Source organism: Artibeus jamaicensis, unplaced genomic scaffold, assembly GCF_021234435.1.
Source record: "Artibeus jamaicensis isolate MK-2021 breed Jamaican fruit bat unplaced genomic scaffold, CSHL_Jam_final scaffold_833, whole genome shotgun sequence".
In the NCBI taxonomy this organism is placed as follows: Eukaryota; Metazoa; Chordata; class Mammalia; order Chiroptera; family Phyllostomidae; genus Artibeus; species Artibeus jamaicensis.
Genome location: NW_026522056.1, coordinates 21985920 through 22058008, shown reverse-complemented (window position 1 = coordinate 22058008; position 72089 = coordinate 21985920). Strand labels below are relative to the sequence as shown.

The following is a 72089-nucleotide window of genomic DNA, read 5'->3' as shown; positions in this document are numbered from 1 at the left end:
CTCTCCTTCCTCTCTCTCTAAAGGCAATAATCATATCCTCAGGTGAGGATTTAAATCAATGAATAAATAAATGCAAAGGGGAAATTAGGAGGAGTGGCATGGGACATTTTATGGGCCACGTCCCCAGGTGGGACATGTCGAGTGACCCATAATCCTCCACAGAACCCAGCCTATGGCCACATCTAACTGCCACAGAGACTGGGAAGTTACCGAGTAGCATTCTCTACCACCTTTCATCAAAATAGTCTTTTTTTAATTAAAAATTTTTTTTCATCAAAATATTCTTATGAGAGGATTACATTGCCTTTAAATCCCCACCCCCCAAATCTGAATTTGGTTTTGGTTTCTAGTTTAGTTTTGGTTTCTCCCTAGTCATAGCCCACTCAAAGTTTCAGTACATTTCAGGGTCTTCTGGATTTAGGATACACTCTGCGGAATAATTCCTTATATGTTTCAAAATACAAGTGCTGTTCAAGATTTTATAAATGATGAATTCAATGTTCTAACCTGTTTTCAGCTTAATCCATTGCCTTTTGATGCCCCCGGATTCACATAAGTGCTGAAATATTTTGTCAAATGAATAGTTGGCTTATATTTCATGAGCAAGAAAAAGACTCCCAGAACCCCAAGTGTGAAACACACAAGAATCTGGCATTCAACGAGCAGGCCACAGAGTGACTGGAATGAAACACCTACTTCTACATGACAACTACATCACTATATTATAACTAAAACTATAAAACAGACTCAAAAGCTGTCGAAACTACCAAGAGCACCATAATTTATTGGTGACTTTATAAACTGCTATATTTATTGCTTCTATAAATGCTTAAAAATTGTAAATGCTAACATTTTGGTTTCTGACAGGGAGCAATAGGATATATAGATTTGATGGTGATTTGCAGAAAGAGTCCGTGCGAACAAGTAAAACCTTTCAGAGGCTACCCTAAGGTTTTATGACACAAGACTATGCGATCAGTGCCTCATATTTAATCTGTCTGCCCTGTAACTACAAAAACAGGAGCAAAACAAGTGAAATGGTAAAAAGCTTCCACGTGCAGCCCTCAAATTGGGATTCCTGGTTTGCTTTACTGGATCCTAAATATACTTATTCATAAAGCGACTGTATCACCCTGTAATTGTTAACTTTCAAGAAATTAAAACTTACTTCAATACTGCCGAACAAACCTGAAAACCAGTTAAGTTAATCTTTCTAGAAAGGTCTGTCTGCTATAGAAGTCATTGTATGCAATACGAATCATAAATCTGGGGAATCAGCACATGAGGTAATTTAATGAATTGATCTGATCATTAGGCAAGTTTTATTTTCACAAAGTCAGACTTTGGCAAATGAGCTTTCACTGCCTTTACCTAAAACCAACCCACACCCACCTGCTTCCACCAGTGAGAGGCGCAGGGTCAGGGCGAGGCCTCACTGGGACAGGGCGGCCCTTTCAGTGGGAACTGACCCCGACTTCCGAACAGTGCGCGCCCCTCTCGCCGGGAGCTCCCCTGAGCTCCTCCACGATGAACCGGTAGGCAGGGGGCTGCCGTGAGCAAGGCCAACAGGAGCCCCGTGTGTCACCACTGTCAGGGGACGTGTGCAACCTCGGGCAGGAGTTTCCGGGCCGCATAGGTTTCCAGGCCGCATAGGTTTCCCAGGGCTGCCAGAACAGGCACCGCCAGGTTCCCCTCCCCACCCCGCCTCACCGCCGGGCGCTGCCGCAGAGATTCTGGTGCTTACAGCGCCCCAGGCCGGAAGACTCCAGTGGAGACGTCCGCGGGGCCTCGCTCCCAGCTGTGCGCTGCCAGCGGCCCTGGGCGGGCCTTGGCCTGCGGTTCCTTGAACAACGGAGGGGGTGACTGTAAGTACCTCAGTCATTTTGGATTAAGGGCCCATCGGTATGACCTCATATTAACTAATGACACCTGCGACGACCCTATTTCCCAATGACATGAGGACTGGGGGTCGGGACTTGAGCATATCTTTTTGGAGGACACAGTTCAACCCGCAACTGCCTCTGCCCTCACTGCCCAGATATTCATGGTGAATGACAGCTATTTAAGGCAATTCTCTCTCATGTCACTTATCATTTCTCTTTTCCTGATTTATTTTTAAAATACCTTCAAGTGGTAAATTGTACATACCAACACACTTGACTCATACAAAAGCAGTCTGGTGGAGTTAAGCATTGTAAAATCTTCTACTAAAACCTAGCTAAAATAGAGTATATAATTTTCCACTTTCTCTAGTCTTCTTATTTGTCTGCCATAGCTTTACTTGCCTAAGCAATCTTATAGTCCATATTTTCAAGAACAATTCTGATTTAGTGTAATTTTCTTCTTTTTCAATAAAACTGGTATAGAGATTACTTAAGTGCAACATAATTGTAATGTTTCCTAAGGCCTATCAGGCAAGTAAATTCACAAATAAGACAATCTCCTTTGTCCAGCGTCCCAGTTCGGGGTGGGACCCAGGGAGGAGGTGACGTTGCAGGCCTCACGCAAACGCAGCCTGGAGGCGGAATCAGCCCTTCCTCCGGGAGCCTCTTTCTTTTTATCCCCTCGAGGCCTTCAGCTGATTGGGCGAGGCCCACCCACATCGTGGAGGACAATGTGCTTCACCCAAAGTCTACTGAGTTCAGTTAAATGCCACCTAAAAAAATACCTTCAGAGCAACATCTAGACTAGTAGTGTTGGATGAATATCTCAGTACCATGGCCTCACTGCGTGGAAACATAAAATTAACCATCTCACCAAGTAAAAAGAGGTCCTTGGTAAATGTTTGTGGAATTAACTAATAGAATCTGCTAAACTCATACTTATTTTCTTCTCCCTTCTCTTCCTTTTGGCCCTCCTTTGCCTGCTTCTCTTTTAATGCCTTTTCCGTGTCCTTCCACCTTCTTTCCTTTGTGTGTATCTTTTCCCAGTTTGTCTCTCCCAAGCATCCTGGGGGGCCGTCAACCGCAGAGATGCGCAAGGAGCAAAAGGCCTTGGCTGTGACCGCGTCGAGAACTACAGAGCCTCCCACTTGGTGGGAAAGGAGCAAGGGGAAGGGACTGTCAAGGTCAAGCTACATCAGTGGAGAGCCAGGACCAGGACTGGGTCTCCTGGCAACCAGAGATCTTTCCCTAACTCTTCCGAAACACTCAAGTGGGGGCTGGTTCAGAAGTCACAAAAGGCCCCTGGCAGAAGACCCTACCTCCCCATGACCTGCACTGCAGAGAGACCCTGCTACACCGGCCCCTGCCCAGCTCTATCAGGCAGAAGGAGCCCAGCTGATGCTGTGGGTCAAAGAATTCTGGTGGGTTCCTCACCTCTGCTGTCAGAATCCAGGGGGTTACTCACCCTCAGGGGGCAGCGTGACACCCACGGTGGCTGGGCTGTCACCTGTCAGTCAGGTTTCTGACATGGGAAGTACCCTCCACTTCATAAGACTTAATCTTGACCTGCCACCTCCTCAGCAAATATAAGCAAGTCCACCAATCTACCTCCCTCCCTTCTGCCCTCCATTCTTCAACAAGCCTTTTTTTAAGTACCTTCTCCAAGGCCTCAGGCTCTGGGAGCTCACAGGCCAGGGGAACCTACTTGTGCAGCGGCGGGGCGGGGCCGTCACGCCTGCCCCCTTGCCCAGGCTTCACAGGTGACTGGTCTCCTGGGCAGCCCTCTGGACGAGCTGACTTCCTGTTCACTGTTATCTTTGTCCAACTCTTCCACTTTATACATAAACATACTGCGTGCGGCCAGAGAGGTAAGTTGCTCTGGCAAGGCGTAGCGGGTCTCCAGACAGTAAATTCAAGGCTGAATCCAGTTTCTTTTTAAGTCACTCAGGTGGGTCAGCCGTTGTCCTAGAAGTTGTTAAACAGTTCCATCCACTAGAGGGCACCAGACAACCCTCCAACCAACCCAATCCTCCCAGGTACCGAAGAGCCTTGGCACTGGATCCCTCTGCTCCCAAATCCGTAATAGTAACACCTCCACCTTCTCAAAATGAGCCTTGCCAATCAGGCAGAGTAACAATAAGGTAAAGCCGAGCTGTCATAATACAAAGCGAGGCCACAGATTGCCTTATTAATAAATACATCAGAACCAATGAGGTAAAAGATGGAAACGCCTGTGCATGTTCGTTACCCTCCCCACCTGCCAGAGTCTCATGTCAGTGGACACCCACAGCACAACCCCACGTGGCCGACAAGCCATTGTACAGCAGTGGCATCAACTAAATGCGGGCTGTGGACCAGTAGTTACCGGAGAAGTCTCTCTCTCAGCACAGACTTGGGGACCACACCCACAGAGATTCTCTTTAATAAGTCTGCAGTGGGGCCCAGGAACGCATGTTGTCAAAAGCCTTCTGACATGCAGGAGAGTTTGGAAGCCATTGCCACTCACCGGAGTTCAGGGACGTGAAGAGAGAGAGTGAGACAGAATTGAACTGAGGGTAAGTTGCACGTTGGGGGCTATAAGGAGAACCCACCCACAAGGTCACTGGGGACATTGAGAACTGCTCCCCTGCTTTGTGGAGCAGCCACCACACTTGGTCCCTGGAAGGTGCTGTGAGCCTCTCGGCTCAGGAGTCTGTCCCAGGCCTTCTAATCGCAGCGGGGTTGAGGCTGTAGCAGGGCTGGGGAGGCGCTGGTTTGGGATCAGGTCAGCCTCAGTGTATATCCGGCTCTACCGGCTAATGGCTGTGGACCCTTACCTGTCCTTGAACTCCTCCAGCCTATGGTCTTATCTGTAAAAATAAATGTAATGTGCATCTCATTGTCGTGGGGATTAAATGAGCGAAGATCTGCAAAGCGCTTGGTGCCCAGAGGAGCACAGAGTCTGAAAGGCACCGAATGTTGTTCATCTGCACACTGAACGTCATTGTCACTAGCCCATGAGGGACAAGAGCAGGACAGTGCTCCAGAGCCCTGACAAGGCACCAATGACCTGGGTTGTCTGTGGATCTCTGTTATAAGATATGCTCATCAACTCCAGCTGCTCGTTTGCCAGGACTGTCTTTCTGACACGCATTGTGAATGCATCAGCTAAGAAACGCCTAGATCCTCACAGCCCGGGTCAGGGACAGAGAGTGAGCTCCCTGTCTGTCTCTCCCGCTCTTTGGAAACTTGCGGATTCTGAGGAAGACCCCCATGTTCACTCCCCATGGACCTTTGGAATTCTATAAATATTTTCCGGATCTCTCCTGCATCATATCCTGCTGGGTATAGCCTCCTCCTCGAAGCAACTCTCCCCTTTGCTCCTAGGAACCCTTGGGACCCTCTGACCTCTCTTTCTTGCCTTCTAATGGCCCCTTCCGTGTGGAGGTCCTCCGCCCACTCCTCAATTAAATGACAAGCATCCTTATAAAAAGAGGAGGAGAGACCATGGAAAGCCATGTGAAGACAGAGACAGAGATTGGAGTCACGCTGCCACAAACCAGGGCACGTGAGGCCACTAAAAGATGGAAGAGATGAGAAAATCTGCCCTAGAGCCTTCAAGTGGTGCATGATTCTGTTGACATCTTGACTTTGGGCTTCTAGCCTCCAGAACTGTGAGAAAAGGAATTCCCATTGTTTTCAGCTACCCAGTTTGCAGCAATCTGGCAGCCCTAGGAAGCTAATGCACTGGACCTCAGGCCTCAATTCGTGCATCACCTCCTCCGGGAAGTCCTGAGTTTCTCCTACCATCGCACCCCCATCGCTTGTATCAGATGCCCTATTTGTATCTCTGAAAGCCAAAAGAGAAACAAAAACAAAACAAAACACCCTCCTAAAGGCAGCGATTAGTTTCTCTTCCCAACTGTAGTATGAGCACTGTTCCAGGAAGAGAGCAGGGAGGTGCTCATCCAAACCGACGCATTGGAATCTCAGCCTCTGTGCACCTGGCACTACTGACCACTACCTCACTGGGTCATCTCAGTGGGCCTGGGAGGCAGGCACCATCTCCTCTGTCTCACAGATGCAGAAACTGAGGTGCAGCAATGTGCCCAGACCATTCTGTATGCAGAGTTAGAATTTATATCCAGATCTCTTTAAATCTTAGGCCCTGGTAAGCATGAACAAGACAGTCTCAAAAGACCAACAGCCAACTGGAAGAGGGGGTATTGGGAAAGCTGGGGCCTTAATTAGCTAGTTTTGAGGCACAGCCACTCTGTGTGTGTGTGTGTGTGTGTGTGTGTGTGTGTGTGTGTGTGTGAATGGTAATGTATTGCAGCAGCTTCACTTCTGAGGCCTGACAGCAAGGAGACCTGTGCTGCAAGAAGGATGAGAAAGGAGGAAGGGGCAGAGGTGAGACAAGAAGGAAGAAACGGAGGGGGAATAGCTCTGCTCAGTTGGGAAGTAAACATGGTTTTGCTTCACCCTCTCCCCGACTTCCTCGTGTCCAGGCCCCTGCCCCTTCTGGTGGTCTTGTTGTCAAAGCCTCAGCGCACAGACGCTGTCTGAGCTCCGGCTGTGACGTTCAACCACGTACAGGAGGCTAAATAATGGCCCTAAAGACACCCATGTCCCAATTCCCAGAACCCATAAATGTTACTTTATATGGCAAAAGAGGACTTTGTCTGTTTGATCGAGTTAAGCATCCTGAGATGGGAAGACTTTCCAGGTGGGCCCTAAATGCAACTCCAAGTTCCTTACGAGAAGCAGGAGAAGGTCTGACACAGAGAAGGCAGTGCGACCGTGGAGGCAGGGACTGGAGTAACGTGGCCACGAGCCAAGGAACGTTGGCAGCCGCGCAGCTAAACAATCCACATAACGGCTTCTCCTCTGAACTCTCCAGGGCAAGCGCGAACCTGCAGACACCTGATTTCAGCCCCGGGCTACTGACTCCAGGCTTCCGGCCTCCAAATCGGGAGAGAAGTTTCATTGTTTTAAGCTCCCCAGATTATGGTAATTTGCTACAGCAGCCACAGAAAACAAATATATGTGCTTTTCCAAAATCGCTCCATCTTGATCAAAACTTGTTTCCATGGCAGCCTCCTTTATTTGGTGTTAGGGGGGAATGAAATCTGGCTGCATCAGCTCACCCTAATGAGAGTCCCCAAAGCTCTCAGAGGCAACAGAGTCCTTCCAAAAGAGGATTTAGAAACCCTCAGATTAATGTCTAATTGTTAAGAATAATGTAAAGAAATAAAGTGAATTAAAACTCCAAGCCTTGGGATGCGAATTTAGGGGGGTAGACCAACTAACCCACAAATTAGGGAAAAGGGTCTGCCCTTAGAGCTACCCCCTTAGCCAAGTTCTTTTCACTAGTAGAAGCCGAGACATTCACCAAAAGTGCTTTGTTTTTTTCCTCAGGGGCACCCGCACTGCCCCACTCCGGGCGGGGCACACAGCAAATGCTGGATCTGGTGGTAAGTACAGGCAGGTGGCAGAGAGGGAGCAGAGGAGCCTGGCCACCACCTGCACACACAGGTGTCTGCCGCGGGGAAACTGCCCGTACAGCGGGACCTCTTATCAACATTCCTGTAAGGTACAGTTCTGCTCAACCTGAGTCTCTTCCCCAAGTTCTATGTTATTTATCATAGTTATGTCTCATTTTCAGTAACACATATCTCTAGTTTTCTGTGCAAAGTTGCCCTGCAAAGCAGACAAAAACCTTTATCCTGTAAAAAGAACTCCCCTCAACTCTAAGCCAAGGCTGCCTCGGGGATCACTTCTGGACGGTTGCTCAAGTTAACTCAGACCTGAAAGCTGTCATTATCAGCCCCAAAGGAAAGCCCGTTGCCTAGAGGAGTCGAAGTCCACCATGGACACCACGCACGCACGGCTTCTGTGACGTTAACACCAAAAGTGGAAAGCAGCACCTTCATCTACCCAGCAATTGCCCTGTGAGTGTTCTTCCTCAGTGGACACTCACACCTCCCCTAGTTGTTTTGAAAGCCCAAAACTCAGTGGTGAAATAGGACCACGTGTGGTCCTGTGAGAGTCTGCCTGTAGAATCAGCTCCAGCACCAATGCCAAAGATCATGGGCGCTCTGTCTCAGTCTTCCTTCCTTCAACAAACTATACTGAGCCGTGTAAACATGACCCAAGGGGGTCAGAACCTGCACTTAACAAGATCTCCGTTTGTTTCCTGGGTACTTCTAAGCTTCAGAAGCACTGTTCAGCCTGAAGCTGGAGGCCACCATTTGGTATCTGACAGCCGAGGGCTCCCTGATGAGCAAATCCCAGGCAGGAGTGGACACCCCAGCATGACAGCAGGAAAGCAAGGGTGGGGACACTCAGGCTGCAGCAAGTGGGGTGAATTAACTGCCGAGACTGCCAGGCTTCCCACGAGCAAGAAGGACCTGCTAGCACCGTTGTCCTGGTATTTTATCGGGGATTCATGGTACTGTCTCCCTCTGCGATACAATGATATTTTTTTTTGCCTGCATGTCTCTCCAGGAGTCTAAACACAGACATATTTAATCAACGTTGTCTAATTTCTAAGTAGTCTTACTTCCTAGCTTTTCTTTGATGTTGACGCTGGCTGTCTAAATCACTTAAGTGACTGTGATGCAGGCAGGCTTCTGCCCCCTTTCCAGGCTCCCACACTCGGGAGAACACAGCTGGCCAGCAAGCACTAGGTGATGTCCCCTCTGAGAGGGGGCGGCGAAGGGCTCATTTGCCTAATTTTGGTCAACTTAAGAAATTACTGGGGCTTTTCAGGGAGAGCGAAGCTTTCTTCTGGATGAGATAATAAATATGAAATGAATGAAAACATCACACAGTGCAGACCTCACAAAACACTACCCTAGAGCCACTGCAGAAGAGACTTCCATGCACAATACAACTGCTCGTTAAGCAGGTGAGCCTTGGACTGAGTGCCTTGCCTGTATTTGCTCACTTCATTCCAGTGGCCACCTTGTGACCTAGTAACTAAAGTAATTCTCTCTTCCATTTTGCAGAAGAGGAAACTGAGCAACAGTGAGATCCAGTGATCCGCCCTAAGTCTTGCCCTGGTAGGTGGTGGAGCTGAAATTTGAAGAACTTTTCAGCTCCAGCGACCACTGCTCTTCATCACTCTGCTCTCATTTGGGGCTGAAACAAGGTCAAGATCAGCGAACTCTTTATTGCCATCCTGAGGAGGAGGAGCAAGGAGACAATGTCCAGGAGGATCCCTGCACCGCACTTCCTGTCTGTGCAATTTGAGCCTTCTGGATGGTGCAGGCTGGTAACGGAGAGATGAAACACATCCTGTCCCTCACCTCAGAGAGGAAGCCTACCCAGGCTCCCAGGAAGGGCTGCTGCCCCAGAAACAATGGGGATGTGCTCCCCTCCACTCCATCCCCACCCACACACTCACCTTCAATTCACTGGGTCCCCAGAGCCCACGAGTATTCGGCAGCCCTGGGCAAGCCCTGGAGCCCAGCTCCTGAGCAAATACGGGAAATTAAACAGTTTGCACAGACTGAAATTTGGCCATGGGAGGTGCCCGCAGCTGGTGGTTAACACCAGCAGTAAGAGGATCAACTCCAAGTCCGCTGGCTTAAAAAACGGGTGGGGGCAAGGAGCGTGCGCACTCCCTTTCACCCATTCACGTTAGTTAATTTGGATGATAAGGGTTCGTGTTTAATCCTCTGAGAGAGTGAATGTACTGAAATTGACAGCCCCTGGGAGGGCACTCCAGGCTGGCAAGCAATCTGCGGGAGGGTGTGCGTCGCATCCAGCCTGGCATGCGCAGGAAAGAAACGTCCCGAGGAGACTGAAAGGAAGACAGAGAGGGACAGCCCAGGGGTGCAGAACCGGCCCCACAGCTCCCCAGGGGGCGGCAAGTAGGCAGCTTATTTCCCCAGCGCCTGCGCCCCCTGGGCGGGCTCTGCGTTCTAGGAGCTCCCAAGTTCCCACCAGTGAGCAAGGGCTCCGCCCTAGCCCCCTCTGCCAAGGACTAACCACACCCAGAGGGAGAGCCAGGGTGCTTTGCCATGGTTCAGCAGAGCAGAGAGAATTGAAGGGAGAAGCGAAGCAGAAAAGGGGGCAAAATGTGTACAAAGACGTCTCGGTTCCCGGAAGGAACAGGTTAGAAAGGGGAGAGAGCTCTGTGGCTCTACAGCAGGTCATAAAACAAAAAAACATTTTTATAGTTTCCTCTGCAAGAAAGCCACCCCCGCCCCCAATGCCTGCAAGCTTAGAGACCCCAGAGTGAGGTTCTGCAGCAGCAAATGTGCGCGAGCCCTGTCAGTGGGGGACGAGACCCCGGCTGCGGGGCCAGGCTGCCCAGAGGCGCAGTTGGTGGAGAGAGCTCCCCTCCGCCTCCCTCCTCCTTCCTCTTGGACTCGTCCAGCAAATGTCCTCCCTGGTTTCTGCTCCTGCCTTATCCCCTCCTCCTCCCCGCCCCCATATATTTGCTCTCTAAAACCATAAAAAAGAGATCAACTTCCCTAGCTTCACGGAGCCCTTTTCAGTGACAAATATTGATGCCCAAAGTGTCTGCGCTCTCCCTCCCTCAAACGTTAAGAAAAGGCACCCGCGAAAGGGGGACATAAAAAGTTAACAATGCTGTGAAAATATGTTTGCAGAAAATAGACAATCGTTGGATTAAACGTATTCAAGTATGAAATAATGCCTTTTTGTGTCAAAACTTGGGCGATGGGCGGGTACAAAAGTTCCCTGTGGCAGCTACTTGCTCCCTTTGTGAGCCGTGCGCTTTGGCGTCGCCACTTGGGCGCATTGGTCGGAGCCCTCTAAGCGCGATTGTTTCTCCCTTTCTAATGACATTTACCGGATCAAAACATGCTGTTAATTCGATCAGAAGGCTTCACCCTCCCTGACAAAGCCACAATAATTTCTCCTGAAGTTTGTTAAATTGACCAAAATTAGGCAAATGAATAGGGGTCTGTAGGCGCCCCCTCTCGCAGGTGACGGTGCATAATGCTCGCCTGGCCAGCTGCGTTCCCCCTTTTCTTCTCGGCCTCCTCTCCTCTCTTGCCCCCCAATCCTCCCACCACCCCCCTCACCACACACACACACACACACACACACACACACACGCACGCCTGCCAGCCTCTCCTCCCCCACCCCCTGGCATTATTAAAATTTAGCCCAATGAAACTATTCATACTTTTCAATGCACATTTTCGTATAGGATAAGAGGCTACAAATTGAGCCTCTTTCCCCCGTGAAGAGGGGCCGAGGGGGGAGGGAGAAAAGCAAGAGACGTGGTCGGGGAGTAGGGGGGAGCGTCGCGTGCCAAAGACCGAAGGGAGGGGAGATGCGAGACGGGAGCCTCGTGTGCCAGCCGCAGCCCCACACCTGCCGGGATGTCCGGACAAATAAAGCGGCGTAAACAAAAACGGGGGAGATGGACGTGTCACCAAGTCGTGTGAGAAAAGCCTGGGAACAAACGGGGCGCCTCCGTCTCCAAGAGCTCTCCCTTGAACCCAGCGGAACAGCCTATTAAAGGCTTACTTAATTACTTTAATGACTCTGGACAGGCTTTAAAACGCACTCGGCGCTGGGACTGCGGTCTTGCTGGGATTTGTAAACAGGCAATCGTGTGAGTCTCAGCGGTGGGACGAAAGGAGGCGACACTGTTTTGTGAGGGTCTTCGCCCCCCGGAGCCAGCGGCCGCTGCGCCGCTGCGCCCCTGCGCTCTGCGCCTCCGGCTGCTGCAAAGGCTCACTCGCCGCCGTGCCCAGTTTACAGCCTCCTTATCCTGCCCGGGCTGTTGCCATGCAAATGTTATTCCCCGCCGATCACGTGTCCTTTTAAGGGCCACGTGGATTAACAAAGCTGATCTGGCCCCCGGCTCGCCCCCCTTGGCTGCTAAATTTTTTTCCTTAACTTCTTTAAAGCTGATCTTGAATGCATACATCCCCCGAACGCAGCTCCCTAATCCTATGGAATAATTCAACTCGTGAATGCACTTGGAGCCCAAGATGAGCGCTTTATAAGGCAGACCCTCAGAGCCGGGAGGCTGCAGTCCACCTGGGGCACTAAAAGAGGCACACGAGGTGGAGAGCCCACGGGTGCCTCACGCCACCGCCTCTCTCGGGGGCGCGTTCTGACCAGGATGTCAGACAAGCTCAAGGAACGCAAAGTGAGTCGGCTGAGGCCAGACGGCTCTTGCGCCCTGTTGGTGGGGGCGGCTGACTCTTGAGAGGCCACCTGGCTGCGCCTACCGCAGGAACGTGGCCACGGGTGACTTCTCCTCTATAGAAATCCTGAGTGGTTTGATAGAAATCCTGAGTGGTTTGAGAAGGGAATGAAGATAGAGAGAGGCGACTCCTGAACTGGGGAGTAGTCCGCGTCTAGTGGCCACCTCCCCACTGCCCTGGCGCTCAGCTTGGCTGCGTAGACCCGCGGGAAGGGAGGCTGGAAGGGGAGCGCGCCAGCGCCAGAGTGAGAGGGCAGAGCTCGTCTGATCCAAACGTGGAGGGGCAGGGCCTTCTTCCAGGAGCAAGTCCGTGGGCAGCTTTGGGGGCTGGGAAGACGGTGGGCAGGCAGCTACATCCGGGCCTTTGTGGACTCCCTGCGCAAAGCTATCCGGAATTCGCAAACTTCTGTTCGCAGAGAACCCGTGTTTCCCACAAAGTGATAGAAAAGAGAAGAAGGGACCGGATTAACCGCTGTTTGAACGAGCTGGGCAAGACAGTGCCCATGGCCCTGGCAAAGCAGGTAACGTCGGCGCCAGATAGGGTACTAGGCGCTGGGGATCCTCTGCTGCCACTCTGTCCAGATGTCAGGAGATTGGGGGCCGAGAGGCCTTTACACGTGAGCCTCCTCCCCCGGGGACCTGAGCGCTGAGTGAGCCCCAGGAGGCCCTCGCGCACATCCACAGCAGCGCTCTGCTCCCTAGTCCTCTCCAGATAGAACCCTGCACCCATCCTGCGGGGTCGGCCTGCGCCCGCTGGGCAGCTCCGAGGAACCCTTCTCCCTTTGCAGAGTTCCGGGAAGCTGGAGAAGGCGGAGATCCTGGAGATGACCGTTCAGTACCTGAGAGCGCTGCACTCCGCTGATTTTCCCCGGGGAAGGGAAAAAGGTGGGCGCCAGCTGGGCAAAGGGAATTCTGGGCATACAGCGTTCGTCACTCAGAGATCTGGGGGTGGCAGTAGGAGTGAAGGGGCGCGCGCGAGAGGTCTCTCTGCACACTGCCACACTGCCGGAGTAGGTCCGGGTGGGGATCCTGCTGGGGGAAGGGCCGCGGGGGGGGGGAGGTGGCTGGAGAAGGTGTTTCTGAGCGTAGGTTCCGTTGCCTCCTCTCAGGTGGGGAGGGGTAGAGTCAGGCTCTTAAGAAAAGGAGGTCACTTATTTGCGATTTTTCTAGTTTCCGGTCTGGGGAGAGGGGAGTGGAGCTTTGGCCAGAAAGTGTATTGGGAGGTGGTGGCACCTCCCTCCGGCTCCCGGTGGGAAAGGGGCTGCTCAGGTGTTTGTTTGTTTGTTTTTCTTTCTTTCTATGATTTTGCTCGCCCACCCAGCAGAATTGTTAGCAGAGTTTGCCAACTACTTCCACTACGGCTACCACGAGTGCATGAAGAACCTGGTGCACTACCTCACCACAGTGGAGCGGATGGAGACCAAAGACACCAAGTACGCGCGCATCCTGGCCTTCTTGCAATCCAAGGCCTGCTTGGGCGCCGAGCCCGCCTTCCAGCCCCTGGGGTCATTCCCGGAGCCAGATTTCTCCTATGCGCTGCACCCAGCGGGGCCCGAGTTCGGGGGCCACAGCACCGGTGAGGCCTCGGTGCTCCCGCAGGGTGCGGCCACCGGGCCCTTCCCCTGGCCGCAGGGCACGGTCCGCAGCCCGGGGCTGCCGTACCTGCCCAGCACGCCCTTGTCGCTCCCGAGCCCCACGCAGCAGCGCAGCTCCTTCCTAGGGCCAGTGCAGGGCCTGGACCGCCACTGTCTCAATCTGATTGGCCACACCCACCCCTCCGGTCTCAACCTTAACGCGCCCCAGCACCCGCAGGTGCTCTGACTGCTGCCCGCCCGCCAGATTGCTCTGGGCCTCGGGCCCTGCTTAGGAGAGACACTGTATATTGTACAGGTGTAAATACTGTGCCACAAACAGCTGGGTCTGGGAAGGCCAAGAGCACATTGGTCTTCTGAAGGACCTCCTCCTGGCAATAAATGTTTTCTGTTAAAGAGCCTGAAGGATGGGTTTCTTTGTCACCTTCGGCTCCTCTACAACATGTCCCCTTGGTGCTGCCAATGGCCCCAGGCTCACAAGGGCCAAGGTGATTTGGGGAGGGGAGGCTAAACGGAGGCGTCCTTGGGGACAGAATTTCGAGGCTCCCCCAGGCTGTAGACCCTCATCTGCCCAAATGCATCTTGGGCGTTTGCCTCGTGGAAGGGCAGAGTGACCTGGATATTGGCTCTCAGAAAACGGGTCCCAGTCCAAGGACCTGTCCCCAGATGACTTTCTCAGACTTCCGCTCCAGCAGGGCGCCCTTCCTAACCCCACAAGGCCCCAGGATGCCAGCGCATGCCTGCTGGTCTGGAGCACAGCTACACTCAGGCCTGCAGGACGCGGGATCAGGTTTAGAGCCTTAAAGAGTCTCTTAAAAAAATATATATATATATATATATATATAATATATGAAGAACTTTTAAGTTGTGGCTTAAAGACACCTGACAAAAAAATTTTTTTAAATCTTTGGATGACAACTACCCGTCGCTGCCCCCGCGGGTTTCGGGAAACTGGCTTTGCCTTGTACGCGCAGAGCAGCTCGGCTTCAGGGGAGATGGGCGTCGGGGGGAGGCCAGCGCCCATGGGTCAGGAGAGGAGCTGTCCCAAGGGACTGTTCCCTCTGTGGTCCCCACTGACTCGGGGCCCAGAGCCTGGGTGGCTTCCAGGTCCAGGCTCTCAGGCCTGCTAAGAGAAGGCTTCCCCTCTCTCCCTCCCCCTGGGGTGGGGTGGGGGGGCAGGAAGGTGAGGGGATTTTAACCTTCTCACTCCACCCAGAGCCTAGGTAAGTTGGGTCTCAGGAGACTTGGTTAGGACCTTTAAGGGCTTATGGTTTCAGTTCCAGTTGGATCTAGATCTAACCCACAACACAGCACTATGTTTGAAAGAGGGAATGCAAACCAGGTTTCTCCAAGACACAAACAGCAAAATACGCCCCACTGTTGCCCTATGTAAACAGGTAACATTTGACAATGTTACCCGACCAGCTCAAGTCGTGTGACTGAGAATTTGGCTTTTTTCCTTCACTGTTTTTTTTATTCCCATCCTTCCTTGCTCCTATTAGCTTTGATGCCCATTAGATAAATGACTCAAAACCACGTGGCAGGCTTTCCTGTTTCCCGAGGCCAGTTAGCTCAGCGATGATGACTTGTCTTCGCCCAGAGTAGCTGAAGGACAATAAATTAACTTATTCCGTTTCTGTGGACAGGGTTTAAGGGAGCTCTGACCCCGACTGTTTACTGAGGTCATGGAATAGGATGACCTGCGATTTGTAACCCATCAAACCTGAATACAGAGACAGGACAAAACAAAACACCACATTACGCTGCCCACAAAGTCAGACTTTGTGTGTTTGGGGGGGCAGGCAGGTTATGTTTCCATAAACTTCAGAAAAGGTCTTAAAAGTGACTAGTTCTTGTCCTTACACATACCACATGTCACTACACTACTTATCCAAAAAATGGGATATGCAAACAGATATCCCCTCCCGTAGGATCTGATGCAGTCGGAGCAGGACAGGGAGTGCCAGGCCAGGAGGCTTCTGGGTAGCAAACGCGCACTGAGCGACTGGGGATGGGAGCAAGTTCTGCGGAACGGGGTGGCGGGGGCGGGGGGGATGCTCGGTACCTCTTCTCGGGACACACGTCTTACACCGTGTCTGCCGGCTCTGGGTGCGGAATATGAAGAAGGCCTTTCAGGCCTTTCTTCCTCTGAGCTCTAAGCCAGTCTGAGTTCCCTCCGGCAGTGAAGCATTAAAGATACGGTGTTACCCTGGAAATATAAATTATTAATATATTCAGCATTTTTGTCACTTCTCAACTGTTAACCAAATTAGACAAAACTTTCTTTTGCTAAGTAGATTTTCTCTTTGGGATTAGCCCTGGAAATGCACAGGGCCACCGCAGTAAAAACTTCGGTCATTTACATGTAATTCTGCAAACTTCCACTGGCCCATGACAGTCTTTGTACCGCAAATGTTGGTATTCTTGATTTTTTTCTTCCTCGTTTAACTGTGGAGGATAAAACCCTGCTTCAGGCTTACAATGACTTTCGGATAAAAGTCTCGCTCCCCTTTCTTTCTCTCCCCCTTTCTCTGTGTGTGTGTGTGTGTGTGTGTGTGAGTGTGTGTATTCTTTCTCTGAAACCTTCATCCCAAGTTCCAATTCTCCAGGCTTGGCCAAAAGTCAAACTTGAAGTAGTTTGACTTTGCAAAAGACTTAAAATGTCACTACAAAATGGAATCGGTTCAAATCAGATGGTGACTTTAATGTGTTCTTCTGGCACTTTCTCTGACAACACATTGCTTCCAGCCTCCCTCGCCCAAACCCCCCAGTTCCTCCCCCGCCCTCTGACTCTCTTAGACCCAATCCCTCCAGTCTTTCTTTTAAGTAAGTTATATAGTAATGGTTTCCGAGAGAGGCTCAACCAAACCCAGAAATAACAAAAAACAAAACCCAGTGGGTTTGGCTGGAGGTGACCCATTGTGATGCCTCTGAAAGGGGCCACCTCTTGTTTCTTAGGCTTCATCCTTGAGTGGGCAAGAATAAAAATAATCATCCCGTGAAATCAAAGGTTTTCTCCAGAGGCTTGAGGAACAAAGCTGGTGGCTGGTACTTTGGGTCAGTCCCCGTGGCTCCGCAGGGCTAGAAGGAGGCGCTTCCAGGCACTCCGGGCGCCCCTGCCGAAGGGCGGTGATACAGAGCTCACTTGTGCTTCCGAGCCTTATTGAGCAGACATAGCCTGCGTATCAGTGGGGCCTCCAGTTTAGACTCCAGACCCCGGGCAAGGAAGGTGGAGGAGCAGCTACCCAAGTGCCTAACTGGCCCCACAGAAGTACGGATTCCCGGAAATCTTGGGACGGGCGTCTGCACAGAGGAACATACTGAGAAAAGGAGGGCACCTTGGGGCATGAAGTAGAAGCCCAATAATTGTGGAACGACTGGACGAACTGCCGAAGAGTGCAGAGTCTCTTAGGATTCTAAATCTCGCCTGGACCTCTTGTTTCTGGCCCTCAGTCCCCTCCCCACTTCAGCAGGAACTGGGAAGTACTTGTACAGCCCCCCGACGTCTGTTGAGTAACCTACACACACTGGGGAACTGTCAGAGGGCGCAGTGACCCTGCCTTTCCCGAAAACACCTACCTGTGGTGGGACAGTAGGAGGCAACACCTGGCCTGCGGGGTTAATTCAAGGTGGTTAACTGTAGGCCCAGCTAACGGTGGACCTCCAAATCCAGGACCCCTTCTCTTAGACTAGTCCTGAATTTAAACTCCCATCCCTTCACATGAGAAAGGTCCGAGACTGGGACGATTTCACCTTCTTTTCTGCCTCATTAGTTGTTCAGTGTGGCTTGTGGAACCAGCCCACCTGGATTTGTGTTCCAGCTCAGCTGCTGCTAGCTGTGTGCCTTTGGGCAAATGGTGAAGCCTCTAAGAGTCTGAGGATCGAGTGAACTGGTACAGTCAAAGCACTGTAGACAGTGCCTGATCCGTAGTGGGTGCTCGATTCATTAGCTATTGTAATGATCTATTCCTTTCTCCCTTCTCCCGAAGAATCAGATCCTTGTAGCTGCCTCAAACTAAAAAACAAAATGCAAAGGCAAATCACGAAAAAAAAGTTAAACCTCAGGAATTCTTAAACCACAAGGTGTGTTCTGGAACTAGTCAATATTCTTCCTTTAGGGCAGGTGGGAGCCAAGAGCTCTAATTTCACCCCATGGTCAGGTGGGCTCTGTGTTACCACCAGAGGCAGCTGCAGTGCCTGCGTTGAGCCTAGCAAAGGTATGACTGGTGATAACTGGCAATGCTCTCTCTCCACCCTCTCACACACAGAAATCTGGCCTCATGTTATTTTGCAACAGCTCATGCACCTGCACTCCAAGTCCTCTCTCCAGGTACATGTTCTAATGCCTGTTCACACATAAATCTTGGCCACTGCAAAATCTTACTGAAACATGGAGTAAATAAACTAATTCAATATTCCTTCAGTACAGTCTCTATGGCAGCTTTATGCTCTCTTCTCAGCCTTCTCCTCATCTTTTTCCCCACTCAAGTCCTTTATCTAGCCCACTCATTGGCGGTGGGCTCCACTCCTGGCTCCAGGCCCAAGCCCTGGTGTAGGTCAAAGCTCAGCCGAGACACCCAGCTCTGGAGCCTGTCCCTAAGTCTCACTCCTGCACTCATGTGGCCTGCAGTTCTCATTCTCCCTCATTTTCTGATGGCTTCGCTCCAGGTGCCTGATCCTCCAGGTTCCTAGGGCCTGGGGTATGAGTTTATCTGTGTGTGTGCCTGGGTCCCCTGTGGACAAAGACTTCTGGAGTAACAACTCCCAACATCTCTCAGCAGTCCTCCCATAGCCTTCAGCTACCTCACTGGAGAGTTTGGGAGGCAGACCCAGGCACGCGCACCTCAGCCCCATCCTCTCTGGGTGCCAGCCTGCCCACAGGAAGCAAGCATTCCCTACGAGGCTGGTAGGAAGATTTCTTGCTCTTCTGTGCTTTTCATGGGTAAGTTTAATCCAATGTAAAGTGCTGCAAGCTTACTCTCTCTGCATATTGAAGTCACGTCCTCCAATCAGTCACAAAATAGACATTTTTATCTCCATCTTACACCTACATCTCATTCGTTCTAAGCACAGATAGGAGAACACTGGCTGCACATGTCAAATACCGCAGAGCCCCGGACCCCGGGCACCTGCATGTATGCACCTGGGAAGGAAGGCATAGGCGTATGCCTGCCTGCATCAGACGGTGCAGGCCCAGGAGTGCCCTCACATGTGTGTGTACAGGACATGTGCTAGCGTACACATGTGTGCACATTGGTGGACAAACTGAGGCTGAGGAAAGGGCCACTCACCACCCACTTGAAAGAATCGCTAGGTTAGAGCTGGCAAGACCCAACTCTTTCTGGTCACTTGGAAGATAAGCAGCAATCACTATGGAGGTTTGCAATTCTGTCTCATTGTAATCTTTGGCGAACCCTCCACATGGCAGGAAGCACTGAAGCAAAGCATTAGAGAGGCAGTAGAAGTGCTATGTGCTGAATGGGGCCATGGGAGAGAGCAGGAAAGGGACCAAAGCCACAGAGGAGGGTGGTGGGAAACTTGGAGCAGGAACTGGAGGCTGAGCTATAAAGAGAGGGTGCAAATAAAAAGAACCTCATGAGAAAGGGGAACCTGGGCAGCTTTTGCTCTCTCAGTCCCCAACCAGCCTCAATTATTATGTGTAGCTTCAAGGCAAGGGTCAACACATGAAGTATTGGGTTGGCCAAAAAGTTTGGGTTTTTTTCCCCCATAAGATGGCTGTAGTAGCACTTACTTATCTTTAACTTCATTCAAAGCAATTTTGTTAGATTGTATTTTAACAGCTGTCACATCAGGGTGCATTGAAAAAAAATTATCAAAATGAATTTTTATGTAGCTATTTTAGTATTGAAGATGGAAGAAAATAAGCAACATTTTTAGCATAATACGCTTTATTATTTCAAGAAGGGTAAAAATGCAACTGAAATGCAAATTAAAAAAAAAGATTTGTGCAGAGTATGGAGAAGGTGCTGTGACTGATGGAATGTGTCAAAAGTGGTCTGTGAAGTTTCCTGCTGGAGATTTCTCGCTGGATGATGCTCCACGGTCAGGTAGACCAGCTGAGGTTGATAGTGATTAAATCAAGACACCAATTTAGAACAATCGAGGTTATACCATGGAGGAGATAGCTGATATACTGAAATATCCAAACCAATAAAATTATTAGTGAAAATGAAAAGTGTCTTTTATTTTATGGAAAAAGCCATACGGACTTTTTGGCCAACCAATATATTAGTTAAAGCTTTATGAATCTAATGAAACTTTCTCACTACCGCATTTCTGGGAGACCTGGAGCTGCCTTATTAGAACTGGATAATAATTACCCTGACCCTGACCCCTAGGCTGACGATGGCCAAGCACGTGTGGTGAGCAGATGCTGCAGAGGACGGCATTTCACTGCTGTGTCATCGATTTCATAAGGAAGAAGTCGAGCTAAGAATTTCTCAGAATATAATTGAAAGTCAAAAGGTAATTTCTGAAAGCAGGGTTGTGTTACCTGTTTCCTTGGTATAAAAGGGACATTTATCAGCGAGACAACATTTTCAAATATTTTCAATTATGTATTACAGAAAGAGGTACCATGAGAGCTAAACACTCTTTGGATTGGATGATGGAGTTTAGGAAACAGTAATGCGACTAAAGCATCAAATGACTCTCTGTGAGGACAGTCCTGTAGGTGATAACCAAGTGATGTAGGTAAAGAGAATATATGATGAATTTATGTGGCACCTGGTGGAGGTTTGGGTCATACTTTGACAGGACATGGTTAACCTCGTCAGTCATGAAGGAGGACTGGGCTGAGTTTAACAGCTGATCTGCATTCTGGGGAGCAAAGGTGGCCACTACTATCAAGCCTCTTAAAAGCCCTCTGCAGGGTCTTCCAGTCACTCTGGAGCTGTAGAAAAAGTTATTGGACAAACTCCTCCTCCCCAAATCAATATATCAAAACATAAATGTCTCTTCCCCCTCCCTCCTTCTTTCTCTGCCTGCCCCACTCCTGCCTTGATCCCTAGCTTTTTTCCCCCCATATAGAGTAGGATCCAGTTACTCTGAAGGATTATTCTGAGTCCCTTTAAGGGAGGCAAATCCATCCCATTGCCAATGAAAGGCAACAACTCCGACCTTACTTCCAGATCTAGCCTCCCTCCAGGTAGACTCACACCCTCACCCCTTCATTCACCACTATCCCTTGACCAGCCCTTCTTCCTTCTCCAAAACTCCACATCCAAACAGTCAGCAAGTCCTGTTGATTTTACCCCTACCCATTTCTACCTCTTCTACCACAGCCTGCCAATGTCCCTCGTCAGCTTCCCGCCAATTCTCCCAGCCACCACTTTTGCTTCCTTTTCATTCATTTTCAACATAGCATCTGGAGTGACTTTTCCCCCCTGAAACACACAGCTGTAATTCCTCTGTTTAGAATTCTTCAATGCCTGCTCATTATTCTTAGGATAAAGTCTAAGAGTTCCTTGTCGAGTCTTCCCCTGGCAGACTTCTCAGGCCTCGCTGTTCAACACGACCCTAAATGCAACACCAGTCATACTGAGGGTTTGGCCAAAATCATGTAACATCTTGAGGCGGAGCTAGGATTTGAACTATAACATATTTGCTCCCAAGTACAGTGTCCTTTCTTCTGTGCAGCAGCTCCTATAACCAGGAATACTTTTACACTTTCTTAGAATAATTGGGTTTGGATCTAAATTTAGGAATAGTCTTATTTTCCTGTGTAGAGTTCTGGTCCTCCAGGACCTCAAAACTGGGCAGTTGGACATCCCAATGGACAGTCTCTAAAACTCAGGTTAAAAAAATAACCTTCACAAATGAACTGCAAAACCAATATATGCTCATTGTAGAAAGTTGGAAACACAATGAAAGTATAAAGAGGATACAAAAACACCTATAATCCCACCATCTAGATGTAAGCACTAACATTCTGGATATGTTCCCTTAAAACCATTCTGTGCACACACTGATTTTTAAATAAGTGTTAAATAGCGAATCCATGTACATGGTATACAATGTTACAAGTACAAAGGGCACACAGTGAAAAGTCCCCCTGCCCCCTCTGCCCCCAGCTGCTCAGTGCCCCTGCTCAGAAACAACCACTATTTTCAATTCTTTAAATATATACTTTGACGGATAGTCCATGCATACGCATAAATGGAGCAATTTTTAAATTCTCCTTTTTATAACCTGGTTGTAGTGAGTCCTACATTGTAGGAGTGAATACAAACATATAACCCATTTTTCTCACTCCCTAGAGCTGACTCACCTCCCTTCTCCTTTGACATCCAATCTCCTCCCCAGCATCTTGGTCATAGTCATTCACAGGCCAGCCAAAACCACCTTAAAACCTGCCCTGCTGATAAATCTAGGGAAAGAGGGATCAAGTTCTTGAATTCTTTGGAGATCGTCCCATAAACACCCCACCTAAGAGAGTCGAGGAATCAGAAGTTGAGTGATGCCGAGTGTCTTCAGCAGGGACACGTGTATACGGGATGTGATGTTGTATCACACAGCTCTCTGCACAGCATCCTCCCAGTAAAGTGAGTCTTTCTAAGTGTAAGAGTCACTGTGTCTAAATAACTGGCCCACTCTGACCCCTTACAATTCTGTCTTCAAAATACTTGTAGTTTTCTAAACTTGCCAAGCCTTCCCCTGCCTTTGCTTACGCTCTTTCCTCTTTCTTCTAGAAACTCAGCCCACCACCACCCCAACCTCCCCATCTCCCTTATTTACCTTATTGGCAAATTCCAGCCTCCCCTGTACATACAGCCACCAGCTCTTTTGGAAAGCTTTCTCTGACACCCCATCTCCCTACCTACCCCCAGTACCCATCATTAGGTGCTTCTCCGTATCACTCACTTCATCTGTGTGAAACCCCTATTATCCAGTTGACAGATACCTGCTAAGCGCTTATACATTCCAGGGCCTGAGGAAGTGGGGAGTGAGCCCAGTGATGTCCTGACAGCAGTCAGAGAGTAAAATGGGGCAGAAATCAGGAGGCAGTTACTAGAGTCTGATAAATGCTATGAAGAAACACTCTGGGTGACCGGTAGGGGGCGATCCAGAGCAGAGGCTCCCAAATGGTCCAAAAGAGGCAGAGAAACTGACAGCTTGGCTGACTGCTGCAGGAAGTGCAGGAATTAACCGCGTGAACTGGGGAATAAAAGGAAGGGAGACAGTCCCGGTAGAGAACATCTTCTGTGACGACTCAGAAGGGGGAAACAGGAACTTCTGAGAAATTCATGGTTGTCTATACGGCCAGTGAACTTGTTTTAAGACTTGACCAGAAGAGAGGCCTTTGAGAACGACCCCCTGCTTTCAGCGGGGAGGGGGGCAGGACTGGAGACAGAAGGACTGGTGTCTGTAATATTTACATGGGGTTTCCCCATAAAGAGCTGATGAAGCCCAGCATCGGTTTGAGTTTTATAATTCTGCATTGTTTTTGATTGCTGACTTGTTTCTGAGCTTTTAGAAAGGGCACTAGATTATATTAATCTTTTTAGCACCAGAACCTAGCAGAGATTATTATCATGGAGTGCAAGACATGTCTATAAGACACAAATGGTAGTACTTCCTTAGAGAAGCGTAAGCTCTAAGATGAGACTCTCTTCTTATTAAATTGAATAAAGCAATGCAAAATGAAGTATCTTTCTATTCCTAGTAAAACATTATTTAATTAAAACAGCAGCATCTTTATCAAACAAACACCAATTTCCTAAATTAACAAATGACAAGTATTAACGACAAGGTTGAAGCAACCCAAATATCTAACCCCAGGTGAGCAGTTTGTAGGCAGCCCCTGAAACTGATCTCTATTAAGGCAATGCTTGACACAGAAATGAATAATAATGGTTTCAGTGATGTGCACTTTGTCTGTATAAGAAGAGATCTGATGCACGCATGACTCAACTGCATTGCTAAATTGGTGAGAGGTTATGGATGTCAGAGAAGAAACTAAAGATAATAAAATACCTAGCAAGAACTAACCCCTTTTCAGAAATGTATTTGTTGTAAAATTAAATAAAGATTCAGGAAGCCACGTAAAATATTGGTTTAATGATTTATTTTAAGGTGAACACCCCTGTAACTACCACACAGATCGAGAAGCAGGACTCTGCCAAATAAATGTGGCCTCAGCACAATTCCAGTCCCTCTCTCCCCAGCTAAGTAACCACTGTCTCGACTTTCCTAGTAATCACTTCCTTGGATTTTGATGAAATAATTTTATCACCCAAATATGCATCCCTGGACAATATAGTTTACTTTTCATCTTGCTTATTTAAAAATACTTGATATGTCTTCTAAATCTCTTTTAATCTATAGATTCTCCCCTCTGTAACTTCCACTTTCTTACAGTTTCTGTGTTGGCAAGTCCAGGCTATTTGACCTGTCGAGTCTTGCAGAGGCTGGGTTTCATTGGTTATAGACTCATGTGCAACTCACCATGTTCTTCTGGCTTCTCTATCCTGCAGCTGGATCCAGAAGCTAGATCAGACTCAGGTTTGATTCCTCTGACAACACTAAGCACTTAAAAAAGTCGCATGAACCGTTACTAAGTTTCACATTTCACCATTAGCCCCACCCCCACCCCTGACAGTTGCGCCCAGTTGTGCCTGTCTGCTCTGCGCTCTGCTGCATCCTGCTCTCAGCTGTCAGCCATGGAGATGCTTCCTGCGTGTGCACACAGCCTCCCTTTGGCTCTCAGAGCTCATTGAGCTAATCAGTTCCTTGACACAGAGAAAAGGGACTGTTATCTCTGCCATAGGCAGAAGCTCCCCGGCACCTAACTTGGGGGTTTCCGGCCGTTATTCATGGCACCTCACCTACAAAACCTCACAGAGCCGAAGGACACTCCTCTTTCACTAAGACACCCCTGCCTCTTCCCCACTATTTCCCAAATATTATTCTCAATCATTTTGAAGGGAAAAAATTAACTTTAAACTGTTTCAGTGAGACCTCATTTATGTCACCTTTCACCTTCTGAATGCACTTTTGGCCCAAAGTCATTTAAAACAACACAGTAATTACACATCACTGACATCACCAGATCGTGTGACCCAGTTGATCAGAAGTTAAGTTAGATCCTGGTAATAGATAGCTTAGGATGGCCACTCTAACAATCAAAATCTATGGAGCACTACCTGCAGAATCAAAAAGTGACACTTCATTTGTCCTGAGGTGAAATAAGAGACCCTATTTTGCAGATCAGACTGAGTCGCGTGACCAATGCAGATCATAGCAGTGACCCACCACTAACAAGGAGTCACCCTTGGTACTTCCCTCTCTCGCACCTTTACATACAACCCATCACCAGAACCCTAGGTCCACTTTTCTCCATGTCCCCGGACACCAACATGGTCCAAGCCACTATTTCTCACCCGAGACATTGCCACAGTTTCCTGCCTGGCGTCCCAAGCTACGCTCTGGCTCCTCACAGTCTGTTCCCATACAACAGTCCGCCTGGCCTGTTCAAACAGAAATTAGATCCTGTTTCCCCTCCACTAAAATCTTCAATAACCTTTCACTAAAGCAATAAAATCCAAACCACTTCCCAGAGTCAGCAGGGCTGTGTGTTCAGACTCTTGCCAGCCTCTCCGACCTCAGTGCATTCCAGGCGCCACCCAGGGCTACACGCCGCCACCCTGGGCTTCCCTCACTGCTCACACCCCTCTCTGCAGATGCCCTTCTCCACAGGTGCCCTTCAGACATCCTTCTCTACTGCGCTCTCGGATGGTTGCCAGGTTTCCGCAACACCTTCCCGGACCACCCGCTGGATTCAGACTCTCCGTCACTCACTCACTCACTAGATACTTGGTGGTAAGAATCTGTTGCCTTTTTGCCCTTCAAATTACATATCACAATTATTTTAAATTGTGGTAAAATATGTGTAACCTAAAATTTACCATTTTAACCATCTTAAATTAAAGTGTACACAGTTCTGTGTCATTTGGTACATTTATGTTGCTGTACAGCTATCACCGACCATCCATCTCCAGAATTTACAAAAACGCTGTACCCGTTAAACGCAATTCCCCATTCTTCCCTCCTCTTACCCACAGGCAGCCACCATTCTACCTCTATGGATGTGACTGTTCTGGCCATTCCGTGTAAGTAGGATCAGTCAGTATGTGTCCTTTGGTGTCTGGCTTATTTCACCGAGCATCATGTCTTGAATGTTCACCCATGTTGTAACGTGTGTCCAGGCTTCATTCCTTTTTAAGGCTGAGTAATATTCTGTTGTATGTACAGACCACATGTGGTCGAGTCATTCATCTGTTGATGGATACCTGGCTTGCTTCCACCTTTCGGCTTGTGTGAAAAATGCTTCTGTGAACCTGAGTTACAAATATATGTTCAAGTCCCTGCTTTCAATTCTTTTGGGTATGTGCCCAGAGGTGAAATTACTGGATCACACCGAGACTCTACATTTAATTTTGTGAGAAATCACCTATTGTTTTCCATGACAGCTGCACCATTTTACATGCCCACCAGCAATGCATGAGGCTTCCAATTCCTCCATGTTCTCACCAATACTTGTTATTTCCTTTTTTTTTTAAAATAGCCATCCTACTGTCTGGGAAGCAGTGTCTCACTGTGGTTTTCATTTGCATTTCTCTCTAGTGATAAGTGATATTGGGTATATTTTCCTGTGCTTATCTTTGTATTTTTGGAGAAATGTCTGTGCAAGTTCTTTGCCCATTTCTAAACTGGGTTGTTTGGCTTTTTGTTGTTGAGTTACAAGCATTCTTTGTATATTCTGGATACTAACCTTTTATCAAATATATATAAATATATGATTTGCAAATACTTCCTCACGTTCCTTGGGTTGTCTTTTCACTCTGTTGATCTGTCCTTTCAGGCACAAAAGTTTTCCAATTTATCTGTTTTTTGTCTGTGTTTTTTGGTGTCATATCCAACAAATAACTTATAACTTTTCATTATAAACTCATCTGAGTGTTTTACTTCATGGCCACCTGCCCTAACAGACTGTACACCACACAGAGGCAGAAACCTCTGCCTGGGTCACATTCCCATCCCAGCACCTTCACTGAGGCCAGTGCCTAGTGGGTGACCCAACACGTATCTGTAATCTGATAAATGCATATGTTCTAATGTTTTTAATTCGTCATGCAGCATGGTACCCTATTAACTTGTATAGTCTTGAAAATTAATGTAATAAATGTAACTTCTGTATAACATGTAATTGTCTTTAGCATAAAAATTCACACTCAAGACATTTAATTTAAATCAAACAAATATAAAGTTTCAAGAAATATTGAGAAAATAAGTACAACAGAAACTATATCAATGGTTTTATTTCGAAGGCACATTTTTTTCAGATCAATACTTTACAAATCAAAAGAAAATGAGTAAAAACCCATCTTCCAGGTCAATTCATTTTGGATCTGCTGCAACTTCATGACATATTCCTTCATTCTTCCTTGGTACATTTTCAACGGCATACACCTGTTTCAAATGAGCAGTACAACCCCCTTGCGCTAGTCTAAGCGATAGCCAGATAAAATGCTAAAAAGAGTCTTCCTTTCCTTTCTTATTTGGTAAACGTTCACAATAAAGTTAACAAGTATTAATCCGCCTCTTAGATCAAGCAAGTCTAAAGGGAGTCTAGTTCTTTTACCTGTGTGCTTCTGGGAAGTGAGGGAATAGGGTCTGTATTGTCAACTGCAAAGCAGCAGGGGGAGCTCATGAAGTTTTTAAGGCAGCTATTACCCGACATCCTGCCCCTCCAAAAACATTACATTAAGTACAAACTAAACAGTACCAGGGAGAAACTCAAACAAGAAGAAAAGGAAATGGAAAAATAAAAATAACAGAACGCCTTCTAATTAAAGGTGAAAATGGCCAAAATCAATTGTATAATAAAGGACTGTTAGAAACTAACACTCAATCCAGGCCTACAAACCCAACTCCCAGACTACGCTTACCCTAAACCCAGCAAATGCGGGGGGTGCGCGAGACCCCAACACCGCTCCGGACCCTTAACCATCATCTTTCTCATGTGTTAGAGTTACTAGGCAGCCAGCTTAAAAACTATTGTGCTTAAACTTTCTAAATGTGTTTTTAAAACATTCAGTGCAATTCTCTTTGGGGAACAGCTAAAAAATGGGTTGTAAACCATAGAATAATGAAAGAACATAAGGAATATGGCCCTCATACGTTGGGAAGAGTGAGGGGTTTAGGGTGAGAATAAGCAGTCACTCCCTGCAAGCGCAAGAGTGATATGACAAACGTGAACAGAAAAGCGTGTCCTGGTGAAGAGAAATCATAAGTGACATTGGCACTACTTGCTGTGCCGTCCTTTGAACCTTATCCTGGGCAGCAGGAGCCAGTCTTCAGCATTAATAAGCTGGAAGTTGCTCTTCATCATCAGATGCAGAATTAGCCACATGTCATATCTGCTGATGCAACAGGTTTATCAAATCTCAAGCTGATGATGTCCATCTCCCAGGAACCAGTCTGACATTCACTTGTTGGTTTACATCTAGACCTGATTATTGTTTACAACGTATGCCTTCTGGCTGAGGAAGGGACCAGGAAGGGAACAGTAGGTATGAAAGGCTTTCCATGATTTTAGGAGTTGGAAAGAGCCTTGGCATACTTTTCTATAGAATGAAATACGTTTATTTTTGCAAATAGTAAAAGATGTTATTATTCTGTAACACATTTATCATTACTCATTACCTAATTATTACTTTATCATTATTTAATATTATTTAAATATATGATCAATGAGAACATGGGAAAATACATAAAGTACAAAGAAGAAAAATCCAAAAGTTTATAAAAATCAACTGCTAACCTTTCATGTCCATTCTTTACAAGTACTTTCTTTCTAGCAGGTAAATTACAGAGACAAGAACTATACCCGAGAGTCATCCTGTGCAGGCTCAGAGGGAATGTGACCAGGGAGGGGGAGCAATATGGCTTCGGCTGAACCAGTCAATTGTTTGAAGAGCTGGAGCAAACACAGCAACGCTGGCAGCTATCGCATCAGGTAGTGGGCCCACCAGGGTTTGCTATACCACTCTCTACACTTTCCTGTAAACCTAAAATGTTTTATGACGTCCAAAGTAAGGAAAAGCTAGAATGGCCATTATGACTTAGTGTGGGACATGTTTGTAGAAGTTTTACCATTTCTTGAGGACTCTGTTGCAGTTGTCTTTCTGGGAGTATAGATGATTCTAGTTTTTCATAAATTGCTCTTCACAAGCTTAACAGATATCCAATAGAGATTTCTCCTCAAAAAGATTGGGTTGTTTGCAATAAATGCCCCATAGCCAAAAAAATAAAATAGATTGGGTGATTCTCCCTTACAAACAAAGAAAGCACCCTCATCAGTAATTTACATTCCCAGTGTCTCCAGTGCCTCAGAGCGCGCCCCACCCAACCGTGCGGCACTGAACACAAAGTGGGAATGCGAGCATCTGAAGTGACATTTTCTTTGTGTCACTGCCATCCCAAAGTGAAGGATCTTCACTCTGGCCAGGTAGCAACCAATTAACACATAAATAAGTGGAACAACAAATAGATGTTTCGCTTTCTCTCTCTCTCTCCCCCTCTGTCTCTCTCTCCCTCCTCCTAAAATTAATAAAAAATAAATAAAGTGATAGATCTTTTGGAGGATGAGAGGTTTTTCTTTAACGGCTCAGATATGACACATTGATGTACACGCACGGCTTTTGGTGCCGGTGGCCTGAGGTGCACTTGAACTGGCGTGCCGTCTGACACAGATGCCACTGTGGTCGGAGAGCTCACTTCCCTGCGCACTGCACACGTCAGCCCACACTTCCGGAGTTCCTGCACCAACAGGGCATCTTGACGTCATCTGGGTTCAAGACTACTTGCATTTTTTAAATTATTATTATTTAATAATATATTATTTATATATTGAATTTATAGGGGTGACATTGATTAATAAAACTTATATCGGTTTAAGTACAGAATTCAGATGATGGACCTGGACTCTTGAGGGCTTTGACAGTTCAGCATAGGTAATTTGCCCTCCTGGAAACAGTTGAAAAGCACCCAAATGTGTGAAAATCCACTCTAAAATACTATCACATAAAAGGAAATACATAACGAGAATCTAAAACTTAATGGTATAAATTTCCATGTGGGTTGTGGAGACTACTTTTTCAAATTTTCATATGATGCTACAGTTTTCCTTAGCACCTCCCTCAAGTATTCAAGAGACACTAACAAATGTAAGACTCCATAAAGATAGCACGTTGTTAGTTAATGGTCTGGAAGAAGGAAGGAGGAAAAAATTACAAAGATAATCTCCTTGGAAATCCAAAAGACTTACTGGTCAGAAATCAGGGAAAACTTTATCAGAACTGTTGAAAGATATTGAACAACTGGTTTAAACCATCTTTGGGAATTTTTCAATGAAACCCGAAGTGAGGAATTTGGTTTCCATTAATTAAAGTATTACAGTCGGCCAACTTAGGGTCTCACTCTTCCCTCCCATTCAGGAGCTATTTTGGCAGGGGACAGAGTGACCGGGTATGGGCAGTGAGGACACAGTTTGGGGAGGCCCAGGCCACACGAGGTTAAGACTAGTTCAGAGGTGCAGGTCACAGACAATGAACATCAGAAAGGGCTCCCGCCTCTGGGCCCAGAGCCCACACCGAACGTGCGGCAGAAAACCAGGAATGGCAGCAGCTCCTAGCTAGCTTAAAGAGAGAAGAAAAACTCGAGCCCCTACCCTCCCTGAAGGTCAGCGTGGTTTCCCCAAGACCAAGGACAAGGAACAAACAGCCTGGGTCAACGGTGTGGGTGGGCTGGGCCACTCATTAGAGTTCAAGGGGAGGTGGCCAGTCCCTCCAGAGCCCAGGAGACCTGACACTGCAGACCCAAGGGCACTGGATAGAGGGCTGAGAAAACATGGTTCCTCTTAATGAGTTATTTTTGCACTTGGGTGACCCAAGAGCTGTTTCTGGAGGCTGGTGATGAAAAACCTTCCAGGCTTTTGTGTGGAGAAATGGCAGGCACTTTCCACCCTTTTTCCCCCCAGGGGAGAGGAGCTACTAAAAAGAAGGCCTTTCGGAGTCTTCATGAGAGATGTGGGTTTTAAGGGCGACCTTAGGTCATACAGAACTAATCAAGCGAAAACAATAAGAAAATGAGCCTGACAGTCAGCAAGTATCTGAGGACTTTATCAAAAAGAATTAGAAATGGACAAATTCACTGGGAGCTGCAAGGGATCAAATCTGCAAGGTGGCATTGTGTGGTCGGGATTAAATTATTTATTCATTGTTAATTTATTTATTTATGTATGTGCAAATGACCTTGCTGCTGCAGGTGCTAAGGCGCCTCTGAAAAGGCCAGGTTTTTTTAGATCCAGGCCTAGAATGTTGGGCCATTTAACCCATTCTTTCCTTAAGGCGATCAGCACTGACTTTTTATCTAAGGAGATAGAGGAGGGAAAACCGTCTGTGTGCAGAGGGCTGCCAGACTGGGGCCGAGAGGAGGACCCAAGGGTTTCAGCTTCATTCAAGATTCTGGGGAAGGCTCCATGCAGTTTAATGTCCAACGAATTAGCAAATGAATGCTTATGTCAATATGTGAAAAATCCCTGCTTCGTCTAAACAGATAAAAAGCCTCTGGGCTCTTTTTCTTCCTCTTTTTGGTTAACTTAACTTAATTTTTAAAAGCGGGCACAGCACTTCCAGAGTTCCATGAAAGCCCCTAAAAGTACAAAAAATGAAAAAAGGTCTAATGGATACTCAATCTTGTACATGCTTGAAATAGACTCCATGTGACTACTGGGAGTATGAGAAGTTTTAATCAGTGATTCTCTGTGCCGAGTTCATTATTTAATAGTTTCCTGCCCAAATGGAAAAGCAAGAAATCCATCTTTACCTCTTGCACAGGCCTAAGGCATGAAAACGAATGATTCTGTATGTACAACAACAAAGTTTGGAAGAAAAATCAATATTGACATTATTTTCTCTACATTTAGGCAAATAAGGATCAATGAAAATGGTCATCCATGTTCCTGCTGACCCAGCACAGTGGGGAGACTGTGTTGAACATGACCTTTGGAGGAAGAGAACACGAGAAGTCAGTGTGGGGGACTCAGACAAGAAGTTGCACAGACTGAAGCCAGCAACCAAGTTGTCCTGCAGGAGAAAGACCCCATGTGCAACAGAGTTAGACGACAGCCAAAACCGCAGGAGGGGCATCTTCCTACTGAATTGGAAAGGGATGCTAGCCAATGATCCGATGTGGGAGATGCCGCATTTCACAACATAAAGCTGCCTCTCGTGGTTAGCACCAAGGCAGGCTTTCCCCAAAAGAGATGGAGAAGGGAAAAGAAAAAAAAAAGAAATGTCTTCAAATATAACAGCCATATTTTAGTTTACCCATTCAGCTGTCATTGGTACCTAAAATATAATAGATTAGCTCCTAAGTACTAAATAAAGGAATCAGTTCTGAAGGAGACAAAGAAAAATGGAGGGCTTTTCCAAACTGCTGAGCGTCATTAATTTATTCCCCACCACACGTGCTCAGCAAGCATGTGTCGGCCGACAGACGGCTTCTTTCCCAGCCCTGAGCTCCCAGGGCTGTGTGCCCGACCCCACGGATAGTGCCGGAATACCCAAGTACCTTTCTACCTTCACATAATATACTGGTCATTCATATGCCATCAAGTACAATCTCTGGGTCTTCTGCTCTTTCCAAGTTAGGGTGGGGTGGGAATTAGGGTGTACGCTGTGAAAATCAAGTGCATCATGGTCTCAAAGCTTGCAGCTCTCTGAGGTGGAAGAAATCTAAGAGACACACTGCTCTGCCCCACTTGGCAACCCAGGAAGCTGCTCTCTCCCTAAAATCTGCATTACTTCAGCTCCTGTGTCCTCAGGCTTCCGCTGGGTTTGACAGTGAAAGACAAGGGCAGAAGGTAGAGGCAGGAAGTTTCATCCCTGCTGTTTCTCTGCCTTGGAGCTGGGATTTGGCCAGTGGCTGCCAGCTTCCCTGGGGTGGTCCCCCTTTCCAGGTGTTGATGACACCTCTTCCACAGCTCTACCGGCTCCTTGAACAGCACCACCATCCTTCCTTCCCTACTTCAGGCCTGATGGAGGCCTCCCCATGTGGCTAGTTCATTGGTGCCTCAACAATCCCTCAGTTTTGCTCAACCTCTGATTTTTTTAAATGAGGAAAACATCTGAATAGACATTTCTGCAAAGAAGCTATACTACATCTAATAACACATGAAAAGATTTCTGAAAGGTTTTCTTAGGCTCCGCTGAGGAAGAAATGCCAATCAGCCACAAAGTCAGGCAGTATAGAGCTTTACTGGGGTTTGCACACCCGGGCGAGGTTCTCAGGTTCACAGAGTGGGGCCGGGGAAGTCACACCCAAGCAGGAAATATGGCAGGGTTTTATCTTGGTTGGCTCTCTTCATGGAAGCTGGGGATTGGTCCTCTTTGAACAAAGCAGCAATATATCATTGGTGGCTTTCCTTGGGCTCAGGTTGCTATGCAGATATCCGCTTTGGCAAAGCCCGCCCTTTCGGCTCTCTGGTTTGACATCAGCCGTCTTTTTGGATTGTAGTCCAGCTGCCATTTCATCCTACCCCACCCATCCTGACAATTTCAAAATCAGTCATTATGGAAATTCAAATTAAAACCACAATGAAGTATCACCAGGCATCTGCTAAAATGACTGTAGTAAAAAGATACACATTGAGAAGTGTTGGGATGGAAATGGAGACACTGAAGACTTCATGCATTGTTGGGGGGAATGTAAAATGGTGCAACCATTCTGAAATGCCACGTGTCAGTTTCTTAAAAAGTTAAACACAAGTTTACAATACAATCCAGCAATCCCACTCCTGTGAGTCTATCAGAGGGATGAAAACACATGTCCACACTAAGAAATGCACACAAATGTTCATGGGATCATTATTCATAATGGTCAGAACCTGGAAATATTCTAAATGTCCATCAACAGATGAATGAATAAACCAAATATAATATACTCATACAATGGAACACTATTTGGCAATTAAAAGCACTTAATTCCCAATACATGCTACAACATGGATGAACCTGGAACACGTGATGATGCTAAGTGAAACAGCTGGACATGAAGTGCATACCCCAGGATTACGTCCGCAGGAAATGTCCGGAAAGAAGGCGATCGTAGGAACAGAGAGAGGGCAGAACTGCTCTGAGCTGGATGGTGGAGACAGTTCCAGGACCCTACACACTTGCTGGGACCAGTGAGTTGTACACTTATAATGGGTAGGTTTGTAACTGATTAAATCTGCAAATGAGTAAATATTTGCATATTTGTAAATATGTAAATTATATCTCAATAAACCTGTTTTTAAAAAATCTCACAGTAAGTAAATGGTAGTACAAAATATCAAAAAAGTTATCCTGACAGATCTGTGATTAATAACCTATACAGAGAGGTAAGAAGTAGAATATAACTTGGTGCTAGAGTTTCTCAACTTTCCTAAAAATTATAAAAAGTGTATTTGGGTGGTTATGTAAAGCAATTATACTTAAAGTGTTTCTTTCATAAAAAGCCATTAATTAGCCCTGGCTGGTGCAGCTCAGTGGATTGAGCGCGGGCCTGTGAACCAAACGACCGAGGTTCGATTCCCAGTGAGGGCACATGCCTGGGTTGCAGGCCAGTTCCCAGCAGGGGACGCACAAGAGGCAACCAACCATACATTGATGTTTCTGTCCCTCTCTCCTTCCCTTCCCCTCTAAAGATAAATAAATAAAATCTTTTTTTAAAGCCATTAATTAATTTTACAGCCTTTTAATGTGTTTTGGATTTCTCATAGGTTTCGTTTAGTTTATGACATTCCCTAAGATTCTGTTAAGTATTTGGCTTTGGATATCTTTTTGTGATTCTATTTCAGCTTTGTTTTATTTGAATTCCTGTGAGTGAAAGCATCCTGGTAAAGAACAAACTGTTACTGTGAATGTGCTCCTATGACATAAGAATAATTTCTGAGCTTCTCTGAGGCTGTTCAAGTGACTGCACCAATTGCATATCCACAAATACTATTTCTGTAAAAAGTGGCCAGTATTTATGAGCACTTTAAAGCATCACGGATACAGACAGAATATTTCACCTAAGGTATCTGGGGCAGTGGTCTACCATAACATCCATCTGCTTTTCCTCCCTCCCTTCCTTGCTGGGATCATTGGTAGTCAGAATAAAAGACTACATTTCCCAGCCATCCTTGCAGCTGGGTTTACCCACATGACTAAACTCTGGCCTTCTGATGTAAGTGGAAGTATTGTGTGAGATTTCTGAGAATGGTGCTTAAAGTGAACAGACTGAGCTGAAAGGAACCCCTTTTGCCCTCTGCCTTCTCCCCTTTTCAAGCCTGCCACTAGAAAATGAAGGCCAGAGCTTCAACAGGCCTTAGACCCGTGAAGTCAACTTTAAATATGAAAACCATGCTTTAGAACGGTAGAGCAGCCTGGCACCCTGATAATACCCTGACGCTGCCATATCGGCCCTGGGCTGCCTGCTCCATTCTTCTTTGATGGGATGGAAAACACAGCAGCCAAGTTTCCTTTATGGACACAGAACCGCATCCTAACTGACACCCTGTCTAACATAAGAATCCAGGGGAATTGATTCTCTGAGGAATGAGAAGAGAGGAAAGCAAGGCAGTAAAGTTCCAAAGCTGTCAGCAACATGTCAGTGGGGCCGGGAGAGGGGATACAGTGATACTCGGTAGCCATGGCAACAACTACAGCTGCTATATTGAAAGTCATCTCAATAATAGGATTTGTGGAACTACACTTAATGGTTTCTGCCTAGTGAGGCAGCAAATGGTAAATACACACACACATCAAATGTTCATTTCCTAAATCTGGTTATCTTTTTGAAAGATTAGAGAATTATCATAACTTGAACGCTAAGTCCCTGAAGTTGGTCCTGAAATGCTGCTCTAATAAGAAAAACATTCCCTCAAAGTACAAAATTCTCAAACTATTTGTAGTTTCTTAAATTTCTTAAAAATAGAGCACTTGTTGACCATAGAAAAGGGGAATAGATTACGTAGTGTCTCCTGTGGCCTTTTTACCTAAATTCTGTACCTGCAGATTTAAGACCCCTTAGCTGCTCCCCTGCACATGCCGGGCGTTTGCAACGTTCCTTAATGAACACAAGACAGTGGTTATGTCAGCGCTGTGTGCAGACCAGCACTGGATACTTCAGACGAGACAAGTCGATGCTCTGTGCACCGCACTGGGGGAGGCGCGGCGGTAATGCAGGGCAGACACGCTGCGTGCCGGTGCACTCAGTGAAGACCTGTTGTGCAACAAGGCTCTGCTGACCGGGGAATACATGTGGGCTGGTGGTTTGGGCTCTGGTGCAGGTGTACTACTAGTTGAGGCTTAGAAATTTTAAATGACTCAGAAAAGGACTATATAAGAGTCATAAGAGTTAATTACTGAAATTAATCTTTTCTCCAGGGGCCTCAGGAAGTCACCTTTCTGAGTCTCAGCTCCCATCCTTGTATGAGAAGGAAGAGGGACAACTTGACCTCTGGGGTTTCTTTTAGTGCAGGCTTGCTAATAATATGACTTTTCTCCATGGAGTAACACAAAGTCAACATACTATAAATCAAAACGCATGCATGCTGAGTGAATGCAGTGTCTTCAGATGTGCCGAAATGAAAATTTTCTGGGAATAAACTAACTTACTTCCCAGTTTAGTACATATAAATGATTTGGACGCTGAGACAAATTAACTTTCCTTCAAGATTTCAAGTTAGTAGTTATTTTAGACCATTAAAGTTTACAAAGTGAAACTAAAAGTACAGGGGTTGGCCTGTGACAGGTTGTCCGTTCCTGGCCCTTTTACTGGGCCTACTGGATACGGACAGACTCGGCTACCTGCCCAGGCTGGGAGAAACGCCGACCGGTTTCCTGAAAGCAGCCCCGTGGGAAATAAAGTGCTCTCGGAGCCCTGGTGCTGTGGGCTTGTTCGGACTCCTTCCCTAAGATCAACACTCCCTGTGACCATTCCCGAGGGGGTTAGAGACTAGGAAGTGTGCAGAGTGGCCGGGAAGCTGCTGGGCTGGCAGGCCACAGGTGTTTACTTTGACCTTCTGAGAATCTGAAGTCCTCTCAAAAGATACATTTTAAGTTTCTGGAATCCTAAATCTCTCTGAAACCCATTCAGTTCACCAACAAGTACCAAAACTTGCCTGGCAAGAAGTGACTCACACCTAATAGGCTGTGAGTCCCTGTGAAGTGACACTGTCCCTTTGTGTTTTAACACACTACATTAATTTGGGTACCAATGTATCTGTGTACCAATATACTTGTACTGCTAAAATCATACAGACACATTCTGGAACAGGCAAACTACAACAACAGAGAATGATCAGTGCTTGCCTGGGGCTGGGGAAGGGGACTGACTATATGGGGTAAGGACAGTGTTCTAGGTTCTCATTTTAATGCTGGTATCCATTTAGCGGATTCCACTGAATAGTATACCTGAAATGGGTGAACTTTGTTGCCTGTAAATTACATTTCAATTTACTTGCGGTTAGAAATAAAAATAAAATCATACACCAGAAGACACAAACCAGAGAATTACGTTTAACTCAACTCTGGGGCATTTTGACTACACAGGTGCACACACATCAATCCTGGCTGGACTCGGTCTCCTGACCACCAGCCAGCCCAGGCGCTAGACCAGAAGGACATTAGGCAATGCCGTGCAGCATTTGGGGAAAGCGCTGCCAGGAAGCCTGAGTTAGAGAGAGAGAGCAGTATTCCAGCATCGAGTCTGTGGTACAGTCAGTGGTGGGGAACATGAGGAAACGGCCAGAACACTGTGTCAGGATGCACTAATAATATTCATTTAATTATTTAGGCACTTTATTTCTTCAGGAACTTTGATAATTGCCTTGATGGCATTTTCTTAATTTTATTATAATCAATCATTGTAATTGTTTTTCCCTATGTATAGTAACATATCAAAACTTTTCAGTTGTGCCCTGTCTGGTGCGGCTCAGTGAACTGATCGCCAGCCTGTGAACCAAAGGGTTGTTGATTCGACTCCCAGTCAGGGCACATGCCTGGGTTGTGGGCCAGGTCCCCAGTGGGGGTGCTTGGGAGGCAACCACACATATGTTTCTCTGACTCTCTTTCTCCCTCTCTTCCCCTTTGTCTAAAAATGAAAAAATAAAAAGTCTAACTTTTCAGTTGCCTTGATAGATTTTCTACCAGACTTTTTCATGTCAGAACGGCCAAACGTACAAATAAGAACTCACTGACTATTTAAAGTTATTAATGAGTATCAATATTCAGATAACATGTTCTAAAAATTATCACTATCTGTGTATTATAGCATTTAACCAAGAAGAAAATTTTTATTTTTAAAATCAGAGAACATGACCAACACTCCAAAATTCTTCTTCTGGATAACTTGATTAAACGAATGTGATTAAATCTGAGAAAATGAAGGAGAAAGTGAGACTAGTAATTAATGTAGTCAGTCAATGAAGCTAGTTTCTAAAAAGCCCTTCTGAGATTTCTGCTTAAGTGTGGAAGATTAAGTACACGTTTATTTCCTCTCTCTCCTAAAACCCCTCTAAAATGAGAGTAAAGGAATAAAAATGGCATAAACTCACAGGGACAAAGGGCACAGTAGTGAGGACAACAGCACATAAGAGATGTCCATGTAGTGTCCGTGCTGGAAAGGAGAAGGAGACTTGGTAACTGGGGAGCAGGGCTGAAACCTCCGGACAGAGCAAGGGTGTGCAGACAAGGGCCTGAACTCCCAGCACACGCCCCTGGCCAGGACCCGAATTCGGGTGCATCAGGGAAATTGGAAGGCAAGGATAAGTAAAGAGGCATAAAAAAAGAAGGTAAAAAGTCTGACTGCAGAGGAGCTGAACCAGGAAGGTTCTAGATTCAGAGACATCAGGGAAACTGGACTCGGGTCAGGTGTCATACTAAGTACAAGAATTAAGTGGAAGTCTGCCCATTCAATAGTTTCACAGTCAACTACTTTATCCCACTGGGCCCCTGGGTACTGCTGGCCAGTCTCACCTTCCCAAGGCAGAACATTAGAAGATTCTCTGTTAAGAAGGTGACATGCGCAAGAGAAAATACATAAAAACTGACATTTTGGAGTCACCAAGTAAAATGACTGGACCCTCAACAATCACTATATCACCAACACACAGGAAGTATTTAATTTACCTGAAAGCCTTACTTTTAAATGTAAATGAATATTGAAAGACCACTGACCAGTTAGGAAAGCCTCTAACAGGAAAGATAGAGATCGTAAAAAATAAAATACAACGGCAAAAAAGAAGAAGAAAAAGGAAGACTATAAAGATAATGCAGGAAGCAGAAGAAAACTTAAAACAACCTCCTATAATTAATTTCCTCTTAAGATAGGAGAACATTCCTTTATCATTCATTCAACAGAGATTACCAACCAGCTGATAAACATTAGCGTTGTTATCATTTCTGAGGCTGCTGAGGTTTTAAAAGTACACAAAAATTCCCACCTTCATGCAGCTTATAGTCTAGCATATCATGCGTCTATGACACTGGAACAGAATGGTATATGAGAAATAATCACATACTTTTTTTAAAAAGCTCTAATAAATTATAAACTATTATAGTCCTCTCTATTCCTACTGCTTTGTTTCAGGCCCTTGAATGTTCACAACAGCCTGGAAAGAGGTCTCCTCCCGTCCAACTTCACGGCCACCACTTCCACCCATCTTTCTCATAGCTGCTAGAGTCATTTTTATGCAACCAGTGCTTCTCGGTCAGGTCACTCTTCTTCCTAAGATCCTCTCATGGCACTGAGCTGCCTTCAGGATCAAATGCCAAGCACTGGGCAGGTCATTAGGCTCTGTGTTCTGATTCCTGCTTATTTCTTCAGCAGCTCCACCTGCATGCACCCCATTGTATCCCTGTTTGAATGGCTGTTTATAATTCTTTAACACATAATGTTCCTTTCTTAATACTCTAGACTAGCGGTTTTCGAAAAATTTTATTTATTAAAGAATAATAAGAACTATATTTTACATTGTAATTCCATACAGTCTCAGGACTGTCTGCCTCTCTGTCTCTCTCTCTCTCATGCACATGCGCACATAAATACAATGGGAAAAAAGGTTTCATGAAAAAATACCCATACAATGTGAGGTCCACTCTCATATTTTCTATTCTATTGTGCTATTTTTAAAATGCCAATCACAACACATTAAACTGATTTCATGACCTACTAGGGGCTCCCAACCCACCATTTGGAAAAACAAACAAACAAACACTGCTTTAGGTCCTTGCGTATGGTGACTTCCCTATTTGGCATACTTTTCACCTTTTCTTCTTCTGGCTCATTCTTACCTGTCCTTCAAGGACCACTTTGAAGTGCCAACCCCTCTCCCTGCTCCCTGGATTAGGTACCCCTCCGGTTCCATAGCCCCGCATGTACGTCTGCCTCTCTCTGCATTATCGCTGCCTCTTCATTGGGAATTGTGCCCACTTCTGACTGTGAGTTGGGCGGTGATGGAGCTGTTCACACATGTGTGCCCTCACTGCCTGGAAAGAGTGGACGGCTCCTAGAAGACCCTCAGTGAATACTGGCTTACGAATTGATCCATTCCATTTTTCACTCAGGTAAACTGAGATGCCCAAATCACAGAGCTCATGACCCTGAACTTTTCTCCTATTTGAATAAAGCAAGCCATCTCCTGAGGGGACTCTTCTGTAACAGAGCCATCCAGAAGTTTCTAGTTTAGGCAGGAGCACTTCTCTTCCCATTATGGTTTAGAGCAACAATTTTCAAATTGGGGGCTGTCCAAGAAAACCTTTACAGTCTTAAAATCAGTAGGAACCTCAAAAGCCTTGACTTGTGTGAAATTATATATTTATATATGTATTATGTACTTATGTTGTTGCTACAACATGGATAAAACTGGAAGGTATAACGTTAAGTGAAATAAGTCAGACAGAGAAAGATGAATACCATATGATCCACTTACACGTGAAATCTAAGAACAAAACAAATGAACAAACAAAACAACAAAAGCAAACTCATGGATACAGAGAACTGATGGTTGCCACAGGGAAGAGCAGAGACGAGTGAAAAAGGTGAAAGGGGATAGATAACAGGTACACACCTCCATTATAACATAAATAAGTCACAGGGACGTAAAGTACAGCATGGGGAATGTAGTCAGTAATACTGTAGTAACTTTGTATGGTGACAGATGGCTACTAGATTTATGGTGTCCATCACATCGTAAGGTGTGCAAATGCTGAGTCACTGCTGTACATGTGAAGCTAATCTAATATTGCATGCAACTACACTTTAATAAAACAATGTTAGAGTGATTTTTCAATGAAGCAATAAGATAAAAATGTAAGATTAAATAACTTAAAAAAATAATGACTATGAGTAAATCAAGAAATAACTCCCTTTCCACTTGAAATGAAAGTGTGATTATTAACCTGTACAACAAGAAGTTTAAGTTTAGGCTTTACTCCACTTTTACATTTTCCTACACCGAATAAATAAGGCCTTCCTTATCCTTTCATTTCCCTTTTTTTGAGGAGGTGATCTTCATGAAATGAAATGTGCTCTGAAGGTCACGTCCATTCTTTCCTGTCTTCTCCCACCTGGAGTTTTCACCAGATGTGATTCACTCACTTATTTTCTTCCACCCCGTCCCCAATATCTTGGTATGTTTGCTTAGGTTTCAAACTAAGTTTTTAGATTTCTTTAGATGCTCAGACCCACTGGATGTAGAAGTCTCTCAGACGCAACAATATTAGTGAAGTAAAACCCCATTGTTTATTAACTATGTATATACATTTGTAGTCAAATACAAATTTCAACATTAGGTGTCGTCACCACATAAACTCAGAAAGCCTAGACATTTGAGGGACACAAGCATGCCTCATGTTGCCACAGAAAATAAGAAAGACCTGAAAAACTACAGACTAAGCATTAGACAGACACATAGATAGAATCAATGTGCTTTTTCTCATGCAAAGGGAAAAATTAGATGCAAACTTTACATTTAAAACTGCATTGTTCCCCTTTAATCTGGCCACCATCCGAGTGGTGATCTGGATGTTAGAGAAGAGATGAATGGGAGCCACTGGCAGGGATTGAAGCTTGGAGATGAATGTGGAAATGTAGAATGGATGTTTCTTTTTTTTGGCTTTGAGTTGACTGTTGTTTCTGTCTGTTTTTTAGAACTGATCCGGGAGGACAGGGAAGTCAGTGTGGGCGGCTCCGCGGAGCCTCCCTCCCTACAGCTGCGGCTCAGAGGATTACGGCGCCTCATCCACAAGGCGACATTGCACAAGTAGCCTTTGAACAAAAGTCATGGATACTATTAATGATATGGTAATCCTTAATCGAGCTACCTCCCAGCAGTGATTATACTGACATGGGAAGAATATCTAAGTCGTGGAGGCAGCCCACAACAACACTGAGTCATTGTTCACCCCAGGCTTGACCAGGACTAACTTTTACCAGCATCTCTAATGTCACCTCTCCCTCTGGAGCCGCCCCCAGCCCCTGGCCTCAGCTCCCACTCCCACTCCCACCCCATCATGGTAAAAAAGTGGCAAAGAAAACCCTGATCCTAAATCTTTTCTTGGATTTGTTTTTGCAAGTTCCCACACACATTTAGTGTCAGCTCAAAATCCACGCTGTCAACTGCCTCCAGGAGCCATTTCCATCTGAGAACAAGACCACACAAAGGTTAGCTCGGTAGGTCCCGGTGAAGATGTTTTAATTGTCTGACAATAGATTCTTCCGTCACTTGACTTGCAAATTCTGTCCTCTTGCTCTCAGTTAACATGTTCAGAATTAGAGAATTTGTCAACAAACTTCCAAAATTTCCTAAGTTATGATGGGGAGACAGCAGTGGTTTCCCCATTCGGCATGACTCAAACACCCCCCCAGCAAGGAGGGGTTTATGGCGCACTATGCTGTGGAACCCCTCGCGGGTCCCACTAACTTATTCATGGTGGTTACTCTTCACAGAAGGAAAGCAACTTTTATGAAGAAGAAAACTGTGTGTGATTTTTATGTAATTATGTGTATAGGATAAATACGCTTATGTTCACACTTCAAATGGCTTGTGGTAAGTGAATTAAAAATGATAAAGAAACTATACCCTGACCACCATCCTGACCTAATTATTTGTCTTCCAAGGGTTATTAATATTCTAAATAAACCACTTCTCTGCTTTCCAAAACACATCTAAACAAAAACAAGAGCTTCTATAATTGTGTGGGCCCTCGGGGGAGTCAATTTACTCATGACTAAACAGATAACCTTTCTAAGCCATATAATAACCCAGGCTCTCAGCTCAAAATGAAGCTGTGATATGGATGAAATCTGATTTTTCTGACAAATATCTCTGCAGAATACCACTGCTCTAGACCAGTTTTTCTTTAGTCTTTGCAAAAAACATTATTTTTGAAATTACATACAATTTTAGTAGAACTGTCATCTTGAATGAAGATGGGAGGTGTACTCGTAACCAATACAAAGGGCAAACGACAAACTGTATACACACGGTGTTTTTAAAGGATGTTTTTCTACCCACAGTAAAGGTTCATGTAGAACACTATGACAATTTGTGAACAGTTTTAGAATGAAAATATTTAATGTGCTATCTTCTGCTAAAATGGATAATCAACAGGTTATTGCTGAAGCTAGACTGGGGGGAGGGTGCAGGGGGCATTCCCCTCTGTTCTTTGGACTATTTGGATTTTTACAAGAATGTATTGCTTTGCTAACTTAAAAAATAATGACAACAAGTAACCAAGAAAAACATGGGTTGCGTGGACTGTCTGAACCTCTCATCCAGTCGAAGTGGTTATACGTGTGCACTTGTTCCTGTGAAGGCACCACTGTGGCAACATCACGGTTACGGCAAACTTCACAGTGCAAGTTCTGGGATTCTGCTCTCTGCCAAAACTGGCCGGACGGAGTAACTCCTCACGTCAAAGGAAAGCACACAAGCTTTAACTGACCTCCTCCCACTGACCCGCTGCCCCTTCATTCCCAACAGGAATCCGAGCTGAACACCACTGGCCTTGGCACCAGAAGTTTCAGCCCTGCATCTGAACCTCTTCGAGTCGTTTTTAAATCTGTAAAATGGAGATCACAATGCTGCCCTTGCCACCTTACCGGCCCAGGCTAACGTACATGATCCTCATTCAAATAAAACTGTAAAGCTAGAAATGACAGCGAACTTCCCACGACACAAATGTTTCGTTTGGGGATCAGTGCCTGGAGTGCAAAGTTGTGTATTCGCTAAAAGAAAATAACAGGTAAATCTTCACATTTATATTTAATCTTGATAAGCAATTTATTTACATTATTCCTGCTCTCCCAAATAATTGTCTAGTCTCCTGTAAACATTGGGTAAAATCATTTGGAGTTACTTTTGCTCGATTTGTTAATTAAATTAAACTTGCGAGCAAAGTTTAAGTTCCCTATCACATTTTACAGATGGAGAAACTAAGGCGCAGAGACTTTAAGAACTGACTGACTCGGGGTCGGACAGTAGCTGAAGTAACTCCTTCCTCCCACTTCACCGCCCGCTCTAACGAGATCCGCTGTCTAACTCTGCTCTGTCCCATAAGAGTGCACTGCAAGCCACTTAAATAATTTAAAAGTGTCCACTGTGCATTTTTAATGGCTTTTTAAAAAGGTAAAGTTAATTTTAATAATTCATTTTATATAACCCAATATACCCCAAATATTATCATTTCAACATGTAACCTGTATAAAAATCATTCTTTTTTAATACTAGGTTCTAGAAATCTGGTATTTCATACTTATGTAACATTTCAGTTCTGAATTTAATAATAAGAATAATGAATTGTGAGAACAGATGAATTTCTTAGAGTCTCTGATTTTTTCTCTGTGTGCTCCACAGCCCCATGTAACCGCACTGGTAACGCGGATGCAACTGCTCCCTCCTGCCCAGAGAGGCAGAGCGGTGTGAGGTGTGGGGGTCCTGGAGTCAGCTGGCCCGGGCTTGCCTCCTGGCTACCACCGCCAGCTCGCGGACAGTGGCAGCTGACACTCTGGGCCTCAGGTTTCTCACATATAAAATACCTGATAGGGTTGTCGTAAGAGTGAAATGGGTTAACATGTAGTGCCTGACAAACCGTAGGCATTGAGTGTTAGCTATTGTTACTGTTATTGTCAGAGAACACGTGAGAACAAACTCTTGCATCCTCCCTCCAAGGAAATTTGTGAGCAACCAGACACGGACTTATATAATTTGCTTAAATCACTCAGACTTTCTAGACATTCATGTCCCATGTGAAAAATGGGAATAATAACAAGGTAAGATATGTCAAATGTCAGATAATAGAGGCACTTGTAAATATTGACAGTGAAGTCATAGTCTGTTATCTGGAATCTGAAATCAAGAATATAAAGGATGAAAAGCGCTGCCCCCTGTCATTAACGCTTACCCACCTAAAACTGAAGGGAAGGGGCCAGGCCAAGGGCGACTCTTGTCTGCGCCCCTGCACCTCACTCTGGGCACCTAACCTTTCTGCTGGTGTGGACGGACACCTCACCCTGAGCCCCTTCCCCTCCACCCCACTCCTGGGTGCTTAGGATACTCCCTGCAGCACCCTGCTTGTGTCTTTCTCTGTAGGCTCCACACAGTTTTTAAAACTCTGTCCTTCTCTTCACTTCATTCTCTCAGGCACCTGATCTTGACTTTCTAAAATCAAAACTGTTTATCAAATTAACTTATCTACAGTAACTAAGGTAGCTTTCCCCAATTATGTTCTGTGGAACCCTGGCCTCCAGGGTCAGATGAAAGGTCAGATTGGTCTGGGAGGCGCCCTAGGCTAAATCCAACACAACAGGTGCCCATCTTAGACAAGGCCCACCAGTGCGTCCTCCAGGCTCCGGGTTCCTGCTGCGAGCCCCTCCGCTCCTGCCAGAGGATGTGCTCAGCCAGCTGCTGTGCTGAGCCAGGGTGTTCACTGTAAAGGGAGCCCCGGACCAACGGCGGGTGGCCGCCGGTGCCTGTGTCTGCCTACTCCAGCTCCCTCCTTCCCGGCCAGCACAGCTCCGAGGTGGGTTCCAATGACTCCCTCCTTCACGCATCCTCCTGTACCGGCCTCTTCCTCTCACGGCCTCACTTCCCAGACACCCTATCAGCGTTTCCTGGGATCATCTTTGAAATAAACTATTTGTCTAATGATCTGTGTCTTCACTTTGGAAGATTCACAACACGCACTGGCAATGTAAAAGACTATTAGAAGTCTTTCAGGAAAGGAATTCATTGGACTTACTTGGCCTCGGGAACCTTTTTAACTGTGAGAGCTTTGGCCACCCTATTATGCCACTAGTATTCCTCCCATATACTAGTTGGGAAGTGTTGAACTAAGCATTAATGACTGACAAATTAAAGTATTACCTTCCTCAGAGATATTAGTATCTCAGCAGCTTTTTCTGAGAATCAGTACCTTCTGACTCAAAGAACTGGGTCCCTTAAGGTAAAAATTTCAGGTTCTGTGGTAGGTATGATGGAAAATAATTTTGGAGAAGTGTGTTTTGCCATGACCTTCAAATCAAACCAGGTTGGTGACTGTGCACTCTGCATCCAGAGCCAACAGGAAGTGATGGGTGGGCTTCCCAGGTAAAAGGCATGAGAGTTGGAGGACAGTGCAGAGATGTGCAGGACGGACATAGGTACTCCCCGAAATGGCCCTGGGGAACAGAAGCATCTTTAAGAAGAAGGAGCCCACCTTTCTGTGGTCTCAGCTAAAAACCTTATACATCAGGGATTGCAATAGCCCTCCAGATATCTGAGCAATAAAATGGTCAATACTGGTCAGAATGTTAAATAGTTCAGCCTTGACTTACTCTGTAAAATCTATAAACAAATTGCTCAAAAGAGTATAACTTTGGGGTCCATGACAGAGAACACAAATTAGGAATATTTAGAAAGCATTCTTGCTCTGCTTTAACACAACCATTGACAACTGCCGTGTACCCCACTCTCTGAGCTAGAGCTCTTCAGGAGGTGGTGAGAAGTCCTATACACGGATGGTAATGGGAGGTTAGTGAGAGAGCAGAAGGCCAATGCACATGGAAATGCATTAGGTGCGACGTGGGAACGTTCATCTCCAGGACCTGACTTTTTCCACTCACAGCTGTTCCCTTCCCAATTCCACAAACACAGCTGACACCCCTCCCTCTGTTATCTCCAGTACACCGCCCCCCACGTCCACTTTTCAGATGCTGAGATGGTAAAACTTTTAAACGAATTATGGATCAATGTTAGAAGATTTTTTGTTAACATCACCATTTCAAAATCTTTGTCACTGATAAAATATTAATAAATGAGATACAAAGAAATAAAGAAAAATTTGAAATAACCCTAACTCTTGGGGGTGGGCCATTTTCTGTACTAAAACAACAAGAACAGAAAACTACTAGGGGATGATAAAATGCGAAAAAGGAGTACCGAGAATCAAACATGGCCGTGAACAGCATGTATCCGACATTTTCGTCTTCATCAGGGAGGATTCTGTGAAGCAGCAACTCAGACCTCAAACTCTTCATCAGTAATCTCCACACCAAACCTGAAACGAATAGCAGTTAGCATCAGTCACCCCCCAAGTTCACATGTGCGTCACCCGTACCCACAATACCCTAAGCATATGGCTGCCATTAACGCTTTGTTACTGCTGCTGCCCTCAAGATCAAGAGCGCCACGTGAATATCAGAGGTCAATCGGGGTTTTGATCGCTCCAGCTTTCTCAAAGAAAGAGATTCTACAGCAGAATCCCTGCATTGGTGGTGCAAAGAAACAGAAATACCGCAATGTTGAATTGTGTGTGATTGTCTCCTATAAAAAGTTATTCATTACACTAAAACACTGGTATTGCTTAAACAAGTTAACTCTGAAAGGCCTTTCAACTGGACTGCTTAGCATGAAATAAAAGGTAGAAAAAAAGTGCCTTTCAAAAAACAGTTTCCTAATGCTCTTGCAAAGGATTTCGTAGTGGCTTTAAAGGCATTTTGCATACAAATATTTAAAAAGTGGCAGTGTTTATTCATCAGCAAGAAAGTGTTTTCATCTCTCAAGAACAATCGAAACATAATCCTTGAATTACTGGCATAAATAAGAATGACTTAAACAATAATAATGAACAAGGAAGGCATTCATTCATCATTTTGCAAAGCTGATAAAACCCAGCTGACTTTTGGAAAAAAGGGGAATATATTTTGTTTCAGCGATGAAATGAGAGAACAACACAAAAAAGTATTTTTTCCATTTTCATTATTACTTCCTTGATAATTACAAAACATAGATACCATCAAGAATAATGCAACAAACAAAAACAGATTTTTCATAGGCTGCAAAGAATAAAGTCATATTTTTCTCTTTCAGAAGTATTTGAATTTGAATAGTGTCTCAGGGACTTTGCGGTTGGGTGTCCTTTTTTCACTTGCATAAAATTAGACAAATAAAAAGAATTGATTACTTAATGAGACACATAACACTTTTTAGTTTATTCCCTGTTGTTCTCTTTACTTTTTCACTTTTTAGCAATGACATTATCAGTACTAATAAATCTGTACCATTTTGTCTGAGAACTTAAAAATTTTCTAGTTTTACTTGGACTTAAGCTCTTAAACTCAATACTTAAAAAGGAACGCAAACAAGTTTTTCACAGGCATAGTGGAAAAAATACCAGACTAAAAATTAAGAGAACTAAATCTTGCCTATACCTACCATTATATTGCTATGAAATCATGGTAAAAATCCCTTAACTTTAATATTGCAGTTTTCTCCACTCTCAAATGGTTTGTAAGTAAGCTCTGTGGCTTACTTAGTGGCCACAGGATAATGCGATAAGGAAAAATAAAAATACCTTGAAAAACAGGAAGTATCATATAAATGTTGTATATTATATTATCATTGATATAGATATGAAGGACTTTTAAAAAGTCCTTCAAAAATATTAGAATAAATCGTTTAAGTGACACAGTAGCCCCTTTGCTCAGAGGCCCTCCCTCGGAGCGGCAGTCTAATGTGGTGGAGAAAGCATGGGCCTCAGACTGATGAGACCAACACCTGAATCCCAGCCCCGCCACTAGACTGAATGTACCCTCGGAGGACTCTCGGAATTCCCTGAGCCTCGGTTTTGGTATCTCTAAAAAGATAACTGAGAGAAGGGAATGCTGGAAGAGGAGCAGGCTGTGATGGTGCAAATAAAGATCAGGAGTTCAGTTTTAGACACGTCGAGCCTGGCCTTCCATACATACTAGAGAAGGTGTTCACTAAGCTATTAGAGATACGGGTCTGAAGCTCAGGAGAGCTCTTGCCCACAAACTTGGGAGAAATGGCTGCAGAAAGGTGAGCGGGGGCAATAGGATTAGGTGAGATGGTGAAAAAATATGTCAAGTGAGTTGAAAAGAGGTCGCCCAAGAGAGACCTGTTTAAGAAGTGGGCAGAGGAAGAAGCAAGAGGCCTCAGAAAGGAGTAAAAAGAATGGCAGAAAGGAACCCAAGAGAAAAGGTCATGGAAGTGAAGAGCACAGAGGGCTTCTAGAAGGAAGCAGTGGTCAGTCATGTCACAAGCAGTTAAGACATCAGGCAAGCTATGAATTTTTATTGAATTCAGACATACGATGCCAATGACCTTGGTGACAGCAGTTCTAGTGGAGGGAGAGGATCCAAAACCACGCTGTGGTGGGTGAGGAGTGAGTAGAACTTGAGAGAAGAGAGACAGAGAATGTGCATCTCTTTCAAGAGTTTAGATATGAGGGGGAAGGAACAAGAAGAGGGGGGTTTGCTTTGAAAAGATGAGTAATATGAACAATGTTCAACGCTAACAGGGACAATATCCAGGCAGAGGTTAAAAGTAGAGAAAAAACAGAGGGAATTACTGATGGATCCTGTGAAAGAAAGATCAAGAGCACAGGTAGATAAGTGAAAGGATACCTTTTTCATGAAAATGGGGAAATGAAGAAACAATGGGTTTATATATTTTTAAATATCAGAAGCGTCCCTATTTCTAACTTTACTGTGAAGTAGGTTGCAAGGTTACTTACTGGGGGAGGGAAGGAAAGTGAGAGGACAGGCATTTTGAAAAAACTGAAAAAGGTCTGAAATAGCACAGTGGAGAATGAGATAGAGTTGCCTAAGAGAACTCAGCAGGGAGTGACAACACGTTGAGAGCGCAGGGGAGGTTGGTGACCGAGAAGAGGTTGAGAACACAGTTGAGTTTCTTCCTCATGATGTGGGAGGATGGCAGAAGGAGGGGAGTAGTGGGAATTTGGAAAAGGGAACAAGGTACACAGATGACCATCAGGATGGGATAACAGAGAGGGCACACAGGCTGGACGAGTGAAGAGTTTACATCACGGACAGGTGGGACAAGGAAAATGGGTGTGAGGCCACCTGGATTTAGATTCTAGAAGCCTCTTTCAAACGTAAACATCCAGCCCCTATTTAGTTCATCACTCATCCTGTCTCTGTAGGCAGTGGGATAAGTAGCTGAAATTCTCAGACTGTAATAATAGCTCATTTTTATTGATCGCTTACAACATGTCAGATGCATTATATGCATCTACATATTTAATCCTCACAAGACGATGATGGACTGTTACATCCACAATACAGTGAAACCTTACGTATCTTGCAGAGCTACGATGTGAGCTCTGCTTGCCGCCTCCGGAGCCCGAAAGCTCACTCTTTTGTTTCTCTTACTGCCTGGGCGGGGCTGTCATTTCTCTCCCTATGATTACTAGCTTCCCTGTGTGGTGCGCTTTCTCTAGCATACATAAAAAGGTATGGAGACAAAAAGGTGTGGAGACAATATTTCCAGAAAAACTTAAATGTCAATACATGATCAGACTATGACAATCTCAATACATCCAAGGCTAAACTTGGACACTATACTCTGTAAGTGGATTGTGAAATAAAAACAGTTCATCTTGAACTTCATGCAAAAAAGCTTACATTCTTAAGTACCCAAAAGACCTCCTTTTCTTGGAAGGTGGTCTCGAGGCATACAGGCCAGATGGTATTTTAGCACAGACACAGTGTGTTTAAAAACAGGAAAGGCGTCTATCACACAATAACTATAATCTGTCCTCAGGGTGGAAACTAGTTTCTGATACTTCTCCTTGAGAAAGTTACTGTCAGGCTCATTCTTTTAAATTCCGTAATAGACAGCATCTTGGGGTATTTTTCTTAGGTCCATACACTTCTGTATATAACAAATAATTGAACAAGCAAAGCAGCTTTCATACACACAAAATAAGCAGAAGCCCATTATAGAAATTCTGTTATTTAACAGTTTTAAAATATCAGAGTGTAGTATTTGTGTATAGAATGCAAGAAGTAATTTAAAAATAATTCAGAAAAAACACAGTTGGATTCTGTCTTAATAGTGACTTAACAATCAGACTTTGCTTTTAGTGGGTGGCATTTCCAAGAAAACTAAAAGACATAAATGAAAAAGATATGGTATGAGGCCTCACATTTGACAAAGGTCATTTATTCACCCCAACAAGTAAGTTACTACAATAGGAAGGCTAAAAATTGAAGGGTTTTCATGAATTACTTTTGAGCTTTTCACTAAGGACTTTGTACTTCCTTTGTAATTTTTATTAAATGACATTCTTCAGAAAAAAAGAAATGCAATCTATATTAGCTAAACACATTTCAGAATAGAGTATCATATCTATTGTCCAAATTTTGGGTTGTTTCACTACATTTTAGCACTAATTTTTCAAGCTGATCCTTGGAAATAAGACCATATCAAAACCATATATTTCCCTGACAAATTTATGTTTAATTAAATACTTATTTTATTGGTTTGTGATTAAATCATATTTATTATTTTAAAACTATTTAAGGCTAGTACTTTTACTTTAAAGAAGTGCTTAGGGCTTATTTTAAGGACTGTTCACTTTTGTCCTTCAACCTTTTTTCCAATTAAACTACTTTATCTTAAAAAAAAAAAAAGACAGTGACACTGTGCAGGAAAAACAATGTTTTCATTGCCTCTGTTCCCCTCACTATTCTCAAAATCTTTAACAGCATGTTCTCTCAGAAAACATGTGGGTACTATTATAAAATAAATTCACAGGCTTTGGAAAAAGTATCTTCAGCTTTATTTCCAAGTGGAGAAATAATTTAAGGTAATGTTCCAGATATATACTCTTATGGCATTATGTAATGTTAAAATAAAAGCACAATGCCAAAAGATACCGATCAAGCGCAGGGTGAGGGAAAACCTGTGAACTCAGATCACATAGCAGATCTCTTGGCACATGACAACCCTCTCCCTGCACTGTCTGGTCCATTCTCTACCCTGTGCTCCAACCTCAGGCTGCAACTGCCCGCAGAGATGTGTGGGTCTGGGCTTCACAGCCACAGAGGGGCGAGCTGGGGCTAGGCCTGAGGCTGGGGCTAGGCCTGAGAAGGAAGCACCGCTGGTGCGATCTGCTATCGGGATCCCCAGGTGGTCTGGGGCCACTCCAAACCCCTGGGGCACGTCCCATGTGCCTTTTGGGCCATAGCACCTAGAGATAATGTTTTTCATTATTGTTTTGATTTTTTAAAATCAGACTAACCTCAAAAAGAGGATATTTGATATTATAGGTAGTCCTTTACTTACATTATCAAAGTCCTTCACACAAGTGAAGGGCTTTGAACATGATTTTTTTTAAAGATTTTATTTATTTATTTTTAGAGAGGGGGAGGGAGAGAGAGGGAGAGAGACATAAACGTGTGGCTTCCTCTCATACGCCCCCTACTGGGCACTTGGCCCATAGCCCAACTATGTGCCCTAACTGGGAACAGAACCGGTGCCCCTTTGGCTTGCAGGCTACTGCTCAATCCACTGAGCCACACCAGCCAGAGCTGGTTTTTTTAAAAAATATTTATTTATTCTTAGAGAGAAGGGAAGGAGAGAGGGAGGGAGAGAACCATCAGTGTGTGGTTACCTTACATGCCCCCTACTGGGGACCTGGCCTGCAACCCAGGCATGTGCCCTGACTGGGAATCGAACTGGCGACCCTTTGGTTTGCAGGCCAGTGCTCAATTCAGAGCCACACCAGCCAGGGTGATTTCTTTTTTTTCTTTTTAAAGGAATCTGTTAGCATAGGTAATAAAGGTAGACGTCTTGGGCTTGGGTCCTCAGTTCTCCACTTACTAGATGCGACACTTGGGCAAGTCTCAACCTCTCACAGACTTTCTCTTCGCTTGCAAAGCGAACAGAACAATTGCACTTAACCTATCAACCTACAGGATTACTTCTAGGGTCAGCCTGGTCAGGAAACATAAAACGGCCCCATAAATTCTGAATCTCAGTCTCTCGGGGTAAGACACTCACAATACTAACGGTACAGTTGGGCACAGCTCGCACTTGCTTCAGCACTAGACAGAGAAGAGGGGTGGCTCGTGTCCTCGCACTCCCTTGGCATGCCCTGCTCCTCCAGACACAGTAGGACTCTGCAGAGTGTGATTTAATTTGAGTCACTGGACAACGAAACAATTAGACAATGAAGAGTAGCCAGGACAGGACACAGCTACTGACTCGAGGAACGGAGCGAAGAGGGGCCTGCTGTCCGGGCCTGTGCAGACGCTCTCCCCCATGGCCCCCACTGACTGCGACGGGGGTGGGCTCGTTTCCAGGCTCGAAAGCCTTGGCGGCTGCGTTTCCGGGGTTTTCAAGGTCACAGTGCGCTCCCGTGCATTTAGGAACTGCGTCTTAATCTCCCTTCTAAGTCTTGTTAGGGCGCCAGCCCCTTCGCAACCACGGCTGAGACAGCTCCCGTGGGTGCCTCGGTGGTCCTGGGACTGTAAACAGCACCACAGCCCCCAACGGACCTCCAGTGAGCCTGAGGCCGGAGCAACCCCGGGGCATGCCGGGAAGTTGTGGGGTATGCTGGGAAAATGCCGCACCTTCTGGGAAGTCGAGGGGCAGGCCGGGAAGTCGGAAGTCGCCATGTTGACTCTGACAGAGGGAGGGAAAGTGGAGGGTGAATGCCCAATCCTGGGGCCTTTCGAGGAGAGATGCAACCCAGGAGCAGCGCTTGCGTGGGGTTTCTCAGAGGAAGATGGAATATGGCCCTGGTGGAGTCCGTTTTAGAGTTGTTCTTACAGCGCTACACAGTTTGGGTGGTTTACCAGCAGCATCTTCCTTCAAGTCAAAGATGAGTCTCCCCCTCGTGTCTCCCTACGACCTCAGCTGCATCCAGACGGCTGGAGGCGGCTGTTTCCAGCGGCCTCTTCCCAGCGTCGCGAGTGTTCATGATTCCCATAGGAGCTGACTTCCGGCCGGCTCTTGAAGTCTTCTCTGCGTGGGCTCCAACTTTTTACAATACTTGGGGGACAAATGTCTGAAGTTTTACTTGGCTTCCACCTGCAATGGATCACACAGGCCCTCAAGTCTCTGAGGCCGTATTTTAAGTCCCAGCGTAAGGTTTTCTCATCTTGGGCGGAATCATTTCATGCTTGCATTAATTTGGGACAGAGCTCCAGCCTTCTGTGAGTGGACTATTGCAGGAAACCCTATTAAATAGAACTCCCATTAAATGGATGTGAATGCAGCGTGCAAACACATGGCGATACAGCGTCTGGGTCATTTTGAACCCAAAGGATTCGCACATTTTCTTTCTCAATCTGTTTTGGTGTGGCTGTGACTGAGATTGGACAGTGCACCAGACAGATTCTCAGTCGGATTTCACATCGGGGGTTTTCTAAATGCCCAGTGGTTGAATATCCTAACTTCCATGACTCATTACTTAATCTAGTTCATTCAAAATTTAGGATCCATCTGTGGCGATTGACAATTGCGGTCTAGCTGGCTACCAAATCCTGCTGTTTCCTAAAAATCGGACCTAAAATATTCTGTTAAGTGTATTTTAATATTTTTGTAAAATTTTCTTGTTCTCTCTTTCTGCTTAGTGCTTTGTAATTCTCTTGTGGGAAGGGCTGTCTTTAAATTAAAAGTAAGTAAAAATGTTTTATGAGATTGACAAAATATAGCAGAAGAGCTGAAGGGAATAATTCGAGAATTTGAAGAAAATATTTAATCACTGGAAAAATACTAGTTACCTTAATAGGTAAGATGTGTTGTTGTTATGGATTATGCTCAATATTCTATTTTAGAGCAAGTACAGTACAATAAAGAACACATTCAAGACCATCACCTGTTCAAAGTCAACAAAGCAGCCTCCTTCCCAGCTCCCCTGAGTCTGCTTGGCTCAGGTCACCCACAGGCCTCTGTACCCACCAGGCCCACTACTCAACAACTGGGTGCATTTTAAACTAACAAGCATTTCAAAATGAAGATAAAACTTACTTTGGGATTGCCATCGACTAGATAAAGATGGGAGGCATAATTGTAGCTATAGTCTTAGATATATACACACCTCTGTACAAATTACTTCAATGTTAAGTTTTATGATAAATAAAATTTTTGTTTTTCTACTTTATATGTATTGTTTCTTCTTTGTGACATAACTTATTTCTATATTTGTTATTTTTCCCAATGTACAATGGAAATTGAGTTTTACAAAAAAAGTTTTGAGTACACAAAAATGTATAATGTAAAACATAACCCCCTTCCACAATAATTGCTCTCTCTGTCCCCCAGAAGTAACTACCTTTGGCTGCTTGATGCTTCATCCTCCAGATGATTTTCCGTATAGGTGAACATGAATTATTATTTTGAAATAAAATTACATTTGAAAACATTCTGTCACTTTTCACTAAATCAATCTTGGATATCTGTGCTAATATTTGTATACTTTTTTAAAGTCTATATGGTATCCCATTGTGTGTATGTACCATTTATAAAACCAACCACTTTCTAAAGTACAGATTGCTTGTGTCTTCTTACAATTTAGTTTCTTGAACCATCCTTTATTTTTTCCACTACAAACCTCCCACCCACCCCCCAACTTGGTGCTTTCTAGTGACCCAAAAACATGTTATTTCTTTTTCATTTAGCCTATTTTCTGAAGTATTTTTCTGATAGTTAAGTCTTGTCCTCTCCTTTTGAATCCTCTCTTTTCATTCTCCCATTTTCTTCTCATTAAGGACAAAGGTCTGCCTATACAAAATCTCTCCCCTCTGCTACCAGTGTGCTTTCCCCAAGCTCTTTCCAACCCCAGTGGTGAAGAGAAAGAGGCCCTGAGTATTACGTTTCTGATAAGAAACAAGAGGCTGCGACAGGCAGGGAGCCTTGTCAAGATCTCCCTCATTCCGAGCACTCCATTCCCACGTGAACAACAATGAATGGAGATTTCAGCTGCCCACCCCACATTGTTCGAGCTGTCCTTTGCCCTTTCTGTCAAATCTTGGCATCCAGGAGACAGCAGAACATGTTTTGAATTCAACCCTGGGGAGCCACCGATCAATATCACTTGACTCTTCTTACTCATTAGTTGTTCACTTTCTTTGCCTGATGTGGCGTGATGCCTAAGCTATTCTTTGTCATGGCCCCTTCTCAGCTGGCCCAGCTAACCCCTATGTGGTGGTCAGGCTAACGCCTAGGTGGTGGCTCTCTCCATCCCTTAGGCAGAGTGCCACAGGCAAAGTAGGGGTGGGCAAAGTACAAGGCGCAGGTTCTCTTGCTGCTTCAGCTGCAGGCTCAGAGCTAATTTATTTTACCTCTTTGTGATCTTATTTGCCAAATATCAAGAAGGCTATTAACTGTCCACTTAACTCACAGAATATTGTAAGATGGAAGTGTAAAAAATGCATTGAGCATAAGATTCCAAAGAAACAGTTTATTATTTTATAAGTGTCTTTTCCTTTTTTAGTACATACATATACTATATTTTAACTGATTTCCTTTTTCATGTCTATAACTCATTTCTGTTTTTTCCTGCCATACCTACCCATCCTTCTCATGAATTAGTCTAAAAAATATATTTACCTCCAATGAGACCTTTTTTCAGCCCAGCTTTTTGGGGGCAGGAGGTTGGATGCAGAGAGGGAGAAAGACACAGATGTTGTGATTTTTTTATCCTAATTTTTTTAAATGTTGCTCAAAAAATGTTATATATGAGACATTCTCTGGAATGTTTTCATGTTTACCAATGCCTTAATTCTAAGTGGCAACATTAAAATGAGCATGAAAACTTTATAGAGAGACTAAATTCCTATCTGATAATAAGCTAGGTACTTTTTTAAAAAATTAAAGTAATTCTAAGTTGTTCAGGAAAACCAAATATATAAACCAACTCAATGTGTTACTGCCTCTGGGCCAATGTCTTAGTCTCTCTGTATTTGAATATTCCAACATTAGTATTGATGGAACTTTGATGCCAATTACCTTGTAGTAATCAGGTAGTAGATTATAGGCTGATGAGAAGAAATCTGGACATGACACCGAACTCTTCAGCGGAAAGGTGTTTTAGTGTATTTCAGGTTAAAAAAATAAGAAACATTTTAGGAATTTAGGAGAAAAGGCTGAGAAATTCTATTTTAACTCTCATGACTCTTTTTCCAATTTAAAAAATACAGCCTTGGCCTATATATAAGGGTTCTTCTTTTCTGTTGAAAACAGCCTGTGGCTAAGGAGATATTACTGTCCCTTCCTCTCTAATTTGGTTCTTCCTTCCTCAATTCATTTTAATACCATACCAGTGCATTCTAAAACTAAATTATTCTTTTGGCCTTTGAATCTTAAAGAAAGGGGAAATGTTAATTTGTCTTTTTATTAATAAGTGTGTAACTTCTAACAGATCATACACAGTTTCATAACTCATCTTGGTCTGAATAATCAAGATGATTTGAATTTTCAAATGTAACATAACTATAATAAAAGAAAACCCAAAGACTCAGTAGAGTCTTCAGTAGAACTATGCAATAGTGGATACCATATCACTGATTAGATTATAATTTAATGATTCTACTGAGCATTGTGTCTTTGCTGTACAAATGACAGAGACCCAGGCCATCAAGTAGAAGGAAAGGCCCTCGTAGAACGTGCAACTCGTAATGTATAACAGCCAATGTCCCAAACTGACAGCTTAAGGAAACCAAGGGAATTCCACATCCGCAAAATTGGAAAACAACAGTGTACTAAAGATTTCAGAAGGGAGTCAAGTGTAGGTAGCATTAATCACTAGGATAAAGTTCCAAATAACTACCTGGCTTTAATGAGGAGATCTGACAGTAAGTAGTGCAACCAAAGTATTGTTTACATGTAAAATTACAGAGCAAGCCTTCACATAATCAATGTTTAAGGCAGGCACTCTCTAATATTCTTTATCAAAAGGAGGATCTTATGGAAAGCTGGTGGAGGCAAGTGGTATTCTGAATAATCTGATTAGATTAGATTATTCTTAGTAGATCAACTGATTAGATTATCTAAAGTGGTTGTTAGGCTACCAATTTGTATTTATGTTGGTCCAATTTGGCTTGACTCTCTGAACCAGCTATAAAGAAATCCCATCTGTTTAGGGGGTTAGAACCTTGGGGCATGAGCAGCCCCTGCAAAATCTCTTTTCTACATCCCCTCTCCCCAGCTCCTGCTCTTTCCACGACTTGCCAAAACCTACATTTACTATATTTAAAATGAGTCCAGAATGTGCAGTGAGTGTTAATGAAGAGTGTGAGTTTTACAGGTGACAGACTTGCTTGGAATCCAAGTTCGGCAGCTTCCTGATTGTGCAGTCTGGGTCAGGACACTTAATTTTCCTGGGCCTCACTTTCCTCATCTGAATTTCTGGATAATGAGAACAAAAATAGCTATCTCACAGAGCCACCATGAGTTTTAATTATTTTACCTCCCTGTGTGGAATGCAACAGTCTAAAAATGTACCAGTGTTATTACTGTTAGGTTTCCTGAATGGTCTCTAGATGTATGCTATGTCCAGAAAAAAAGAGAAAGGGAGGCAGAATTAATACCTAATCCTCAGAAAATACCCACCCTTTCCACCCAAAAAAGACTTTGTTAACCATGGCATGTGGGACACCGTGTAATATTACTATTAATACTAACTTGCTTCATTTTTAAAAGGCTTAGTAAGTAGGAACTTCCCTGAATTTCATCAGTTGTCAGTTGGATAACATGTATAATTTGGGGGTGACAACAAAATAGCCATAAAAATATTTGGGAGTTCATAGCACTATGTGGTGTAAACATAGTACCAGCACTAAAATGTGGTATTTTTTCAGTTTCATCAAAATTAAAACTTCTACTGTTCAAAAGATATCACTGATAAATAGAAAAGCAAGCCACAAACATATATGTCTAGAAAAGGACTTACATCTAAAACATGTGAAGAACCCACCTAACACAGAAATAAGAGTACAGCCAACCCAAGTAAAAGATTTGATAAGATTTACAAAAGAGGATATATGTATGAATGGCCAATAAACTCGTAAAATAATGTCCAACATCCTAAGTCATCAGGAAAATGCAAATTAAAGCCATAATGAGTAATTACTCTATACACCTATTAAAATGACTAAAATCAGAAAGACTCACAACACCAAGTGCTGGAGGTGGTTATGGGCCATTGAATTCTCATACATTGTTGGTAGGAAATATTACAACCATTTTGGAAAACAGTCTGGTGGCATCTTATAAAGTAAATGCTTATCATCGAACCAACAATTCTCCTGCTAGGTATTTAACCCTCAAAAGGGGAAACGTAGTCTACAGAAAGAGCTATACATACAAAGACCAGCAGCAAACTGGGAACAGCCCGAACGTTCATTAACAGGTGAACGGATGGATGAACTGTAGCATAGACAGAGTGTGGAATACTACTCAGCACTAGCCAACTACTGACACACTATAAGCTCAAAAACATGCTGAATGAAAGAAGACACACACCAAGAAATACATACTGTGAGATTTCATTGGATATGTATACAAAATTCTAAACGGGGGAAATCAAGGGCAGAGGGCAGATGACGACAAGGGAACATGAGGGAACTTTCCGGGATGATGGAAATGTCTTTTGTCTTGATTTTGGTGATAGCTACACAGACGTATACATTTACCGAAACTCATTGAAACATACACTTCAAACGGATGCATTTTATTCTATGTATGTGTATCTGTATAGTAAAGAATTTAACCTTGCTCCCAAAGGGGTTCGACCTTCGCCTTCAGCCTTTGAGAGGTAAGGTCTTTGAAATGTCTTTGTTTACCTGGGGGCCATGGATTATGCCGATAGCCTAACAGTGTGGTGTAGATGTGAAGCCAGACACAGCAAATAATACACAGGGTGGGGGCAGACCCACAATGTGATACGAGGTGCAGGCTTTGGGTCACTCAGTATCAGCTGGCTGGAGGGGCTGAAGACTGGGATCAGCCACCTAAGCAACCACGCCTAAGTCCTGGAACCTTAATGAGACTCAGTAACGAGGCTCAGGCAGACTCCCCTGGTTGGCCATACTCCATCTGTTCCACAGAGACACTAAGAGAACACACATCCAAGACCTCCTGGGGAACAGACAATGGAAGCTTTGCACTTGTCTCTTTCCTGGTTTCTGCACTGTGCACTTCCTCCCTTGGCTGATTTTAACCTGTAGTCTTTCCCTGTAATAAACCATAACTGAGAGTCTAACAGCTTTTGGTATTTTCTGTGAGTCCCGCCAGCAAATGGTCAAATCACCTGTGAGTGGTTTGGGGAACATCCGAGAACATGCAATTGGCATAGGAAGTGAGGGCAGTCTTGTGGGGAACTGTTCTCTCGCTAACTCTGCAGTTTCCTAAACTCCCAAGGGGCTAGCTCTGAATTTTGGCAATATCATGTCTCAATCAGGATGATTTTTTTTAAATGGGATTTAAAAATTTTTGTGTGCATGTGTATATATTTACAGACACACACACTCCCAATGGAACACCAGGAAAGAATTTCTTAAAAAGGCAATATTGAAAGCACCTTACTATTTTGTGCTGCAAATTTTATAAACTTAGAAAAAACATGAAAGAGTGAGTATCAACTACTTAACAGAAATTATCTAGACAAATTGGTGAGCAAAAGAGGGGTTGCCATATACAAGTACTATTCTCTATAAATATTATTTAAGTGGCATGATTAAAGGTCATTTTTCTTTTTATGTTTTTCAGGATTTTCCAAATTAATGAAATAATAACTGTATACTGGGCAAATTTAGAATTATATACTAACATGTATTAGCAATTTAGATTTATAAAAATTTGAGAGTTAGAACCTTACAGTCCCAGGAAATACAAAACATTTAATCTCATTTATACACACACTCTGTTGCAGAGAAGAATAATGGGTGAGCAAAGGTTTTAAGCATGCAACATTTTATATTAGTATACCATTCTATAGAGGAAATAAAATAGAAAGCAAGTGTTCAAGGAGGAAAAGGAGTGATGTAAAGTATCCAACTATCAATAATAAGCTTATTTTGCAATTTTTAAAAACAGATGATGGTGGCTATCAAATCTCTGTACTGTTTTCTATTCAATTAGATTCATTTAAAAGAATGCTATTCCCCTGGCTGGTGTAGCTCAGTGGATTGAGCACGGGCCTGGGAACCAAGCAACCATAGTTCGATTCCCAGTCAGGGCACATGCCTGGGTTGCAGACCAGTTCCCAGCAGGGGACACACAAGAGGCAACCATACATTGATATTTCTCTCCCTCTCTCCTTCCCTTCCCCTCTAAAGATAAATAAATAAAATCTTAAAAAAAAAGAATGCTATTAACAATTTTCATTTAAAAGTCTAGCGTTTACAGTATATCAGAAGTGATATCTCTTTAGTTACCTGAACATTTGTTGAACAATTTTATACATGAATATACAGGTCTGTGGAGTGTGCATGTGTTTTCAAAATTATTTTCAGGGTGCCTGAGTGAGAGGTCTGATGGCCCCTCACATTCGCTATAAACCACATTTGGCTCACAGTAGGAAAAAAATATATATGCAGTGTTCAGTCTAATCCAAGGAGACTCTGCCACCTGGTGGCTTTCTGAGACATTTCTATGGTCTGGAGGCAGGAATAAAACTCTTTCCCTTTTCCAGGGAAGGGTGATGAACTGTTCCTGAAACACGTAATCAGGGAGGCGAGTAATTTGGTTACAGGACATATGAATACAGAGAAGGCAATAGAATAATTAATTCTGAATATCATCATTTAAAGCCAGGAAGTTATTGTTGGTAGTTTTTTACTGGACAGCGAAATATCTAAAACCTCTCACCTAAGATCAACTAATTTCAGAAGATCTTAGGGTGATAATTCATACAGTTATCTTTTGTAAATGTAAGTAAAACTTGCCTCTGCCACTTTGTTGTAGAGAAACAGAAAATATTTTTTGATCTATTTATGTGCACTGGGGAAAAGTGGAATCAGCACCGACTCTAGTATTTATAGCTCTTTATTGAAAAAGCACATGTAAATTCGTATTACCTGCTTTCAATGGCTTTTTGAAATTCTTGTTGCTTAATGATGTTTTAATTTATCAATGTTTCTGTCAAAAAGAAGCAAAAAAACCCCAAAGAAATATGGACTTTGTCATAGTGAATCCAGTAGCTATATTTCTAACTTCTTCAAAACCATTCAAGGACTCCTCAGAATCATAAGATAATAGAACCTTTGAAATGGCCCCACCTCTAGCATAAGAGAGTTGAACTCATATGTGTGTTCTCCTGCTGCAGTCCTAGATAACTTGAAACAGGCAGAAAAGAAAATACATTTTCATGATGCTGCTTCACAATCTTCGGAGTTATGGATGACATGCAAACCAGACTACAGCTGATTCCTGAACTCCCTGTCACTTTAACAGCAGTGCCTATCATGTCTGGGCTCAAAATAGCCTCAGTTTAATCGACACTGTGAATAATGGAGAGTTTCATAACCCCTGTAACAGGGGACAGTAACCAATATAGAAATGAAGATGAAAACCGAAGTGGAACATCAGCCTTGATTAAATGCCGACTTGAAAGTGGTCAAGAGCCAAAGAAAGTCAGACTGAAACTAATATGCCTGGATGACTTCAGTTCCAGTTAAAGTGAAGGCGGAGCTGGCTGTTCTCTCATTACAGACTCTAGAAAAAATGTAACATGAAAATTATCACTTCCTGTCTTGGCATAAAAAGAGGGTATGGAGTTGGGAATCCAGCATCCCTCTTGCTCTGTTCCTCTCATTTAAAGTCCCTGGAAGACACATAAATTACTGAACGTGTCTGAATAATGACCCCAAAGGAATGAGGAGCCATTCCCGGCATTCAGGTCCTGTCTCTCCATGTTAAACTGACATCCATGTACATCAGCATAATTTAATTCTGTGGTTACACCGCGCCGCATTCACTTATGTGCCAGGGTCCTGCGAGGGCAAAATGATGGTTTAGTTGAAGTGACAGATTTTTAGCTTCCAATGATGTTAAACAAAGCATGTAAACTACACCTCCAAGAATAAAGAATTCCATCCTCTTCTTCTGAGTAGATCCGGAATCACAAGCTATTCTGCTGAATGAGACTTTGATTACGAAACTCTCAGTCATTCACTTCTGGCTGCTACCTCACCCACGTTCATGTGGCTGGTGGTTTTCCACTGAGGTGGGACCCCCTCCTCTGGTCATCAGTGAGGAGATTGGTGCCCCTGGAGTGGGCAGTTCAGAAAATAGGGACCTGGGGGGTACCCGGTGTCTTATGAAGTCACCCTGGTGACTATGACCCTTGAAAACCCCAGATCCTCTGACCGTCTGTGTTAAGGGAGCAATGCACAGGAAATACTTCCTGCAAAATGGAAAGGGACACTTTGGGTGATTCTGAAACCGCAGCCTCCCTTGGGGGGCTGCTGAAGGGGACAGGGCCTCGGCCGCATGAAGCCGGGTCAGTGGCTTGTATCACTTCACCGAGTGTCTAAATCTATAGTGCGTGTTACAGGGCGACAGTGGACAAATGTTAACAGCACGCACGTCCTTACATTAACTTACATAGGTGCAAACGTGTCCCCCCTTACTGCGAATATTTTGCATTATAGTTTGGGGTAACTTTTTATCCAAAGAATATTATTTGATCTCTCAGAACCCTACAGAACAAAGTATCACCATGATACAATTTTTCCCTACATTTCAGAGAATTGCAATCACTAATTGTTCCTCTATCCACTAAATTTCATATCAGTCCTAAACGCTTATAAAGTCATAAAGTAGTACAAACTACAAAGTGGTCTACCACTTAACAATTTGTGTGGTTATTTTCAGTGTTTTAAGAGTGTGCTATGGATGAATCACAGTAAAACACTTGGGACTCTCCCAAATCCTACCATATAAGATGTTGTCTCTGTATTAGAAAGACTGTGAAAAGGTGCCATCACCTCACACTTACACAGCAGAGAACTTCTACCTTTTAGTCATAAACAAAACCGAAAGCACCATGGGAAAGGCCCCTCCCCAGGTGGGAGTCAGTCCTGCGTTCACGAAACCAAGGTGCGTGCAATTCGCATCCCTGGGCCTGGTCTCAGCTGAGGCTTGTTGCCTTACTGGTCTGCTTGGAGGGCAGACAAGTCACCCCTCAGTGCTGGAAGGAGCGCACTGTCGAGCTATTATTCGAAATCCCTCTGGGCTAGAAATCTCCCGCTTTCCTCTCGTGATTGAAAATGAGAGCAGATAGTAAGACAAGACTGAAAATCACGCTGACAAGTAAATTATGAAAAAAAGTAAAACATTAATAAGAAGCGAGCTGAGTGAGATTCTCTGTGTCCCTCTTCACACAAAGCCCACGTGCGGTTGGGAGGCTGGGGCATCATCCTGGGCCTGGAGGTCAGAGCAGGCAGCTCAAGTTCTCGCACGTTACCCGGTAGCTCTTTGACTCTGGATCCTGCTCTAAACTTCGGCTTCTCATACACAGCATGAGGGGATTTGACTACACAGCTTCTAAGAGCTCTTAGCCTTAACCCACCGGTTCTTTTTCTTTTTCTTTTTCACAAACTCGGAAACTGTGTCTTAAGTGTGTCTCTAAATGACAACAAGGTTCACAGGGGACTCAATACAGGTTAGTTGAACGCCTAAAGTAGTTTTGGGGACCGAGAACAAGATGGTCTTCTTTGGCAATTATTCGATAAACTAATTTCTGATCTTTCTATTTCACACTATGAGAGAATGCTATGTACCAGCAGGCAGCTGAACCAAATAAAACATCTCTTATAATTGACTCCAGCCCTGTTTGAGCTGTGTGGCTCAAGAATCAGACTCTCCCGTAAGCTTAAAGAATCATTTATTTCCTGCCCATATCCTCATGCCCAGAATGGAAATCTCTACCTCCTGTGGATTGCATTATACGAACAAAATCGAAGAAATGAGATTTCTAGTAAAGAGAAGTGCTTTGTACCTTCTGAACAAAGAAAGCAGCAAGCAGATTTGTTTACTTCAAATCTGAACTGAAATGCTAGAAAACAAAATTATTTTAAAGCAGCTAATGCTGAGCAGAAAATAAAAGCATAGAAACTGCTGCGACTTGCATGAAAGAGCTAAACATTTACCTCTACTACTTGTTTTTATTTCCTGGGTCAAATCTGCATTATTTCACCCTTTACCTGAGACAAAGTACTTTTTGATTTCTAAATTTCTCATCTAGAAAAAGTGAATAAAGTTCATGGAAAACTGGTCCAGATCAAGTCTAGAGTCACTGCTAGTTCCTGTGATGATTCTTCTTCTTCTTCTTCTTTTGGGGGGCATTATAGAAGTTATAGAGTTCATATCAAAAATCCATTTCAACATGGATAAACCTTGAGGACATTATGCTTAGCAAAATAAGTCATAAAAGGATACATACTGCGTGATTGCTATCACATGAAGTATATAAAGTAGTCAAAATCATGGAAACAGATGGCGTTAAGTAGTTACACGGGTCTCGTGGGAGAAAGGAGAAGGACTGGGCTTAGAGCCGGTAGAGTTTCAGGATTCCAAGGTGAAACATTTCTGGAGATCTCTTACACGACAGTGTGAATATACTTAACACTACTGAACTGTGCACTCAAAATTTAAGATGGCCAATTCGATGGTGAGCCTTTTGCCACAATGAAAGATTTGTTTCGGTTTAAGAGTAAAGAGGACATTTAAAACCATCCCAAATTCAGTCACTTAGAGAAAATTCTCACGAACCAGCTGATGCGTGTCTGCCCAATGTGTTGCCTACTGTTCAACAGTACAGGAAAGCCTACCCCATGGTACTGTCCGCTGGGACCCAAATAGTGCGCATGAGGCAGTTCTCATGGGCAAGGACATCAGCAATTACAGTAAAGGGCCAGGAGCTCTTATAATAAGGGGACAGCCCGGGGCTGCAGAGCCCGGACATTCTCCTGAAGGCGGCAGCGAGTCCTCGCAGAGCGCTGGTGTGCAGGGGACGCGGCTGAATTCTAACCTAGGAAGACCTCTCCGGCTTCAGTGTGGAGAACGCAGGGGGTGGTGGGTCTCGCCCCTGGTTAGGGGGGCGCATCTAGGTGGCGGAGGCGGCGGGCTAGGTGAGGCGAGCGAAGGCCGAGCCAGCTCATGTGGTGCCGATCATTTTGGACTTGCGTGTTTTCATTTGCTATCCCATTAGCATCATCCCAGCTTATTAAAAAAATGTTGGTAATCATTTTTAACGGCTTCGTGGTGTTTCATCAGATGAATATTTTATGATTTATTTAACTACTCTTCTATACTGGAAGCTTGTTTCTACGTTTTTTCGTTCTTCTTCAGAAGCTTTGTTCTAAATTTACTCTAAAACAAGCAGATTGTATGGTGTGGTATGTGATCCTTATCCACATTGTAAGAATATTTTCCCTAGTGTTAAGATTATACTAATTTCTTGCAGCAGATGGCACAAGAAATATTTTGTAAAAGTGCAAGATAATGTGCAAGATAATGCTACCAAAAGGGTGTGTGTGTGTGTGAATATAAACAGCTTTATTTTGTCCCAAAAGACCATTCTAGATCGCAGGCTTCCAAAAAATCCATAACCTAATAATATACCCCATATGTTTCATGAAACAGGGGAGGCTGTGGGTCTGAGCTCCACAGCGCATTACTTTATCCAGGCGAAAGGTCAAGTGCTGCAGAAGGCCAGAGCTAAAAATAAAGTGTGGCACTGGTAAAATTAAGGAGTTGGTCAGGGGGAGGTGAGTCATGCCCAGTGGGCACTCCCACAACCTTCCACACACCCCAGCAACCTCCTCAGCCAGGGAAGGCAAATCGGTTCTTATACGAAAGTCATTCTGATAATGATACTAGTAATTTCAGTCACAACACAGAGTAGCTTCATCCTCTAGCAGCTTTGTTCCCAAAGACCAGATTTGATTGGATTCGAATGTAGGAAGGCCTCCTTGCCTTTGGTAGAGAGAATGGGTTGGAGGCCAAGATCTGGTCCTCACAGATGCTCTACGGGCCCATCTGCCATTTGTCCATTTATACAAGGTCTGTGGGGAGGCGCTGCCCCATGAAGCAGGGGCCTCTGAAAAGCTGAGCCTCCCTGAGAGTTCATTAGTGGTCTGGCAGGACTTAGTGGATCAGGAAAATCACAATAACAATATGGATGTTCTGCAGCCTGTGCACAGGCTGGGAGAGGACTTTGTGTGTGATCCCTTCCTCCCTGCAATCCTGGATGTTCCTGGGGACATCCAAATAATTCATGCCTGTTGTGCTCTTTATAAGGTGGCATCTCTTCAGGAAATCGTCCAGCTATTGCTCCTTCGGACGCAAGTCAAACCTTTTCAGGACTGAAAAGAAACCTTCCTTTTCCAGCCTCTGAGAGAGAAAGAGAGATGAGATATTGCTACTTGGCAAAGTTTCCATGTAAATCCTATGTTTGGGATTTTCAATTTTTTCTTCTTGTTAGGAGTCACAGGAAGATGGTGGAGAACAAGCAGGGTAATTCATGCAAACTTTTGAAGAGTATCTGCTATGTATGTATAGGACACAAGTATGTATGTATAGGGCTACGAAGTCATAAAGACTGTCTTCTTGGAGCTCACATTCTAATTGGAGAATTAAGATAATGATTACATACCAGGCACACAGTCCAGGAGAGAGCTCATTCCCCACTAGAACATCCAGGAAGAGAAATCGGCAGGGAAGTTTTTTAAAAGGATTTTATTATTTATTTATTTTTAGAGAGAGGGGAAGGGATGGAGAAAGAGTGGGAGAGAAATGTTAATGTGTAGTTGCCTCTTGCTCACCCCCTACTGGGGACCAGGTCAGCCACCCAGGCATGTGCCCTGACTGGGAATCAAACTGGTGACCCTTTGGTTCACAGGCCAACACTGAATCCACTGAGCCACATCAGCGAGGGTGGAAATGTTCTGATGGACAGTTGTTTCTTTCTAATTAGAACCTGTATATTTACGACTAAATTCAAAATTTTATAAAAACATGTCATTCCTAAAGTCGTTAAAGAGTATGCAAAAGCAAATGCTTAACACTTAGACCGAGTGTCTTTTCTAATTAGACAACAATCTGTGAGTTCATTTTCAACTTTCATTTTACTCAACTGACTCACACCTTTGGAGGAACTAAAAACAAAGCAAGTTAGGCTGGTGTTGTTGTTGGCTTGCTGTGTCCCCACCTCGCATGGGATCTAAAAACCAGGGAAGTGCTTTTCAGAGACTCACAGGAAAAGAAGAAAAAAGCAGAGAGCTGAATAGTCAAGACAGACAATTAGTTACATGGATGACTGCTGTATACCTTATGAAACTTGAAATTAATAAAAACAAATTGAAAGAATGTATTTTAGTAATAAGAATTCTCACCAGCCAAGTCTACAGAACCCACTAAACCACTGTTTTTTAGTTGATTTAAGAATGTAATTCGAATGACAAGAATTGACCAAATTCCAACTGTGTGTTGCCCCGTGTGGCTGCAAAGCTCAATAAAACAAAGGACTCAGCTTTCAGAACTATGGGCTAATGAGGGAGAGAGACGTGTCAATACAGGTTAATGACACAATACCATTTACAACTATTAAATTAGTTCTTAAAACTATTCAGATTAGCCATGGCTGGTGTGGCTCAGTGGACTGAGTGCTGGCCTGCAAACCAAAAGGTCAGGTTCTGGGAACCCGCCTGGGTTGCAGGCCAGGGCCCCAGCAGGGGGCGCATGAGAGGCAACCACATAGTGATGTTTCTTTCCCTCTCTTTCTTCCTCCCTTCCCCTGTCTAAAAATAAAATAACTAACTAAAAATAAAAAAAACTATCCAGATCTATACAGCAAAGTATTGGCAAGTGTTACGGGGCAGAACTGAATTTCCCAGAAACTCGTATGTTGAAGTTCTAACCCCAGGACCTCAGAATGCGACTGTATTTGGAGAATAGGGTCTTTATATCTCCAAAGATACAACGCTGGGTAAACGAGGCCCTGACTCATGTGGCTCAGGTGTCCGGGCGTCGATCCACCAGGTCACTGGCTGGCTTCCCTGTCAGGGCACATACATGGATTGCGGGCCAGGGCATGTGCGAGAGGCCATCAATGATGTTTCTGTCTCATGTCGATGTTTCTCTCCCTCTCTTCTTCCTCCCTTCCCCTCTCTCTAATAAATAACATCTTCAAAAAGAAAAAGAAGTTAAACCACATGGGGTGGCTAAGGCGGATAAAAGGAATTCGAGCAGATGACCAGTTTGAGACAAGACACCAGGACTAGGCGCCACAGTTCATGGATTCAGCCGAAACTAAAGGCGGATGTGGCTGGAGAGGAGTGAGGCTAAGTCAGCTTTGAAGTGTTAAGACTTTATCCTGTAAAAGTAGAGAGACATCCTACAGGATTCAAACAGGGAAGTAGCACCTCGGAGTAACCAAGATGAAGGTCAGTTCCCCAACTTCAGGGTAAGTCCCAGCGGAAATAAGCGGCTGAAAGGCAGATAGATACCCGCAAAGTCAGCCCAGGGACCTAAACTGTACGCGCCCTGAAGGCAGGGTCAGGGTCTTGGTCATTTTTGCTTCCTTGCCGCCGAACCCAACACCTGGTGACTGAAAAAGAAAGAAAGAGAAAGAGAGGGAGGCACGGAGGTAGAAAGTGAAATTTGCTGAATGGAACCCAACTCACACTGAGGAGGGAACAGCGGAACTTGGGAAAGCCTCGCTCCTGGGGAGGCTGGGGTTGGAGGTGCCGGGCAGCTCTGCCCGGGGCTGGAGGGGTCCTCAGCGCCGGGGCCTCTCGAGGCCGCCAGCAAGTCGATTCCAATAAAGGGAGCATCACCTGCCTCCGTTGCGCGGTACCGGCGGACGTGAAGACTTAGCGCAGTGCACAGCGCAAAGCAACCGCTGAGTGAAGTTTGGGGGAGAAGCGTGTCCTTCCCACGGGGTCGTAGCCTCGCAAACGCGGTGGAGGAACCCCCAGGACGAGTGAGGGGCCCGTAGGCAGCTGGGCGCAGCGAGTTCGAGACGTGAGTTTTGTCCTATCGCCCCGAAGCAGGACCAGCACCCTGCGCCGGCCTCAGCATCTCGGCCGGCTGACCCCGCAGCCCCGGGAGCAGCCGGGCCACCGCGCCCGCTCACCTGCGTCCGGCTCCTCCCGGGCCTCTGGGGCCGCTGCGGGCGTCTCCGTGAGCACAGTCCCTCCCGACGGCCGCGGCGGCGGCGCACGGTCCGCACTGGGGCGCCAGAGCCGCTCCAGGAGCCGCGGCGGAGACTGCGGCTCAGGGGCGCAGGGGGAGGCGGCCGCGGCAGCGGAGGGCCGCGCGCCCCGCGAGCCTGGCGGGCGGAAGGGGGCGCGCCCGCTCCAGCCAGCGTTCCCGCCAACCGGGTCTCCCCGGCGGCTGGGAACCTGGAGCCAGGCTGCTGCGCGCCGCGCAGGGCACAGAACCGTGGGGCGCACGGATCCCACCCAGCTTCCCTCCAGCCCCGTCCCTAGTTCGCACCTGGTCGCGTCCCCACCGCTCCCCAAGACGCGGAACCTTGGCTCCTGTCCCCTGGTGTGACCCATTCTTGCTCCGGGAGGAGCCGCGGGGCACTGGGCTGGGCTGTGGGGGCTCAGCTTCCCGCGAGGTAGAGGTTGCCACAGGTAACGGGACAGCGCCCACTGTCCCAGCCCGCAGCGCCCCTCGGGGAGCCCGGGAAGAGCCCTGCAGAGGCGGCCAGGAGGGATGCGGAAGACCCCTCCACCGCGCCCGGCCGTGTGCCCGCCACCCCCGGGGCCGAGTAGGGAGGCCACGGGAAGCCGGGTGCCGGCGCTGGTCTGCTCCTCCCTCCGGCCCTCGGCCGCGAGCGAGGACCTGGTAGCGCCCCTTACAGCGGGTTGGTGGCCCGGGTGGGGGAGAGCTCCTGAAGCGCTCACCAACCAGGAATATCGGGATTCTCTGAACCCCAGCACCGGGCCAGGTAAGGGCAGGTCAAATGCAAGCGAGGAGTTCATCTAAAGGCAACTCTGTCCCTTCTGTATTAAGCTAATCGCCCTGCTCCCCTCTGGGTAAAGCAGAGCAATTTCCCAGGCTGACAGAGTCCTGCACCAGGCGCTGCTACGGAGACGCGTTCCGCCACCCAGGCCGCCCGCTTTCGCAGAGTGAACACGGGGGACTTACCATGGACCTCTCCCCACCCCGGCTGCTCGGGGAAGCGTCTGCTCGTGACCAAACTCTCTGTCCTATTGGAATTTCCCTAGAACGTTTTCTTAGGGTACTCGAGGTTCACGCTCAGCTTTCCATATCTTAGCCGAGTTGGTGGGTGGGCGGGGGGGGGGGCGGTGCGCAAGCGCGTGATTCGCCTTAGTGGGTGCCATCAAGGAGTTTTCCAAAGTGACGGTACCATTTCACATCCCCACCCGCAGTGCGTGAGGATTCCAGTCGTTCCACACCCCTGCCAACCCTTGCCAACTGTTCTTTCTAACTTCAGCATTCTGGGCTGTAGTGGTATCTCACTGTGGGGTTTTTTTTTAATGACTGAATCATAAAGGTGCTGAAAATTGGCTTATAGAAACGGTGCTTTCATGTGATTCAACTTAATATACTTTCCGTGGTGAGCAATAATGTTGAACGCCTTATCATATATTTATTAACTATGCACATAATCTCTTTTGCCAAGTCTATGTTTCCTTCCAATACTTCATCCAATTTTAAATAGGGTTGGGTGTCTTTTTCCTCTCCGATGGGTAGGTGGCCTTTCCACTCTTCGTGGTGTGTTACGTGTTCCACTGTGCCCCCTTCAAAGTCCTGTGTTAAAGTTAGGACTCCTAGTACCTCTGAACGTGAGTGTATTTGAAGATAGGGCCTTTAAAAAAATAAATAAGTTAAAATGCGGCCCTTCAGGGTGGGCCCTAATCCATATGATTCCTGACCTCACAAGACAAGGAAATTAGAACACACACAGATGGAAGATGGAGGAGGACAGGTGAGAAGGCCGACATTTGCAAGCCGAGGAGGGAGGCCCGGGGGAGAGGCCACACCTGCCCCGCCTTGATTTTGGACTTCCAGCCTCCAGAATCGTGAGA

At 45.1% G+C, this 72089-nt stretch overlaps 1 protein-coding gene and 1 long non-coding RNA gene across 2 annotated transcripts; one reads left to right on the top strand and one right to left on the bottom strand.

Moving 5' to 3' along the window:
• Positions 1-12488: 12488 nt before the first annotated feature.
• HELT (helt bHLH transcription factor) lies at positions 12489-13948 on the top strand. The gene is made up of 3 exons (XM_037128903.2): positions 12489-12581; positions 12849-12945; positions 13385-13948. The coding sequence occupies exons 1-3, from the start codon at positions 12564-12566 to the stop codon at positions 13879-13881; spliced, it is 612 nt and encodes a 203-aa protein (XP_036984798.2). The 5' UTR covers positions 12489-12563; the 3' UTR covers positions 13882-13948.
• Positions 13949-15727: 1779 nt separating this feature from the next.
• LOC128626629 (uncharacterized) lies at positions 15728-71285 on the bottom strand. The gene is made up of 3 exons (XR_008390616.1): positions 71185-71285; positions 47188-47305; positions 15728-15861 (listed from the first exon to the last, which is right to left on the bottom strand). It is a non-coding gene; the product is annotated as an uncharacterized LOC128626629 (long non-coding RNA).
• Between the last annotated feature and the right edge of the window lie 804 nt (positions 71286-72089).

Coding starts and splice junctions, on each gene's coding strand:
- HELT (XM_037128903.2), top strand. Junction 12,946..13,384: donor TCCCCGGGGAAGGGAAAAAG/GTGGGCGCCAGC, acceptor CCCACCCAGCAG/AATTGTTAGCAGAGTTTGCC.